We start from the raw sequence: 67,898 nt of genomic DNA on the forward strand, positions 1-67,898 counted from the left end.
CCTCCACACGGGGGAGAAAAGATACAGCTGCAGCGTTTGTGGCAAAAGGTTCACTTGGCAGTCCCAGCTCAAAATCCATCAGTGTCCTGGTCCTCAGTCTTCACAGCTTCATCAAAGCCCAACAGAAGAGGACAGAGATGCAAACAGCTTGAAAACAGGAGCTGATGAACAGCACTGTGGAGAACCAGGCAGTCATTTACAACCAGCAACTCATGACAAGACGTCTCAGTCAAATGAACCTGAGACTGATGACAGCTGTGACTGGGAGGAGACCAGAGGACCTCAGTCAGGTTTAAAGCCTCTGCAGAACAATGAAGTACCTGGAAGTGATGTGAAGTGTAACACTGGACAATCATCAGTCAGCTCCTCTGAGTGTGCTTCAGGCTTTGACCACAAGGAACATCTGCAGAAAAACATTGGAATCCAGACAGCAGAGAAATCGTTTACTTGCTCAGTTTGTGGGAAAAGATACCCGGGGAAGAGATCCTTAATGACTCACATGAGACTTCATTCAGAAGCAAAAACTTTCAGCTGCCCAGTTTGTAAGAAAACTTTTCAGCAGAGAGGAAATGTTTTGACACACATGAGAATCCACACAGGAGAGAAACCCTTCATTTGTTCTGTTTGCGGCATCAGATTCACACAAAAGGAGCATCTGAGACGACACTCGACGGTCCACACCGGAGAGAAACCCTTCACTTGTTCTGTTTGTTTTAAAGCATTTGCACAAAAGGCAAATCTGACGCAACACTTGATTGTCCACGCGGGGGGAAAACCATTCAGCTGCAGCGTTTGTGATAAAGGATTCACTCGACTCTCTCGGATCAAAAAACACAAGTGTGCTGGTGAGAGCAGCAGCAGCAGAAGTAACAGAAGCTGCAGAGACGCATCTTGAGACCGTGTCCTCCAGCAGGTTTAAAGCACTGGGGACAATAGTTGGTGCAGACAGTATTTCTTTCTGGAGCATTGTGCTTTCTCATCATACATGTATTCCTGATTTTGTACACTCCTATACAGCAACTACGGTCAACATTTGTTGTTTTTGGGATTTGTGAATTAAATGAGTTGACCTCAGTAACAAAGGTCATTTCTAATTCAGTTTCCTCTCATGGTCTTGTGTCGATTTCACTAGACTTAAATGAAATAATTGTTCAGCGTGTTTCTCAAATGTCAACAGACTGTTTACTGAAGACTTGATGACTCAGAGTTACAAGATGAGGTAAATAATATTTACTTCCTGTAGTGACACTGTTTTAAAGCTCAAACAGCTGCTCACTGTCGTTTTTACCAACCAAACAGGAGCACACTGTGCATTCATCTGGGACCGTTTTCAGCATCACATTCATCCACATTTGAGAGTTGACCGTTGAGCTTCGACATTTATGGGTTGCCAGAGCACCCAGAGGACAAAGACACCATGTCTCTCTGAGAGAAGCACTCCCAGAGATCCTTCAAGGTGACTTCCCAGGAGGCCTGGATCTGGACCACGGAGCTGGCTCCGGCTAAGACGGACGCTCCCTCGAGGCCTTTCGTTGTATGTTTTCTGAGAGTTTAGCAAAAAGAGCGTGTGTGTGTCGGTGTTTGCAGGTGTGTCGTACGTACGTCTGGGACCACGTTTCTACTCTCGTTTCGATACGAACACATTTCAGTGCTGAATGTGGAAGGATTGCACAAATCAATGCAGAGCAAGTGCATGTTTGTGAGTGTGTCGTTTACTGTTCCGCTCATTTTCTCACTCCGCTGAAAATCTTCCTCAGGCCTGTTTTCCTTTTTCCTGATCCTCATCGTCTGCAGCTGCTGTGGATCTGTTCGTGTGATCTGGTGACTCAGTGTTGAGCTGTTGACATGTTGATGTGGAAATCACCCATTTGAGGTTGTACAGTTGTGGACTTGTCAGCAAATGAGAGGAGGAATGTTTCTCTTCACTTGTCTTTGATTTATTTCGAGATTCATTGTAGTTGAGGGTTTTTTTGTTCATGCTCTGATTTCGACTTCATTTCCATCATTGAGATGTCTCAATGTGCACCGTGAAGGACCGCTGTTCTCCAAAGACGGGGTCATTGAAGACGAAGGGAAGGTTCACTCTGGCCGAAACTGTTCTCGTCATGTGTTTGGAAAGTTTTAGAGAGGACGAAACTGGACAATGTTTTATTGTAACGCCAGAAGGACAACTCAGACAGAGACGTGAATACGTGAAGAGAGATTTGAGTGTTGGAGACTCGTCCGAGATGAAAAATGCAAGATGAAGATGAAAGAATAGCATTTGAAAAATATTAGCATTAATTTATTTTCGTTTTATTGGCTCCTTTTAATTTATTTAATCGTGTCGATGGTATTTATAGTTTAAGTTGCACTTTTCTTAATGTGTTAAAGAGATAGTACATCAACAGGTGGCGCTACCGCATCTGCATGCAAGGAGAAGAAGTCGTAGTGCCAGAAGTCAGTGTACTTCCTGTGGCTAACATGTTGTTCTCATCAGATTCAGTCGCAGTGACCCAGCAGAGTCTGTATGTGGATCAACGTGTTGAAGTGGACTTTGTGTGAACTCTCGGGATGATTCACCGCAGACGGATCTCCTGTTAGCCAACAGTGCTACAGGGAGTTAGCCTAGCCTGCTAGTTGCTGTGAATGAGTGAAAATGTTTTGAAAACTACTGGACGCTGTTTTCCAGCCTGAAGTCCGCTCACACAGAGCAGGTTTGACTCTTTACTGCTTATTCTCACTGCAAACTGCTGCAAGTACTCACACCCTGTACTTCAGTCAAAGTACTAATACACACCGGAAATGCTCCACTGCCAGTAAAAGAGCTGCATTCAAAACCTGACTGAAGTGAAAGTATGTGAGTATTAGCAGTAAAATAAAGTACTTGAAGTGCTTCATGTGTCAGTAAAGTGTTCCTGTCAGAGTTTTTCTCTCTGCTGTTTGTTTTCATGTGTTTTACTGCTGTCCAGGTTTCAGCTTGAGCTCCTCGTTCTTCACCAAGACTCAAACCTCAGATTTCATCCAGGGAGGGAATTTCACAGATTATTAAGCAGCATTTCCCCCGAAACAGACGTCATGTTTGTCAGACACACGATCCCACAGACTGACGTCAGACTTTGAGCCTTTGATGTTTGTGTGAAACCAGTTTAACACTCGGCCACAAAGACCGACGGCTGTTCAAGACGATCGGTTCAGATTTCATTCAGTCCTTTCAAACTGAGTCCAGCGGATCAGTTTCAGAGCTGTTTGTTCTGAAGTCCGACTGAAATTCATCCCTTTGTCATTTTCTTCAGGAAAAGAGTTCATTTGCACTAAAACGATCTTTTCCAGAATCTCTCTGATGAATGACGGTTGGATCTCGGTCTGAAGTCGGTGACTTCATCGCTGTCTCTGTTGGTTTCTTCAGGACCGGAAACGGTCAAACAGCTGCTTTAAAGTGGTTCAGGGTGGACACGTGAGGTGGACGAGAGCTCAGTTAACGTGATACAGGTGAATTTTCCCATGATTCCATCTGCTTGACAGAGCTACTCTGTGTTCACATCAGCAGCAACACTTCCTCTGATTGAGATGTCACTGGAGAACGATGCCGCTTCTTCAGTTTGATGCCGACACCTGTGGACAGGTGGGGGCAGCGCTGAGCAGCCGCTCAATCGTTCCCAGAATTCTCTGTAATGGAAAAGTGATTGTTTCCTGTCAGACGTGTTGCTCTGTCACAGACGGTCTGTGAGTCCAGCTTTCCTCTTTTTCTCTCAGCCGCTCCACAGATTGTCTTGGTCTCATTAATGCTGCTGTTGTTGAACCATGAGGACATTCTGTCAGTCCACCTCTTCAACCTTTCATGGAACAACACTTCAGCCTTGCCATCAAGGAATCGTCTTTGAGACAGAAATTCCCTTTTAGTCTTTGTTCGGTTTAATTTGGCATCAACAAAACACACAGTGATGTTCAGAAAAGGCTCATTCTGGCTCTGAGACACAGTCGGTGTTGACCCCTGCTGTCCAGGATGTGTCCATGCTGATGACTGGCTTCATTTCCAAGTCAGATAAGTTCAAAGCTGTCCAGTAAGTTCATGGGCTCCTCGGCAGGATCAGGGACTTTTTATGAGCGTTGAGGCTGGAAGTTTAGTAAATGTAAGAGGAGCTGTTATCAGCTGTGTGCATCAGATGATCAGAGTATGATGATGCTGATACACTTTGAGTTAACTCTTACTTTGAGTTGAGTTTTGCTTTTGTGCTGTTTAATTTGTGGCATTTCTACATTGACTTCAGTCAAGGATCTGAGTATTTCCACCATTATCAATTCTTCATGAGATCCGGGCCTGGAAAGAAATGTGTCGTCACTTTTATTTTGAAAATCAGCAAAGAAGTGTTGCCATATCCTGCTTGTGGACTCCAGCTGTTTGCGTACTGTGACGCTCAAAAGCTCCTGAAGCATCAAACCATCCAGAACTGGAGAGACTTTCTTCACTGAAAAAGAAGGAAGAGGGCGAAGAAGAAGACCTGTGGAGGGCAGCAACACGCCTTTCTGCGTCTAGTCAGCCGCAAATTCATCAGAAGAATAGAGAAGAAATTGGACCGGAAGCCAGTGTTCGTCCCGTGGCTAACATGCTAACAGCTTCCGTTCCGTGTCACGTTGTTCTCATCAGATTCAGTCGCAGTGACCCAGCAGAGTCTGTATGTGTGGATAAACTTGTTGAAGTGGACTTTGTGTGAACTTCCGGGATGATTCATCGCAGACTCGTCTCCTGTTAGCCAACAATGCTACAGGGAGTTAGCCTAGCCTGCTAGCAGGAAGTAGACGGAGCCCGGCCTCACGGTGCGAGTCGGTGGAGCTTCGACAGAGACTTAAGTGCATTTTCACGGAGCCCAAATGTCCAGACAGAGCTGTCTGAATAGACTCTGCTGTCCCGTTTGTTTGAAGATGTTTTCCATCTGAATGATCTGCTGCTGTCCTACGAAGCTAATGAAGCTAACTTAGCTTGCTAGCTGGAAACAGACGGAGGTGAACGTGATGTAATTTATCAGCACAGCGCGCATCAGAGAGAGCAGACAGTGTTTAACGGAGTGTGTCTGCAGGAAAAGCTGCTGGGAATCAGTGAAATGTCTCGAAAACCGCTGGACGCTGTTTTCCAGCCTGAAGTCCGGTTACACAGAGCAGGTTTGTTCTTTGATATCACTGCAAACTGAAAAGTATTCAGATTTATGTACTAATACACACTGTGGAAATACTCCTGTACAAGTCAAAGTACTGCATTCAGAGTTATAATAAGGTTCTGGGTGTGGTTGAATACTTCAATTCTCGGTAATAATTTGACTTCCGGTGGACAGGTTGGACAGGTGGGACAGGTGCTCAGGAAACCTTCAGATGCATTCATTCCCACAGACCTCTGTGTCTTAGAGCTTGAGCTGTGAAAGTAAAAGCCTGCAGGTGGTCCGGAGGTGAAGGTGCCGACTGTGAACCAGGTTTCAACACTTAACACCAAAATCAGAGTGTGTCCCATCACTGCGTAACACCGACTGTTTGTGTTTGATGCTCCTCCACAGACGTCCAGCTGCTGTCGGCGAGTCCAGAAGAGGATCCCCCTGAGCAGCAGGACTGGAGCCCCCGTCTGGACCAGGAGGACCCAGCAGAGCTGCCACACATTAAAGAGGAACAGGAGGAACTGTGGAGCAGTCAGGAGGGAGAGCAGCTTCCAGGGCCGGAGGAGGCCGACATCACCAAGTCCACAGTCCCTCCTGTCCCTGTGAAGAGTGAAGAAGAGGATGAAGAGAAACCTCAGTCAGGTACGAAATGTTCCTCTTTTGACCTTTTTACCAGCGATACCTGCTGCCTCCAGGTTCAGGGTGAAGCTCCAGTATCTTTGCTGCTTTGTGCCGCAGTCGCCTTCACCTCCGTCAGCAGAGCCGAAGAAACAAATCTAAAGGATTTTGTTTTGTCGGCAATCAGATTTGAAAGAATTATTCAGTCAATGTAAAGATGCTGAATCTCAGATGTGGCTCGAATCAGGAAGTAAATCTGTGTGTGATGATCAGTGGGTGTCGACACACGGCGGGAAAGAAGGATGAAATCCTTAAAAAGATTTAAAGGGGGGGGATGAGGAGCCTCTGAGCAGCACTGAGGAAGAGGTGCAGTCGACGCTGTGCGAGGAAACTGTCGGGGACGACCGCTGGACCAAAGAGAAGAACAAAGTCGACACAATCGTGCTGCACAAGCACACTTTGTTTCTGAAAAGATGTTTTTTCAGTCAGTGAAAAATGTAGAACATGTGCATTTACATGTAGAACCTTCATCAGAAGTCCAGCCACTCCCCCCCCCCCCCCCCCCCCCCAGCCACCCCCCCCCCCCCCCCCCCCGCAGAGCCCAGAGGACGTTGGTCTGGAGCTGCTGCAGGGACAGAAGAAACAGTCTGCAGCCCTTCAGACAATTGCACGGAGATGCGAGCGTCGTCATCGTCGGCACGGGCGGTACGACGCGATACTCAGGCCGTCGCCATGACTACAGACAGACAGTCAGCGCAGCGTCCGCCCTGACGATGGATGTCAACTCTGTGGCGAGAGAGCTACGGGAAGGGATGCAGGCAGTGACCGCCATCAATCCAGGTGGAGAAGTGACGGCCGGGCAGCCGGCGACCGCAGAGGGAGGAGAGGAGCGCACGGCGGCCAAGTTCCACCGGCGATCAGGAAACACAAATAAAACATTCAGCTGTCGCGTTCAAGTTGTCTGATACTGGCTGTGAATATTCATGTTGTGTGAAATCTGCTTCGTAATGAAGAGCCGTTCTGCTGTCGTTTCTTTTTAACACCAGAAATGCGACAGCCTGACACGTTTTCTGACGGAAACAGTGTCTTTAAAGTGATTTTGTTGGGCTGAACATAATTACACGTTAATGAGTATTTGGTTTGATTATAATGTTTGGAATTTAGAAAGTGATTTCAGTCGTCTTTCTTTCAATAAATGTTGATTTGCTGAACTTTGCAACGCTCTGCTCTTCAGCTCGTTGGCTCACACTAACCAGAGGGAATTAGGCATGTGTCGTCTGGGATGCTTTCGTCCATTTTTTGGCTGCGACTGTTACTGTGTTTCAGCAAACTGAATGGTTTTTGGGGAGATTTCTGACTTTAACACAAACTCTGGAAATATGATTTTGAATTTTTATCAAAGTCAATAATGCAGCTTTGGCAAATTTACTACCCGAATGTGGTTTTTGGCTGAAAACAGCCACTAAAACACACAGCTGTAAATAAATAAATTAATTAATTTCTTAACTTTATTTGCTTAAATCTGTTAATCCCCTTCAGGTCTGATGGAAACTACCAAATCTAAAAAAAAAAAATAAAAAAAAATCAGGATTCGAACCCTTTAAAAGCCAGTTTCATAGGTGATCACTGATTTGGGAAACAAACACAAAATGACTCATTTTTAATATAAAGTTCTTGACAGCTCGTTCCCTCGTACCTGTTGTCACCGTCATGGATGTTTCAAAAATGAAGAACAGGATTGATTATGTTGCATCAGATTGTTTGCACACGTTTTTATACGCGCCAAACTTTAGGAGATCTGGTCCTCAGAGTTCAGCAGTCTGATGGTCTGATGGTCTGTGGGGAGCAAGCTGCTCCAGAACCTGGTGGTCCTGCACCAGATGCTGCAGATCCTCTTTCCAGAGGCCAGCACGCTGTTATTAATCACACGTTTCATTTTTTACTGACCAAGCTGACGAAGTTATGACAATGTATCATGAACTACATGAGTTTTATTTCTGTTTTTCAAAAAGAAAAAAATCAGAGTGTGTCCCATCACTGCGTAACACCGACTGTTTGTGTTCGATGCTCCTCCACAGACGTCCAGCTGCTGTCGGCGAGTCCAGAAGAGGATCCCCCTGAGCAGCAGGACTGGAGCCCCAGTCTGGACCAGGAGGACCCAGCAGAGCTGCCACACATTAAAGAGGAACAGGAGGAACTGTGGAGCAGTCAGGAGGGAGAGCAGCTTCCAGGGCCGGAGGAGGCCGACATCACCAAGTCCACAGTCCCTCCTGTCCCTGTGAAGAGTGAAGAAGAGGATGAAGAGAAACCTCAGTCCTCACAGCTTCATCAGAGACACGCTGAAGACATGGAGACAGAAGCTGATGGAGAGGACTGTGGAGGACCAGAAGCAGACAGTGAGGACGAGACGTCTCAGTCCTCTGACCCTGAGACTGATGACAGCTGTGACTGGGAGGAGACCAGAGGACCTCAGTCAGGTTTAAAGCCTCTGCAGAACAATGAAGTACCTGGAAGTGATGTGAAGTGTAACACTGGACAAACATCAGTCAGCTCCTCTGAGTGTGCTTCAAGCTTTGACCACAGTGGAGTCCAAACAGCAGAGAAACCGTTTGGTTGCTCAGTTTGTGGGAAAAGTTACCAACGTAAGAAATCGTTAAGGAATCACATGAGACTTCATTCAGAGGGAAAACGTTTCAGCTGCTCAGTTTGTAAGAAAACTTTTCCGTGGAGAGTCCATGTGGTGACACACATGAGGATTCACACAGGAGAGAAACCCTTCAGTTGTTCTGTTTGTGGTAAAAGATTCACACAAAAGGACCATCAAAGACAACACATGAGAGTCCACACAGGGGAGAAACCGTTGCGTTGCTCAGTCTGTGGTAAAGGATTTGCAAGGAGCTCAACTTTGACCCGACATTTAAGAGTTCACACAGGAGAGAAACCTTTCAGCTGTTCAGTCTGTCAGAAAACTTTTCCATGGAGAGGACATGTTGTGACACACATGAGAGTCCACACAGGAGAGAAACCCTTCAGTTGTTCTGTTTGCGGTAAAGGATTTTCACAACCCTCTGCTTTGACAGCACATTTAAGAGTCCACACAGGAGAAAAACCTTTCAGCTGCTCCGTTTGTAACGCCAGTTTCAGTCTCAGACATCATTTGTCGACACACATGAAAGTTCATTCAGGAGAGAAACCTTTTATGAATAAATGAATGACGTATCCATGATTCTTCATGATTCATTATTTCTAAATTACTTGACTGACTTGACTCGAAGTCATTTGTTAGTAAAACAGTAAAGGATGATAACTTATCATTAGCAATGACTAATAAAAATAAAGGGTAGTACAGGTGTCAATGAGTAGTTTCCAGCTGATTTATGTTAACATTTTGTCGTGTTTGTAATGTTTTAATAGTAGAAGTCATTTGTAGGTCATCTGTCGTCTTCGCTGTAAATGATTCATCTGTGAACAAACGCTGAAGTTCAAACAAGCAGCTTCTGTCGTGTTTCACGTGTTTCTAATGAAGAGAAAAAGGTCGTCGTGATGATCATGTTCATGAACTCTTTAATTGTATCTGTAGTGACGAAATAAACAGATGGATGGAAAATTTGATTAGGAAGTGTTTGTGTTCTTTGGGGATTCCCTGGTTCTCCGTGTGCTCGCTCTTCATTCTCGCTCTCTCTGACGGTTCTCCAGCAGCCAGATCGCCACCAGGTCCGAGCCTGCAGCCAGACAGCGGTCGTAAGTTCACGTTCATGCTCATTCTTGTTTCATATGTTTTGTTTGTCACCTGTGAAGTCTTGTTGTGTGTCATTTTTGGCAACCTCAGATTCTCCAAGAAGCCCTCCCTCTTCCTGAACTGTTGGAGCTGACAGCTGAACCGTTTCCTGGAGGTTGTGAGTTGCGCTCTGCGTTGCACTTCAAAAATAATTCGAACACACTGAGACTCTTTTCTGAAAGTTTTTTTAGTCTTTTCTTTGGATGGTTTGAACTTTCAACCAAAAACTCCCACCTAGATCTCTGACACTCAGAGCTGTTTGGTCAAACAGTTGAACGCTCTGTCTCATAGAGACCTTGACTCTGTCCTCAGGGTGTTGGACTTCCCTGCCTGGGAATCAAACCCTCACCTTGAAACTTCCACAGCATTCTGCTTCCTGGCTGAACCGGTCAAACGGACACAGTGAAGCACTTAAAGATTTTCAGTCTTTTCTCCGGACATCAGCATTCAAATGGCCGAAGTCTCAGGAACAAACCCGGGTGAGAATATTGATATTGATATCTGTACACTTCAGCACTGAGGCAGCAAAGCACTCGTTCATACAGCTTTTTCCTTTTTCCTTTGGACATAAGCCTTGAAAAGGATTTCTGATTATTCTGTGACAGTGATCCAAAATATTCTTCCTGGTCAAGCATTCAGTTAACTGTGTGATGACCTCATTAATATTGTTAACGTTGCCGTACTCCAGTTATTAAAGAGTCTGGGTTTGTCTGGTCCACACACAGTTTTCGGTCTGTGAGCATCGACCTGCAGTGGAATGTGAGCACCAATCAGAATATGCCAACACAATCACACAAACATTTCTTCTGTTTCCAGTCGTCTGTTTATTATGTCACAATAGATACACTTAGAGGAGTTTATGAACTTGATCATCGCAGTGGACAATGACCCTTTTTCTCATCATTGGAAGCACATTAAAAAAGCCAGAATCTGCTTGTTTTAGCTTCAGCGTTGAGGACATCTGCAAGTTTTTACGTGAGTTCATCCACAAATATTTACAGTTGAATCAAAAATCATATCCTAAAGCAACAGAATATTCATCATTTAAAAACACTTTATTTATTCATTAATATCTGTTGAGTTTTTGAAAACATTTTCTGCAAACAAATGAAAACATGCTGAAGCAGTGAGAATATCACAACAAAAAAATGATTAACTTGTTTCATAAATCTTCTCAAAATGAATCTTTATCCTGGAACAAGACAGAAGGACGGTCGCTGCACTAAAAATCAAGAAAAATTACTCCTGACTTTAGAAATATGTGAAACAAGTCAAACGCTTCACAGGCTGTTTTACAGGCAAAAATGACCTGCGAGGAAAGTTATCGTCATGTATTAATTTCTTCCAAATGACTTCAAGCAGATCATTAAAGTCAGTGTTTACTGGAGTTTAAATGAGGCTTTAAAGCTTCACTCTGAAATCTCAGACTTGAAGTGGCAGGAAGACTCAAGGGTCTTCATTGGTCCAAAAGTTTGAACTCTGAAACAGACCTCAGCTAAACCTCCTCAAACCCGACCTGCATGAATCAATTTCATGTCTGATCCGAATCAACCTGATGGAAACAAGATGCACAAATTTTAAAAACCTCTTGTTTTGGTAGTCACTTGTTAGAAAAACAAAACAAAAAACTGCAATAAATATATACACACAAGTCCTGGGATAAAGATACTCAGCTGAAGAACAATAGCAACAACCAACAGCTCCTCAACAGACAAATGCAGCCTGCTGGAAACAAACAGGATTAAAAAAATCTGACCCTCTGCTCTTTGTTGAAAGACTTTGTGATTTGTCTGAAATAACATAAAAACACTTTGAGAAGTTTAAGAATCAACTGTTTCTGTTTTACACATAAAAAGATCAATTCAAGACCAGCAGAGTCTGTTAAATTGGAAAGAAGTTATGATATTGGGAGGTACATAAAGGCATTTAATTCATACATCTTAAAAACAACAAAGCTGTTGACATGAAAGACTTATTTTGAGCCAAGTCTTGTCCTCAGTACTTCAATTCTGCTCGAAGAAATTCTCAACGAGAATCTCTGCAGCTTCATTTATTTCTTTTATCACAAACACTGCAACTCAGTGGTTTCTCCTGTATGTACCGTCAAGTGTCGTTTCAGTGTTCCCTTTTGTGCAAATCCTTTACCACAAATTGAACAACTGAAGGGTTTCTCTCCAGTATGCACTCTCATGTGTTGGGACAAATTGCTCCTCCGGCTGAAAGTTGTTTTACAAACTGAACATGTGAAAGGTTTTTCTCCTGTGTGAATTGTTAAGTGTGACGTCAAACCTGAACTCTGTGCGAATCTTGTACCACAGAAAGAGCAAATGAAGGGTTTCTCCCCTGTGTGTATTCTTATGTGTTGCCTCATTTGTGTCTTTTGTGCAAAACCTTTATTACAGACAGAACAACTAAAGGGTTTCTCTCCTGTGTGGATTCTCATGTGCTTCACAATATCTCCTCTCCATCGAAAAGTTTTTTTACAGAATGAGCAGCTGAAACGTTTTCCGTCTGCATGAAGTCTCATGTGAGTTGTCAAGGATTTCTTCCGGGGGTATCTTCTACCGCAAATTGAGCAACTGAATGGTTTCACTCCTGTTTGGATTACAATGTTTTTCAACAGATGTCCCTTGTGGCCAAAGCTTGAAGCGCATTCAGAGGAGCTGACTGATGTTTGTCCAATGTTACATTTCACATCACTTCCAGGTACTTCTTTGTTCTGCAGAGGCTTTAAACCTGACTGAGGTCCTCTGGTCTCCTCCCAGTCGCAAGTGTCATCAGTCTCAGGTTCAGAGGACTGAGACGTCTTGTCATGGGTGGCTGGTTGTATTCGATGATCTGGATCTGAGTTCCTGGCTTGTTCTGGTCCTCCACAGTCCTCTCTCACAGCTTCTGTTTTCAAATTCTCTGCATCTCTGTCCTCTTCAGTTTGGCTTTGATGAAGCTGTGAGGACTGAAAGCCAACACAGTGATGGTTTTTGAGCTGATAAAGCCAAGTGAAGCCTTTGTCACATACACTGCAGTTGTATTGTTTCTCCCCTGTGTGGAGGGCCATGTGGCGCGTCAGATTTACCTTCTGTATAAATCTTTTACTGCAGACAGAGCAACTAAATGGTTTTTCTCCTGTGTGTATTCTCATGTGTTCACTCACTTGTGTCTTTTGTGCAAATCCTTTACCACAGACAGAGCAACTAAAGGGTTTCTCTCCTGTGTGGACTCTCATGTGCCTCAGAACATTTGTTCTCCTTTGAAACGTTTTCTTACAAACTGAGCAGCTGAAACGTTTTCCCTCTGAATGAAGTCTCATGTGAGTCTTTAAGGAGTTCTTCCTGTTGTATCTTTTACCACAAACTGAGCAACTAAACGGTTTCTCTCCTGTTTCAATTTCACTGTGTTGCTGCTGATGTTCCTTCTGGTCAGAGCTTGTAGACTGAGGTCCTCTGGTCTCCTCCCAGTCACAGCTGTCATCACTCTCAGGGTCAGAGGACTGAGACGTCTCGTCCTCACTGTCTGCTTCTAAATGTCTGTCTGGATCTGAGCTCCTGTCTGCTTCTGGTCCTCCACAGTCCTCTCCATCAGCTTCTGTCTTCATGTCTTCAGTGTGTCTCTGATGAAGCTGTGAGGACTGAGGTTTCTCTTCATCCTCTTCTTCACTCTTCACAGGGACAGGAGGGACTGTGGACTTGGTGATGTCGGCCTCCTCCGGCCCTGGAAGCTGCTCTCCCTCCTGACTGCTCCACAGTTCCTCCTGTTCCTCTTTAATGTGTGGCAGCTCTGCTGGGTCCTCCTGGTCCAGACTGGGGCTCCAGTCCTGCTGCTCAGGGGGATCCTCTTCTGGACTCGCCGACAGCAGCTGGACGTCTGTGGAGGAGCATCAAACACAAACATGCCTTTTAGAAAAAGGTCATTTCCTGTTAGCATTGAAACCACTGACACCTCTGCTTCCTTCAGTGTGAAGACATGTTGCACATTTTGAACAAATTTGGAAATCAGTTCAAACTAAAACAAACCACAAACACTTTGGATTTTGTCAGAGCAGAAATGCCATAAAACGACTGCGATCACAGCAGCTGTGATTCCATGTTGGTGTTTTGTGAACATGTGAACCCAAAAGTCGTGAGTTCAGATAAACTTCAGCTGAAGACAGAAAAGTGTTTCACTGTTTTACAAAGTCCAGAAGACGTTGTGCTGCTTTTCTGACCTGCTGTCTATCATGTGTGGAGGGTTTAGCATTCACAGGGCCTAATATTTTGACTGTAATTATTTAGTTCCCAGGGTGCACTGAACTGAGGAAGTTATATCTAACTGAACATCCTTATCAAAGGATTTGGGAGGAAGAAACATTGCAAAATGAAACATATTGTTGGTCTATCTTTGTGTCTGAAGATGTGACATTTCGTGGTCTGAATCTTATTGAATGCTGAGTTTGTTTTGTGTTCCTTCAGCACTTCGTTTAGACAATTTCACTTTCACCTTATTTGTAATTGTTTATTGTTGTTTATTACAGAAAGCGCTACCAGCAGCAACCACAGCTCCACCTCCTTCCTGTTCCAACCAGTCCAGCAAAGAAAGAAAGAAATCCCTTTTTTAGTCACAATTTAACACAACATGCGAAGTTAGGGAGGAGAAACTGACCAGTTCCTTTTGTCATCACCGTTGGTCAGGTGGTGGTCTTCTTGCATATTTTAGTGGGTTTTTAAGGAGGACACCTCAGGTGAGCACGCAAACTCCACACAGAAAGGCCCCTTTCCTCGAGCAGCAGGCACTGAAGGCAAGCTGGAGGACACGACCACAGCAGGATTCGAATCAGGACCTTCTAGCTGTGAGGCGACAGTGTCACCACTGTGCCACCAAGACGCAGAGGTAAGCTACTCCTCTTCATCAAAGGGTTTCCCTCTTTGTTATTTAGCTGAGTCCAAAACTCAGAGAGAGAAGAACCAGAGCGTGGCGGGATGGAAACTTTCCGAACCAGCTGTCTGACTGCGACAGAAGGAAGAAGGCTGATGAAGCAGAGCGCCTGCAGGCATGACGCAGGGCACACAACCCCATTTGCTCACACCTTCTGTGTGAAGTCCACCAAACCAGTTCTGGACCAGACGGGGGTGAAGCTGTGAGTTCAGGTGAGAATTTACATGAAACTGCTTCATTTGTTTGTTCATTTGCACGTTGTCTTTAAACGTGAAATGAAAACAGGCTGAGAGCTGGACTCAGACAGAGATCCAGGAGTGACACCCGTCAATCTGTACGGCAGCCTAACATGTTCAAATCTGACATTACATACAGCTTTTGTGAATGCTCAGAAATCTGCTGTCATGACTCCATTAATGTGGTCGAAACCATCGCTGATGGATTTTATGATGCCAGACTTACTCAATCAAAAAAAGAATGACTTGTCGCGTGTTCGTATTGAACAGCCAAAGACGATTCAACTCAGAATGTCCACAAATACAAAGACATCATCAAACATGCTGTGGGACAGTTTGGGAAGGTGGTGAAGAAGTTGGTTTCCAGCCCTGAACGAAACTCTGAGCACAAACTTTTGACAAACCTCCTCAGTCGTCGTCTTTTCCCAATGTTATGACATTTCTTGCTTCCTAAATAACAGCAGATCGAATCTAAAACCTTTCCACTTAAAGTCAGCGGTTCGTGAGATTATATATCGGCCATCGAAAAACCCTTACGACTACTAACGCACGTAACGCAGCTTGGTGGTTAAGTGGTGGACGTCGTCTTTGCTGATGGAGGATTACAGCAGAGTGTTGACTTATGTTCACATTTAAACCAGTTTCGTTTATTCAAGTAGAATTAAAATCGAGGTTTCAACTTGTTGCCCCTAAAAATACGAAACTCCAGACCGAAATATGACAAAAGAGGCCTCGAAATCTTCAAGTTCTGCTGCTTTGCAGCAGTTTGCAGTGAGAATAAGCAGCAAAGAGTCAAACCTGCTCTGTGTAAGCGGACTTCAGGCTGGAAAACAGCGTCCAGTAGTTTTCGTTGTCCACAAAGTTCCTCCTCGTACTCTGCTATCGTTCTTCCAAACAGCTCCATTATCTCTTCAGCAGCCGCAGTTAGTCGCTGCTCCACAAAAGCTCTCAGCGTTTGGACTTTAGACATTTTCACTGATTCCCAGCAGCTTTTCCTGCAGACACACTCCGTTAAACACTGTCTGCTCTCTCTGATGCGCGCTGTGCTGATAAATTACATCACGTTCGCCTCCGTCTGTTTCCAGCTAGCAAGCTAAGTTAGCTTCATTAGCTTCGTAGGACAGCAGCAGATCATTCAGATGGAAAACATCTTCAAACAAAGGGGACAGCAGAGTCTATTCAGACAGCTCTGTCTGGACATTTGGGCTCCGTGAAAATACACTTCGGTGTCGCACCGTGAGGCCGGACTCGTCTACTTCCTGCTAGCAGGCTAGGCTAACTTCCTGAAGCATTGTTTGCTAACAGGAGATGAGTCTGCGGTGAATCATCCCGGAAGTTCACACAAAGTCCACTTGAACACGTTTATCCACACACACAGACTCTGCTGGGTCACTGCGACTGAATCTGATGAGAACAACGTGATCCGAAACGGAAGCTGTTAGCATGTTAGCAGAAGTGTCGCTGCTCCATGTCAGTCACAGATGTTTCGCTCGCGAACAGTCTGATTCTTCTTACAGACTCTTTCGTCTGGACCAAGGGAACCGAGCCGTGACTGTAATTTGATGAGAGCTGCTCTTCGCGTCGTTGTGCTCAAACTGAATCATTTAACGCGGCGGACGCTTTGTTACTGACGCCGTCAGCCTTCTTCTTCTTTGCTTTGACGTTTAATGACGGTTCTTGAAACAGCTTCACCGCCACCTGCTGGACTGGAGAGGCAGGAGATTGACCTCATCATTGATACACGTTCCACGATGTCTTTCTACACTTGACGTCACACACACACACACACACACACACACACACACACACACACACACACAAAACCCCCCCACTCCTCCTCGATGATGAAGAAAACACTTTAAAGTCCAGATCTGCACGTGTTATATGAGCATCAGACAGCCTCAATGAGAAAGAGCTGAGACACGAGGACGAAACGTTCAGTCTGCGCACAAGAATCACGTCAGGAGACGAGCAGCCGAGAGTCCAGCAGGACAGAGTCAAACATGGCTTTCACCTGAAGACGTCTCCTGATCCTCTGCTGAAAGCGTCTGTATCATGAACTTAAAACAGTGATTTCTCCACATTTATTCTGAGGAACGACTGCAGGTTCATGGACGTCTGCTCAGACTCAAACCAGCAGTGAATGTGTCTGCGATCACTTCTGTCTGCTGAGGATCTGCTTTGTTTGGTTTTTGTATTTCGTGTTTTTTTGTTGAAGGTTTACCTTTTGTGTCATGTTTTGCTTTACTTCCTGTTTTCCCACCCGTGTCTGATCGTTTTCACCTGGTCCTCGTTTGTCATCCCTCGTCTTAACCGTTCAGCTTCTCTCTGTGTTTTCAGGTTTGGTTTGTTTTCTAACCTCGCTGTTTTGTTGTTGTTTTTTGTTTTTGATTTATGGACTCTGTGTCTCGTTTCTGTGGATTACCTTTTGCTCTTGGAGTGGGAGCCTGACTGGAGGGTCAGGCTGGTGGTTGAAAACATCTTTTGGTTTCATCCTGTTATTGTAAAGCACAACGGCTGACAAAAAAGTCTAAAATGAAAAATAAAATTCCTGTTAATAACAATAATCTCAGTCTACTGAGGGCTCTCCCACTGATGATCTGACTCATCGACGTTCAGGGGGCAGCTGTAGATATGACACTGTTTTGGAAATGAAGTTTTCAGATTTAGTTCGCATTTAATCTTTGTTAATGTTCAGATATATTTTCAATATACATGAATGTGACCTCAATTCTCACCAGACAACACCAAACATGAGTTTACAATCTGTCAAAAAACACATCTTATTGACTCAAATGACAACCTGTGGGTCTCGGGTGCTTAAAGTCACTGCTGGAATCTGGATCACAGTTTTGATCTGATCAGTGTTGACTCAGGTCTTGTCCTCAGAGCTTCAATCCTGCTGCAAGAAATTGGCCCAACAAGCGTCTCTGCAGCTTCATTTATGTTTGCTGCTCTCACCAACACACTTGTGATTTTTGAAAATGTGGAGCCTGGTGAATCTTTTATCACAAACACTGCAAATGAATGGTTTCTCCCTTGTGTGGACAATCAAGTGTCTTCTCATATGTGTATTTCTTGTAAATGTTTTACCACAAATTGAACAACTGAAGGGTTTCTCCCCAGTGTGCATTCGTATGTGTGTGGACAAAGTGCTTCTGCGACTGAAACTTGCTTTACAAACTGAACACGTGAAAGGTTTTTCTCCTGTGTGAACTCTAAAGTGTGCGGTCAAATTTGAGCTTTGTGAGAATGTTTTACCACAGACAGAACAATCAAAGGGTTTCTCTCCTGTGTGGATCCTCACGTGGTCTCTCAAATGTCTATTTTGGGCAAATCTTTTAGCACAGATAGAACAACTAAAGGGTTTCTCCCCTGTGTGGATTCTCATGTGCATCACAACATCTCTTCGCCACTGAAAAGTTTTCTTACAAACTGAGCAGCTGAAACATTTTCCTTCTGAATGAAGTCTCATGTGAGCCATTAAAGAGTCCTTCACGTGGTATCTTTTACCACAAACTGAGCAACCAAATGGTTTCACCACTGTTTGGACTCCACTATGTTTCTGCAGTTTACGCAAACCTGACTGAGGTCCTCCGGTCTTCTCCCTTTCAAAACTGTCATCAGCCTCAGGGTCAGAGGACTGACACGTCTCGTCATCACTGTCTGCTTCTAAAGGTCTGTCTGGATCTGAGCTCCTGGCTGGTCCTGGTCCTCCACAGTCCTCTCCATCAGCTTCTGTCTCCATGTCTTCAGCGTGTCTCTGATGAAGCTGTGAGGACTGAGGTTTCTCTTCATCCTCTTCTTCACTCTTCACAGGGACAGGAGGGAACGTGGACTTAATGATGTCGGCCTCCTCCGGCCCTGGAAGCTGCTCTCCCTCCTGACTGCTCCACAGTTCCTCCTGTTCCTCTTTAATGTGTGGCAGCTCTGCTGGGTCCTCCTGGTCCAGACGGGGGCTCCAGTCCTGCTGCTCAGGGGGATCCTCTTCTGGACTCGCCGACAGCAGCTGGACGCCTGTGGAGGAGCATCAAACACAAACACACCTTTTAGAAAACGCTCATTTCCTGCTGGCTCAATATGAAGCTCAGAATACAAAACAAAAAAGCTGATTGCAGACGACAGGAAGTGACAGGGAGAAGGACACGCCCCCGTCACCACCAGTGGGACTATGGTGGAGAGTCAGCAGCTTCAGGTTCCTCTAGTTCCTTAGTTCATCCAGTTTGTTCTGAAGCAAATGTTCAATCCCTTCATCACAAACTGGATGAACTAAGGGCTAGACTGGCTTTCCAACGGGACCTTAAGAACTGCAATGCCTTTATTTTCACGGAAATGTGGCTCGATCCCTCAGTCCCGGACTCCGCAACGGTGGAGTTCAGCAAAAAAAAAAAAGGGGGGGGGGGTCTGCATTATGGTGAACAATCAGTGATGTGTGGACACTAAAACTTTATCGTCGGGATCACCAACATGTGGAGTTTCCTACTCGCGGAGATAACACACTAGACCATGTTTACACTCCATTCAGACATGCGTACAAAGCCCGCCCCCACCCGGCCTTCGGCAAATCAGATCACTCCTCGATCCTGCTGCTCCCGTCCTATAGGCAGTCCGTGATGCGGACAGAACAGCGCTGGTCGGACCAATCAGACGCTGCCCTGCAGGACTGTTTCTCCTCCACGGACTGCGACATATTTCGAGCTGCTGTAGGCAACATCAGTGAGTACACTGAGCACGTGACAGGATACATCAGCAAATGTATCAATGACGTCAACAGTAAGCAGGAGGTGTTGCTGGAACAAGACAACTGCCCTTTCCAGCTATCCCGGGTTGATGTGTTAAAAGCCTTAAAAGGGTGAATGCACACAAAGCTCCTGGACCGGACAACATCTCAGGCCGTGTCCTCAGAGCGTGTGCCCACGAACTGGCAGATGTCTTTACAGACATTTTCAACCTTTCCCTGCTCCAGTCTGTAGTCCCCACATGCTTCAGCACCACAATCATCAAAAGCCTAATGTGAGCTGCTTCAATGACTTTCGGCCTGTAGCACTCACCTCCACCATCATGAAGTGCTTTGAAAGGTCAGTTGAGGCTCACATCTCAGCCTCCCTGCCCTCCACACATGACCCTCTGCAGTTTGCCTACAGGCCTAACAGGTCCACAGATGATGCAATAGCATTTGCACTCCACACTGCCCTCTCTCACCTGGACCAGAGGAATTCACATCGACTTCAGCTTTTCACTGCATCGTCCCATCAAAATTCGTCATGAAGCTCAGGGCCCTGAACATCAGCTCCTCCCTGTGCAGCTGGATCCTGGACTTCCTGACGAACAGACCACAGATGGTGCAGATCGGCAACATCTCCTCCTCCACACTGACTCTGAACACAGGGGCCCCCCAGGGGTGTGTCCTTAGCCCTCTGCTTTTCTCCCTCTGTACCCACGACTTCACGTCCAAGCACAGCTCCAACACCATCATTAAATTTGCTGACGATACCACCATCATCGGCTGCATCACAGGTGGTGATGTGTCAGCCTACAGAGAGGAGGTGAGAGCACTGACGTCATGTTGCAGTGACAAGAACCTCCTGCTCAACGTCAGCAAAACCAAGGAGATGATCGTGGACTACAAGAGGCTTCAGGGAGGAGGACACACCCCTATCCTCATCAAGGGAGCAGCAGTGGAGAGAGTCAGCAGCTTCAGGTTCCTGGGGATCAACATCAGCGAGGACCTCAGCTGGACTCGCCACATGGACCTGATTGTAAGGTCTGCGAGACAGCGCCTCTTCTTCCTGCGGTGTCTGAAGGAGTTTGGCATGAACACTAGGATACTGTCGAACTTCTACAGATGCACCATCAAGAGTATCCTGGCTGGAAACATCACGGCCTGGTACAGCAGCTGCTCCGCCCTGGAGCACAAAGCACTGCAGAGAGTAGTAAAATCAGCCCAGCGCATCACCAGAGCAGAGCTGCCAGCCCTCCAGGACATCTGCAGACAAGAGGATCCTCTCTGACCCCAAACACCCAACCACAGACTGTTCATGCTCCTGCCTACTGCTAATACTCACATACTTTCACTTCAGTGAGGTTTCAATGCAGCACTTTTACTCGCAGTGGAGTATTTCTAGTGTATATTAGTACTTTGACTGAAGTACAGGGTGTGAGTACTTGCAGCAGGTTGCAGTGAGAATAAGCAAAGAGTCAAACCTGCTCTGTGTAAGCGGACTTCAGGCTGGAAAACAGCGTCCAGTAGTTTTCGTTGTCCACAAAGTTCCTCCTCGTACTCTGCTATCGTTCTTCCAAACAGCTCCATTATCTCTTCAGCAGCCGCAGTTAGTCGCTGCTCCACAAAAGCTCTCAGCGTTTGGACTTTAGACATTTTACTGATTCACAGCAGCTTTTCCTGCAGACACACTCCGTTAAACACTGTCTGCTCTCTCTGATGCGCGCTGTGCTGATAAATTACATCACGTTCGCCTCCGTCTGTTTCCAGCTAGCAAGCTAAGTTAGCTTCATTAGCTTCGTAGGACAGCAGCAGATCATTCAGATGGAAAACATCTTCAAACAAAGGGGACAGCAGAGTCTATTCAGACAGCTCTGTCTGGACATTTGGGCTCCGTGAAAATACACTTAAGTCTCTGTCGAAGCTCCTCCGACTCGCACCGTGAGGCCGGGCTCCGTCTATTTCCTGTACCATTGTAGGCTAACTCGCTGTAGCATTGTTGGCTAACAGGAGATCAATCTGCAGTGACTCATCCCGGAAGTTCACACAAAGTCCACTGTGTGTGTGTGTGTGTGTGTGTGTGTGTGTGTGTGTGTGTGTGTGTGTGTGTGTGTGTGTGTTTATTCTAAAATAATATCTTATATTTTGAAAATCGGCAAGAAGCGGTGACGGAAGCTCTCCTGTTAGCCAACAATGTTACAGGAAGTTAGCCTAGTAGCTTTAATAGAGACCAAAGTGTATTTTCACGGAGCCCAAATGTCCAGGCAGAGCTGTCTGAATAGACTCTGCTGTCCCGTTTGTTTGAAGATGTTTTCCATCTGAATGATCTGCTGCTGTCCTACGAAGCTAATGAAGCTAACTTAGCTTGCTAGCTGGAAACAGACGGAGGCGAACGTGATGTAATTTATCAGCACAGCGCGCATCAGAGAGAGCAGACAGTGTTTAACGGAGTGTGTCTGCAGGAAAAGCTGCTGGGAATCAGTGAAAATGTCTCGAAAACCGCTGGACGCTGTTTTCCAGCCGGAAGTCCGGTTACACAGAGCAGGTTTGTTCTTTGATATCACTGCAAACTGAAAAGTATTCAGATTTATGTACTAATACACACTGTGGTAATCCTCCCTGAGGTCAAAGCGTGTGAGTCTGATCAGTGAAGTTCAGGCTGTCAGAGCATCACCTCGCTTTATTTTCATTGGTCAGCTGTCGCATTGAGTCTCAAACTGAGTGTTTTTGTTTGCTTTCTGAAGAGGACTTTTTGTTGGACTCAGGACTCAGTCACTGGCATTTGAACTGTGGGTTTTGTATTGAGCTCTGACTGTTACCGTGATGGATTCTCCGTGTTTTATGAGTCCATTCACACTTATAAAGGAAATACTCCAAAAATAACAATTTGGCAAGAAAGTGAAATTATTCAACAGTAAGAGGCTGAGAAGGCATTTGCTCAAACTTCTTGGCCTGTGGACACATTCAGGTCAGAACCGCTGAACGTGACATTGATCAGTAATTTGTCAGTAACATTGAATGTAAAGTGTAGCTGGAGGTCATTCATGGTGATCTTGTCCACAGATGAATTTTGAGCTTTAATGTCGCTTATTTGGTGATTGTTGACATTATTGTCATGGTAACGTTAAGTGCGAAGTCATTTTATGGCATTTTAGTTTGAACTGATTTCTAGATTTGTTCCTCAAAATGTGCTACATGTCTTCACACTGAAGGAAGCAGAGGTGTCAGTGGTTTCAATGCTAACAGGAAATGACCTTTTTCTAAAAGGTGTGTTTGTGTTTGATGCTCCTCCACAGACGTCCAGCTGCTGTCGGCGAGTCCAGAAGAGGATCCCCCTGAGCAGCAGGACTGGAGCCCCCGTCTGGACCAGGAGGACCCAGCAGAGCTGCCACACATTAAAGAGGAACAGGAGGAACTGTGGAGCAGTCAGGAGGGAGAGCAGCTTCCAGGGCCGGAGGAGGCCGACATCACCAAGTCCACAGTCCCTCCTGTCCCTGTGAAGAGTGAAGAAGAGGATGAAGAGAAACCTCAGTCCTCACAGCTTCATCAGAGACACGCTGAAGACATGAAGACAGAAGCTGATGGAGAGGACTGTGGAGGACCAGAAGCAGCCAGGAGCTCAAATCCAGACAGACATTTAGAAGCAGACAGTGAGGACGAGACGTCTCAGTCCTCTGACCCTGAGACTGATGACAGCTGTGACTGGGAGGAGACCAGAGGACCTCGGTCAGGTTTAAAGCCTCTGCAGAACAATGAAGTACCTGGAAGTGATGTGAAGTGTAACACTGGACAAACATCATTCAGCTCCTCTGAATGTGCTTCAAGCTTTGACCACAGTGGAGTCCAAACAGGAGAGAAACCGTTTGGTTGCTCAGTTTGTGGTAAAAGATACAACCAGAAGAAATCCTTAACGTCTCACATGAGACTTCATTCAGAGGGAAAACTTTTGAGCTGCTCAGTTTGTAAGAAAATTTTTAAAAGGAGAGGAGATGTTGTGACTCACATGAGAATCCACACAGGAGAGAAACCCTTCAGTTGTTCTGTTTGTGGAAAAGCGTTTGCACAAAAGGAACATCTGAGACAACACTTTAGTGTCCACACAGGGGAGAAACCCTTCAGTTGTTCAATCTGTGGGAAGGTATTTGCACAAAAGACGCAAATGAGACATCACATGAGAATCCACACAGGAGAGAAACCCTTCAGTTGTTCTGTCTGTGGTAAAAGATTTGCACAGTGCTCAAATATGACCAAACACTTACGAGTTCATACGGGTGAAAAACCTTTCAGCTGCTCAGTTTGTAAATCGAGTTTTAGTCGCCGAGGCAATTTGTCCACACACATGAGAATGCATACTGGGGAGAAACCATTTAGTTGTTCAGTTTGTGGGAAAAGATTTTTACGAAAGGTAACTCTGACAAACCACATGGCACTCCACACAGGGGAGAAACCATTTAGTTGCTCAGTTTGCAGTAAAAGATTCATACAAAAGGTGAACCTGACAAATCACATGGCTCGTCACATGGAGGAGAAATAATCCGGCTTCAGAGTTTCTGGCAAAAGAGTCGCTTGGTTTCGTCAGCTGCCAAACCAACAGTGTGTGTCGGTCGTCAGTTCTCACTGCTTCATCACAGAAACAGAAGAGAACAGAGATGCAGACGAATGGAAAACAGGAGCTGATGGAGAGGACAAGTGATGACAAGACGCCTCAGTCCTCTGAGCCTGAGACTGATGACAGCTGTGATCGGTTGGACACCAGAGGACCTCAGTCAGGAACCTGCAAGTAATGAGAATTCAGACGGAGCCGAAATTCCTCAGCTGTTCTGTCTGACGTTTTTCTTTCAGCGTTCACCAACACGTCACTGATTCAAGCTTGTGGCTGCAGCTTCATTTTGTAGCTTCATGGTTCACTTGCTCACACCTCAGCTTGTCTTCATGTCACTCATGATTAACCAGGAAGGTTTCATGTCCGTCACAGTCATCACATCAACAGTATTTGAATGATTACTTTTAAGCTGATATTCGTTGTGAACTTTTTTATCAACCATTAGAAGTGACTGAGAAAACAATGTTGTGCTTTTGTCAGCGTGTGGATTTTTTGTTGATAATCTGTCGTATTAATTGGGATTTGACTGGAAGTCATTCATTCTGTATGAATGAAAAAAAGAGCAAATGCTGTCAATGCTTAAGCTAAAAAAAAGCAGTTTCTGTCTTGTTTCAGGCGTTTTTAATGATGAGAAAAAGGTGGTTGTCCACCATGATGATCACATTCATGAACTCTTTGATTGTTTGTTGTTGTCCAACGAGTGTCCCTCATCTTTCAGGTGGAGGTAAACTTGAAGAGTTGGTCCTCCTGTGATGAGCCAAGGTTTTTCTCCACAGCGTGAGAAACATCATCGAGCAGGAAACACAAAGTCCAGCAGGACCCTTTCTGACTGCCTTGAGGACGTGTCTCCTGACATCTTCTGGCTGGCAGCAGCGTCTCACTGGACTCCAGCGTCTTTGATGTCTTCTGTCAATGTTTTGTGGGTTGTTGGTGTGGAAGGATGATTAGTTGAAGAGTTGCCTTCAGTCTGCTTGTCTTTTTTCTGCAGAGTGACAGGATTTTATTTTCATTGATTTCTGCTGTTTGTTTCTGCTTGTTTCTCCGTCAGCTTGACGCTCAGCTGCTGCTGTTATGAGATTTTTGTCTTCTTGTATTTCTTCATGTGTCCTACAGTTATTCAGCCAGACTGAAGCAGATGCTCGTTTTCAGCTGACGTCAGAATCACCTTTAAAGGTAAATGTGTGAACACAGAGAAGGAATCTGACTCCAGTTTTTCATTGATCTCAGTGAGTCAACACAGGAAGAGACATCACAGCCAAGAACAAGGACAACAAAGCGGAACAGATAAGAGTGGACAGGACTGAGACACACGAGTATGTGGAGCACAGGTCGATGTATAAATTCAGACGAAAAGCAGCAATGACCAACAACATCAAATAGAATAGTATTCAGGAACGTTTTGAACGGGCGTTGCATAAACTGGCCTGGAAATTAAACGTTTGGTTACCTTTATTTTGAAAAGCGACAAAGAATTGGAACCGGAAGCCAGTGTACTTCCCGTGGCTAACATGCTAACTGCTTCCGTTCCGTGTCACGTTGTTCTCATCAGATTCAGTCGCAGTGACCCAGTAGAGTCTGTGTGTGTGGATAAACTTGTTGAAGTGGACTTTGTGTGAACTTCCGGGATGATTCACCGCAGACTCGTCTCCTGTTAGCCAACAATGGGAGTTAGCCTAGCCTGCTAGCAGGAAGTAGACGGAGCCCGGCCTCACGGTGCGAGTCGGAGGAGCTTCGACCAGAGACTAAAGTGTATTTTCACGGAGCCCAAATGTCCAGACAGAGCTGTCTGAATAGACTCTGCTGTCCCCTTTTTTAAAGATGTTTTCCATCTGAATGATCTGCTGCTGTCTTACGAAGCTAATGAAGCTAACTTAGCTTGCTAGCTGGAAACAGACGGAGGCGAACGTGATGTAATTTATCAGCACAGCGCGCATCAGAGAGAGCAGACAGTGTTTAACGGAGTGTGTCTGCAGGAAAAGCTGCTGGGAATCAGTAAAATGTCTAAAGTCCAAACGCTGAGAGCTTTTGTGGAGCAGCGACTAACTGCGGCTGCTGAAGAGATAATGGAGCTGTTTGGAAGAACGATAGCAGAGTACGAGGAGGAACTTTGTGGACAACGAAAACTACTGGACGCTGTTTTCCAGCCTGAAGTCCGCTTACACAGAGCAGGTTTGACTCTTTGCTGCTTATTCTCACTCTCATTGTATCGCATTGATCCGTTATTCCTTCAGCTGTCTGTCCTTTCGTTTATTTTCGTTAATAAGAATCTTTCCTTCCTCTTTTCTCTGGCTGACTGTGAAGACTTGAGACCAACCTGAGGTCTTTTGTCTCTTGAGACCATGTTGTCTTACTCAGCAAATTGTTTTTGGTCGATCTCTGTTGGCATTCTGAAATAAGTCAAAATGTAGAAAATATATTCATTTTAACAGATGAGATCGTTGAGCTGAAACAACAGAAAGTCGATCAGATCAGACTTTATTGATCCCACAGATCAGATACAGAACAGAAGAGCAGCTGTATGGACATCATGTACAGATTTTGAAAATACGACATGCCGTAAAAAGTACTGTTGCCAATATTCTTCTGAGAAAAATGCATGTGTTGTGTTGCACTTGAGAAATATTAGTTCAGTGTATGTGGACGACATATCCAGTTTATTAAATACTGTTGCTAATATGGATAATCAGTCGTGTTATTGCACAGTTGAGAGAAATACAGAGACTGCAGTAGATGAAATGGATCATGTCTTCATATATTAGCTTTGCTAACAGTGAAACAGTCCGACAGATGTTGGATGAAGGACCTGCAGCAGCGTCTCTCTTACAGACTGGATGCAGCAGTCTGTTACTGAAGGAGCTGCTGAAGCCCCCCCCCCCATTGTCTCATGCAGGGGGAGGGATGGGTTGTCCATGATCGCTGTCAGCTTGGCTAACATCCTCCTCTCACCCACCTCCTCCATGGTGTCCAGAGGACAGTCCAGGACAGATCCAGCTCTCAATCTATCAGCCCACAATCTAAATGTCCAAACCCTGGATGTTCACTGATGGAGTCTGTGGCACCTTCCTGTCGAGGTCTGTCACCATCTCCTTTGTCTTGCTGGCGTTTATGTGGAGGTGGTTCAGTCCACACCTGTCGATGAAGTTGGTTACAACCTCCCTGTATTGTCATACACGTCCAACAATGGCTGAAGCACTGGAGAATTTCTGGATGTGACATCTGTCCAATGCGTCGAGGGTCAAGAGGAAAGGGGAGTGGCGTCACTGTGTGTGTGTGTGTGGGGGGGGTGGGGTGAATGTAGTCTGTGATGTTGAGTGGAGGGGGGTTAAGTGGTGTGAGGAGGGTGCTGCAAGGGGGTGTGAAGACCCTGCCTCTGGTGGGTCGGGGGAGGAACGGGGGTAAAATCAAATCTGTTCAACTCATTTTCACGAATTTCTTCCTGAACAAATGTGAAAGATTCTGTTCGTCATGTCAAGGAGTGTCTGCTTTCAGTTTGTTCTTCGTTGATCTTGTGATCATTGATCATAATGTTCATAGATTTGGGTCAGTTTAGGTAAAGAGGATGTTGGTTTCTCTAAATGAAAACATGAAACAACAATGAATAATATGAAAATATCATCTGCGTAACGGGACACTTTATGCTCGGTTATGCATTCTTCCTCAGATAAAGTTCATGTACCTTGAATTTGTGCTTCAGGGTCCAGTCTGGAGGATTCAGGGGGGTCTTTCGACAGAGATGGAATATGAAATTCATAGCTCTGTTTTCATTTGTGTTGAATCACCTGAAAATCAGAATCTTTGAGTTTTCGCTACCTTCGAATGAGCTTTTTATATGTCCAGAGGGATCAGGTCCTCTTTCACGGAGTCTGCCATGTTGCACCAACATGTTTCTACAACAGCCCACCACGGACAAACCAAACACAGGCTCTCGAGACGGATTTACTTGTTTTTTGCAGACACAATTGGGCAGGGTGAGGCGAAGGGTGTCCTGTTGTTTGCAGTCTTCAACCTCACAACTAGATGCCACAAAATCCTGCACACTGGACCTTTACGGACAGTACTTGAGTAAATGCACATTCCACCACTGGCAAGTAAGCAGACTTGTACTAGACTACATTGTGGGTGATCTGCAGCCTTTGCAGCTTATTAAAAAAAAACAACAAAAAAACAGGTGACATCAACATCAGTGTAAACTGGTTGTAAATGGATCCTTTCCTAACATGATTCAAATCTAAAAGATTGGATTTGAGACGATCTTGATGTGATTTATCATTGTAAGTTTTATTAGTAGTTTTCAGGTCAACACTGATTTTGTTTGTTCAGACTGTTGACTTTCATTCGGGCGAGTCATTTTGACCTCTCTGCAACTTCCTGTGTGATGTGTCAACAACCTTTTTTTTCTACACAGCAAGACAGAAATGAATAGAATGACTTCTGATAAAGAAAACAAACTGTTCAGTTTTTCTTAAAATTGGTTGCGTTCACATAATGTTGTTAAAAAGATTCTTCATAGAAACATTCAGGTTTGACGATGAACGCGAGTCATTTTTCTCCCACGTTCATTCAAAGGTATCAGAGGGTTAACAGGAAATGAGCATTTTCTAAAAGGCGTGTTTGTGTTTGATGCTCCTCCACAGACGTCCAGCTGCTGTCGGCGAGTCCAGAAGAGGATCCCCCTGAGCAGCAGGACTGGAGCCCCAGTCTGGACCAGGAGGACCCAGCAGAGCTGCCACACATTAAAGAGGAACAGGAGGAACTGTGGAGCAGTCAGGAGGGAGAGCAGCTTCCAGGGCCGGAGGAGGCCGACATCATTAAGTTCACATTCACTCCTGTCCCTGTGAAGAGTGAAGAAGAGGATGAAGAGAAACCTCAGTCCTCACAGCTTCATCAGAGACACACTGAGGACATGAAAACAGAAGCTGATGGAGAGGACTGTGGAGGACCAGAAGCAGCCAGGAGCTCAGATCCAGACAGGCATTTAGAAGCAGACAGTGAGGACGAGACGTCTCAGTCCTCTGACCCTGAGAGTGATGACAGCTGTGACTGGGAGGAGACCAGAGGACCTCAGTCAGGTTTAAAGCCTCTGCAGAACAATGAAGTACCTGGAAGTGATGTGAAGTGTAACACTGGACAAACATCAGTCAGCTCCTCTGAATGTGCTTCAAGCTTTGACCACAGTGGAGTCCAAACAGCAGAGAAACCGTTTAGTTGCTCAGTTTGTGGTAAAAAATACAAACGGAAGAAATCTTTAATGGATCACGTGAGACTTCATTCAGAGGGAAAATATTTCAGCTGCTCAGTTTGTAAAAAAAATTTTCAATGGAAAACAAATCTTAGGAGGCACATGAGAGTCCACACAGGAGAGAAACCCTTCAGCTGTTCTGTCTGTGGTAAAGGGTTTGCTCAAAGCTCAAATTTGACCTCACACCAAAGAGTTCACACAGGAGAAAAAACGTTTACATGCTCAGTTTGTCAAGCAAGTTTCAGTTGCAGAAGCAATTTGTCCACACACATGAGAATACATACTGGGGAGAAACCATTTAGTTGCTCCGTGTGTGGTAGAAGATTTACAGAAGGCTCAGCTTTGACCCGACACTTAAGAGTTCACACAGGAGAAAAACCTTTTACATGCTCCGTTTGTAAAGTGAGTTTCCGTTACAGACACACTTTGGTCCAACACAAGAGGCTCCACACAGGGGAGAAACCCTTCAGTTGTTCTGTCTGTGGTAAAGGATTCGCACAAGGCTATGCTTTGACTTCACATTCAAGAGTTCATACGGAAGAAAAACCTTTCACGTGCTCCGTTTGTAAAGTGAGTTTCCGTTACAGACACATTTTGGTCCAACACATGAGGATTCACACAGGAGAGAAACCCTTCAGTTGCTCTGTCTGTGGTTTAAAATTTGCCCGAAAGGAACATATGAGTCAACACTCAAGTGTCCACACGGGGGAGAAACCCTTCAGTTGTTCTGTCTGCGGTGCAAGGTTTACTCGGCGTTCACATTTGACCGTACACTTACGAGTTCATACAGGAGAAAAACCTTTCAGCTGCTCCGTTTGCAAAGCGAGTTTCAGTGTCAGAAGCACTTTGTCCACACACATGAGAATGCATACTGGGGAGAAACCATTCAGTTGTTCAGTTTGTGGTAAAAGATTCGCGCTACATGGAAGCCTGCGACGCCACTTGACCGTCCACACAGGGAAGTAACCATTTAGTTGGAACATTAGTCATAAAGGATTCACTCAGCAGGCTTATATCAACAATCCCAAGACTGTTGGTGAGAGCAGCAGAAACAACTGAAGCTGCAGAGACGCTTGTTGAACTAACTTTGTAAAGTGTGACTGAGATCAACGTCCAATGACGTGTTTCTCTCAGCGTTCATCAACACGTCACTGATTCAAACTTGTGGCTGCAGCTTCATTTTGTCGCTTCATGGTTCACTCGCTCACAACTCAACGTGTCTTCATGTCACTCATATTCAACCAGGACGGTTTCATGTCCGTCACAGTCTGTCCGAGTCTTCCTGCCTCTTTAGTTTTATACTTCAGAGTGAATCTTAAAAGCCTCATTTAAACTCCAGTCAACCCTGACTTTACTGACTAGCTCAAGGCCAGAAGCAAATGATAACTTTGAAACAGAAAACGTCTTCCTGTCACGTCATTTGTGTCTGTGAAACTAAAGTCTAAAGTGTTCAGTTTTATTTTCACAAAAAAGAATATTTTGACATGTTTCAGGTGTTTTTAAGTGTCATTTGTCTTGATTCTAGTGCAGCGACCTGCTTCTTCAGTCTTGTTTCAGGATGAAGATTCATTTCAAGAAGATTGAAATGAAAACACGTTTTCATTTGTCTTAAGAAAATGTTTTTGAATGCTCAACAGGTATAAATGAGCAAATGTAGTTTTTTATGATCAATTTTCTGTTGGTTTATGATTTCCTTTCGAAACTTTTTGTTAACCTTTAAATGTTTCTGAGAAAATGTGTAGTGATTTAATAACTGTTGATTTATCATTTGGAAAACCAAATAGTCACAGAACAATATGTCAAGCCTGTCTCGGCCTTTCAGGGAGGTCGGCGTTGGCGTTTATTGGGGGGGGGGGGGTCAGGAGAAGCAGAAATCTTACTGAAATAGGAAGAACTGTTTTCCCAGAATATTTCATGAATGTTTTATTTTTGACATTCATTTTAAGGAGATTTTACATTTTTTACTCCAAACTTCTTGTAATATTCTCACTAATTAAACGTACGTTTACTTTTGTTTGAAGAAGCTCAATAACAGGCAGATACGAGTGAAGACGATGTTTTTGAGTGATTGCTTTTCTGCTGATATGCATTGTAAACTTTTTATCAACCATTAGAAGTGACTAAGAAAAAAAATGTGCATTTGTAAGCGTTTTTATTGATAATCTGTCGTATTAATTGGGATTGGACTGGAAGTCATCATTGTGCATGAATTAAGAAAAAAGAGCAAATGTTGTCGACGCTAAAGCTAAAAAAAGCAGTTTCTATCTTGTTTCAGGTGTTTTTAATGATGAGAATAAAGGTGGTTGTTCACCATGATGATCACGTTTGTGAACTCTTTGATTGTATCTGTGGAGACAAAATAACAGATGAATGAAGAACCTCATGTAGGAAATGTTTGTGTGACTGCGAACATGCTGATGTTCAGTCAGTCGAGCTGTGATTGGACTCTGGAGTTTTTGTGGATTCGATGAGGAAGAAGATGTAAAAAGATGACCCGACCTCTGGTTCTGCTGCATCGATGTTAACTGTCCACTGAGGGGCACCATCTGTCCTCTCTGTCCAAAATATGTTTGTCGTTGTCCTCCAACGAGTGTCCCTCATCTTTCAGGTGAAACAGAACATCATTTACCAACTCAGACAGGTGGCTACAAGTTACAGGATGGGCCTTCACTTTGGGGAGACACTGTGGAGAGTTTTAACGGTGAAGCTGCTCCAATCCAGCAGGTGGCGGTAATGCAACTCATGAGTTCCACCCGCCATCAAACTCCAGAGAAGCAGCTACGTGTTTAGCAGGAAGTAGACGGAGCCCGGCCTCACGGTGCGAGTGGGAGCAGCTTCGACAGAGACCGAAGAGAGCAGACAGCTTAACGGAGTGTGTCTGCAGGAAAAGCTGCTGTGAATCAGTAAAATGTCTAAAGTCCAAACGCTGAGAGCTTTTGTGGAGCAGCGACTAACTGCGGCTGCTGAAGAGATAATGGAGCTGTTTGGAAGAACGATAGCAGAGTACGAGGAGGAACTTTGTGGACAACGAAAACTACTGGACGCTGTTTTCCAGCCTGAAGTCCGCTTACACAGAGCAGGTTTGACTCTTTTCTCTGCGTCTCACAGTTTGACACCATGGTGCATTGTTGAGTTTTGTAGTACATGTTTCTAACAGATGTGTGGTGACTTGAGGAGAAGCTGTAACGTCACCAGCAGCTGTCGCTGTGTGAGCGTGAAGCTGCAGAAAACACTCGTATCAGGACCTTTCAGGGACTTTGCTGTGACTGTCCGCAGGCGTCTCTGCTGCTTCTGTGTTGGGAAGTTAATCCTGGTCATCTCATGTGGTTTTCTGTCTGACAGCTGTCTTTAAACCGGTATTCTCATGTAACTCACACTCGTGTTTTTGACCACAATCACTGACGAATGGAATGTTCTCATAATCTCACCATAATTTGATATAATCCTGAAGTGCACTTCATGACAACACTGTTGTGTGTTATGCTCTCAAACTTTGTATGACTATTTCTAATAACCTGTTCAAATGTGTGTAGACGTAGTTGCTTTTTTCTATCCTGTATTTTTGTGAACTTTTATATTTTTATTTTTTTGACCTCTAATGCCACTGTGACTGCTTTTTTACCTGCTTGCTGTAACAACTAAATTTCCCCGTGTGGGATGAATAAAGTCTGATCTATCTGCAGTCATGGAGAAAACTATTAGACCACCCTAGTTTTCTTCAATTTCCTGTTCGTTTTAATGCCTGATACCAGTAAAGGTGTATTTCCTGAAGAATTTAGTGAACACGACAATAAAATGCAGCTAATTCCAAAAGACTTAATGTCCTGTTTGACGTGCTGAAGCTTAATTGTATTCCCAGAGTATATAAGAGGCCATTTCATGTCATAAGCAGCACTGCATATGAAAAAGGCCTCGAGTGGTTTCCTGCTTACATTCAAGCCGTAGCACAACTCAGAAGTTGTTGAGATTTCACATAAAGCCGAAAACAAAAGAATTATGTCAAGCCATGACGGCAGCCATCTTGGCACTGCTGGAAGTTGGCATGAGTGAGAGACAGGCAGCCAAAATACTGAAGATCTCCATGACAGCCGTTCATTACACCAAGAAAAAGCAGGCTGAACATGGTGCTACCAAACTGCTAGCTGGTCGAGGCAGGAAACGGCTTTCTAAAACAATTTCCCCTCGGGCATAAATAAAGGATTTCTGATTTTCTACCCCACCAGAGGACCGTGCACTCCTGTTCAGGAACCATCGTCAGACCTCCAGGGACCTTCAGGATGAGTGTCGCTGTCCAGAAATGTGACTTGTTCAGCGAAGACAGTTTGAAACTGACTTCCTGAAGCTGGTCTGAAGTCACACAGGACAGGAAGAAGCCCTTCATCAACGACCGGCAGAGGAAGACCCCGTTACTCTTTGCTAGGGATCACAAGGATTGGACTGTCGATGATTGGACTGAGGTTCTCTTCAGTGATGGATCCACTCCAGCCAACTGACTGGTTTGGAGGAAGCCTGGAGAAGCCTACAGACCAGACTGTCTGGCCCCTACAGGGAAACATGGGGGTGGATCGCTGATGAGGGCAAATGCAATTGTGTGAAGGGCGAATGAACCAGGTCACGTTCAGAGCTACTCTTGATAACAGTCTTCTTCCATCAGCTGACAAACTCTTTCCTGCCTCGAATGACTGGATTTTCCAACAAGACAATGCCCCTTGTTGTCAGTTCAAGCCTGGCTGGAGAACCAGGATATTGGAACATGTCTTGGCCTGCTCGATCACCAGATCTAAATCCAAATGGAAACGTGTGGAACATCATCAAACTCAAAATGGAGAACCACAAGCCCAAAAACAAAGTAAATTTGTTTGAATGTTTGCGACAGGAGTGGGCTGTGACAGCAGAACAGTGTCAGCAGCTGGTGGAGAGCGTGAGGCGCGTGGCTGCGTCATCACAAACAATCGTTATGCAATCAAGTACTGACTCCTGTGTGTCCTGTGACTGACGGACAGAAAAGACAACATGGAAAGCCTCAAAGCTGTTTTTGGCAGTAAATGCCACAGATTGATGTAAGAACTGAAGTGATTTTGGTTATTATCAGGAAAACGGTGGAAAATGGCGAGATACCAGCTCTTAAATTAAACTCTTATGAGCCTTTTTTGTTGTTATCATTATATTTGTCCAAACAAATGCACCTTCAGTTGTACCAGGCATTAAAATCAACAAGAACTTGAAGAAAACAAGGCTGGTCTAATAATTCTTTCCATGACTGTGTCTGTCTAAAAAATGGTTTGGATGACAGGTGAGACATGACGGTGTTATTTGGGACGAACAGAGAGAAGACAAAAGGCTGTGTCCTGAGGCTGCACTCCTGCTGAATCAGCACGAAGCAGGAGTAGAAAGGGAAAACCAGGTCAGATCAGCGGCCTGAAGGTGACCTGAAGGTGTAGAAGTTGCAGACCTCAGAGAGACACGAGAGGACGCCTCAGAGGCGGAAAAACCTGGACCAAACTGAACAGAAGACAGACCACAGACCACTGTGACTCACAGTCCTTCTGGTGTGCAGATCTGAACAAATTCTCCTGATTGTCGACAGGAAAGGTGTTTAGGTGGCACGGTGGAACGTCGGCTCAGTGGCTCTGTGGTAACACTCGCCTCACAGCTAGAAGGTCCCGGTTTGAATCCCGCTGTGGGCGCTGGGGGCGTGTCCTCCACCATGCCTTCGGTGCCTGCTGCTCGAGGAAAAAAGGGCCTTTCTGTGTGGAGTTTGCATGTTCTCCCCGTGTTCACCAGGGGCCCGTTGCACAAAAGTAGGATTCAGACATCCAGGAAGTGACTGAGCTGAGTTCAACCAATCCAAAACATGAGCGTCCAGGCTCAATCGGTCGCACAAAGACCAAAACAGGCTGAGCAGACACGAGTCAACAAGCCAGCTGAAACCTATCCTGGATCAGTGTGTGCACGGCTTCCTCAAACAGACCCCGCCATCGATCACAGAGTCACCGATTCACCATGGCAACCAGAGCGGCGTACTTTCCCTGTCGGAGGCAGAAGTCCTCATGGAGGCTTACGAGGAGGTGAAGGAGCAAATTAAAAAGAAGGAAACACCGCCACAGTTAGAAAACAGCGAGAGAAAGCGTGGCGAAGTATCGCAGACTGCCTGGATGCACAAATACCCACTGAGTGCTCCGCTGAAACATCACAGTTACAATCCAATCAGCTGATTCACATCTCCGAAAAAGTAGCTGCACTCTGATTATGAATCAGCTGAAATTGTAAGTGAAATTGTGTAATTATTATGTAATCTATTATTTTACTGTTATTTCAGTTAACATGCCTGTTTAAATTTCAGTGAAATGTGTCCTGCATTGGCAGAGGAATTTGTGTTGTTATTTTAAAATTCAGACTGATCTGGCCTCTTGTGTTTGTGCTGTATACTGTGTGTATACAAGCTTGCAGGCTCCTGCATCCATTCATCTGTTGTTCATTTGATTTGTGCTGCTTTGTTTCAGTGTGCAGACGTGTTGTGTTACATACAGACCTTTGGATGTGTGTTTCTTCTGTGTTGTATAATATGCTTTGATTCTGAGTCACTGTGTGACTTCAGTTTGGAAAGAACTGATGCTTTGATTTATCCTGATTCAATAAAGGAACATAACGTTACTCTTTGATGTGTATTTATATTCATATTGGATGTGTATTTTATATACAGTCTATGGGAAACTGTCTATCTGATGGTTGCAGCATCATGTAAAATCATCATTGATCTACAGTGATTGACATTAATGAAATGACTTCAAACTGAAATGAATGCTGCTCATGTTTTGTGTTAATGTGTAAATGATGACGTGGATCAGGTTGGATGTGAGAACAGTGTGTAGTGCTCAGTGGAATAACTGCTGGTTTCTGTTTGTGATGATGCTGACTGAGATAAGGGATGAGATTCAACAGATCCTGGAGCTTCGCCTGGTCTGGAGCAGGCCAGCTCCACACAATAAATCTCCATGGTAACTCATCCCATAACAGATCAGTGTGAAGGTAAAGTGTCATGGCCCTTCAGTAATCACGATCTCTCATTGAAAATGTGTTGAACTGAACTCGTCCTTGTTGAGCCATCCAAAGCGTTTGGTTGAGGTGTGCTATCCTAAAACATCCACTAGAGGTCACAGCAAGCCTTCTCACTCAGTCTGCTCCCAGCACGTTGGAAACTGAACAATCACTCCTGGCGTGGACTATTTTTGGCTGAATTTTCAAAGGTAAGCTTCGTTTTTTCTACATGTGATATTATCGAACACGTTACTTAACAGAATATTGGAACTTGATGCAACACAAAAACGTCTGGAGAGGATCAAATCGTTTTTAAAAACATGTTTTACCAAACAGTTGAGGTGTCACTTTATGGTAAACCTCAGCATGGAGTGACGGTTTGGTCACAGTTTGGTGAAGTTATGTTAATCTCATTAAAACTTTTCTCTGGAGTCTTTCTGTGGGCGTCAAGAAGCAGAAAACACTGACGAGTTGGAAACCAGACGTTCCTGTTTGTGTCTGTGCTTTGTTTTCTGCCACGTCAGGATCATGCAGACGACGTGTTGGATTCAGCTTCGGATGTTCCCGCAGCACTAAACTCATCGTCTGGATGGTGTCAATGCTGTTCTGTGTTTGAGCTTGTAAAATGACAAAACTCTGATCTTCAGTCTCATCAGCATGTTTGTCTGGGTTTCGACCACAGAACCATACGGCCATCTAGAGACGAGTCGCGGTTTGGTTTCAGATGCTCCACATGAGACAGTTTTAATCAGTAGAGCTTAACTCAGCAGCGTCCTGTGAATCAGGGTGTGAAGGCCTGTTTGTCTCAGAGGGGTGTCGGAGGGTTTATCCCCCAGCTCAGCTGTTCTTCTCTTCACTTCACTGCACTGAAGTTTTTTTTTAGTTTTTTAATTCATTTTGTCTTCATTCCGTCTTTTGTAACTTTATTTTTTGCTTGTCGGTTGTCTTTTGCCTGTCTATTGGTGTGTTATATATTTTGTCTAACTCTCCACATTAAACTGCATAACTTTTTCAGAGTTAAAGAGTCAAAGTTAAAGAGAATCACGTGATAATATTTTGTAGATATTTTCGACTGGCCATTGAAAGTATTCTCAACTTTATTATTAACCGAGAAGTTTTGCCGTCCGGTCGTCAACCTCTGTGGACTGAAGTCCTGCAGCCAGCCTCAGCCCGTCCGTCTCGTCAGACACCGAAGGACCAGCCCCCGAAGCGTCTCTCAACACCGGAGAGCGTCGCTGGCACAGAAGTCAGCATTTTCCACGCTGCTTTGAATGAGTTGGTGTCATAGACTATAACAATCTCAATTCTCTTGAGACTCGCTGAGTCAGTTTCGTTTTAACAAAATATTTCACCAACTGGCGGCTCACCCGGGAGGCCGACCTCCAACTGACACGAATTCAACAATAAAACAAAACTGAAAGGACCATCGTGAAAAAGCAGATGTTTTCGTCAGAGTTGGATCAAACCGAGGCTTTTATTTCATACGACATCATCGGTTCAACAGCAGAAAATATGCTCTGAAGCTCCTCTGTCCTCATGCAGATGCTTCAATTGTCGCTACATCAGGAGACCAGGAGTTACAGTCAGTAACCATTCGTTCAGCGCTGCTGCTGTTCTCAGGTCAGGAAGTGTTGTTCATTCAGAAATTTGAAGTTTTCATGTTTTTTCTTCACGTTTGATGTGAAATATTCAGTTTGTGTCGAGTAGAAACAGTTTGACAACAGGTTAAAATCCTCGTCCAATCAGAGAACTGTCTTGTATTTGTACTTTACTTGAGTATTTGTACTTCCTGCTACTTTCTTCTGCTCTCCGCTGCATTTCTTCCAAAGCTTCAGTTACTTTGAAGATTCACATTATTTCTACAAAATATGATCAGATGATAAACGATGAAGTAAAATTACAGATGAAACTGCAGTATAAAAGTACTGTGAGATGATCCATTCTGCAGAACGAGTACTTTTACTTTGTTTGTATGTAAGTATGTTGAGCTCAGAGTTTTCTGTGTCTATCTCTCTGTCTGTCTGTCTGTCTGTCTGTCTGTCTGTCTGTCTGTCTGTCTCTCTCTCTCTGTCTCTGTGTCTCTCTCTGTCTGTCTGTCTGTCTGTCTGTCTGTCTGTCTGTCTGTCTGTCTGTCTCTCTCTCTCTGTCTGTCTGTCTCTGTCCCTCTGTCTGTCTCTCTCTGTCTATCTCTCTGTGTCTCTCTCTGTCTATCTCTCTGTGTCTCTCTCTGTCTGTCTCTCTGTGTCTCTGTCTATCTCTGTCTGTCTCTCTCTCTCTCTCTCTGTCTGTCTGTCTGTCTGTCTCTCTGTCTCTGTCCCTCTGTCTGTCTGTCTCTCTGTCTCTCTGTCTCTGTCCCTCTGTCTGTCCGCTCCTTCCGGTCTGAACTTTACTTTCGCTTTCAGCCGTCGGTGTGTCGCAGTGTGTTTTCTCCTCTGAAGCTCCATCTGAAAGTTAAAGTAATTCGTTTCAGGTGTTTCTTTCTTCCTCAAACTGTCTTCAGCTCAGCTTCAACAAAAACAGCGTCGATCATTTCTCCAAACTCTCAGTTTGACTGAACTCCGGATGAAGGAGGTGAAGCTCCTCCGGGACAAACCCCCGCCATGTCCGCTCGATGTGCGGAGGCCAAACGGTGGAATCAGAGTAGAAGTAGAGCGAGCTGATCCTCAGGAGGTGAACTCAGAGTCGCTGTTACTGTGTAGCTCCACTTCCTGATGGCTGAAGGCAGCTTTTCCTGCCTCTGTCAGCCTGTGGAGGAGGCGCAGACGAGCCGCTGCTCTCCCGCTGGTCGAGCCTCTGAAGGCGGCTTCGCTCGGCCGGGCAGCCGCTGGAGAAGCTGCTGCTGTCGGTGAATACTCCGTCATTGGAGACAGTGTGGCCGTCAGAGGGGCTCCACAGCCTTTTGACAAAGATCAAACAGCATGAAAAGACTGTCAGCTGCCACTGTTTCACTGAGACTTTCTTGATTTCAGGACACTGCTGATCTATATTCATAGAGCTATACTCAGATTCAACAGCGGGAGAGAGACAAAAGTACATTTACTCAAGTACTTATGTCCAATTTTCAGGTACTTGGACTTTACTGACAGTCAGAGGAGACATTTTACTACAGAACAAGTACTTTTACTGCGGATATTTTGACTACATGAAGCTGGGAATAGTTGAGTACTTTCACTTGAGTCTGAGTTTGAAAGCAGGACTTTTACTTGGGGCTGCACGGTGGCGCAGCAGGTAGTGCGCGTGCCTCACAGCAAGAAGGTTGCCGGTTCGATCCCCGGTAACAGCGACCGGGTCAGGCGGGGCCTTTCTGTATGAAGTTTGCATGTTGTTCCCGTGCATGCGTGGCTTCTCTCCGGCTTCCTCCCACAGACCAAAAACATGCTCATTAGGTTGATTGATGACTGTAAATTGTCCGTAGGTGTGAGTGTGAATGTTTGTTTGTCCTTACATGCAATCGGCTGGCGACCAGTTCAGGGTGTACCCCGCCTCTTGCCCATTGTAGCTGGGATAGGCTCCAGCCCCCCGCAACCCCGAAAGGGATAGGCGGTATAGATAATGGATGGATGGACTTTTACTTGGACTGTAGTATTTGTAGTATTTGTACATTGTTGTGTTGGTGAAGTTGAAGTGTGTGTTTGTAGATGAAGGTCACATGAACTCATCACTTCATTTCAGTTCATTCATGAGACGAGCAGCAGCTGAGCCCTGTCTCTGTCTGAGTCTGTCATTGATGAGCCCGAAAACGTCCAGATTATCAGTGTTCGGACCGCAGAACGCTCTCTGAGGTGATGTTTTCTGGTCAATGACGGGAAATGATTGAATGTTATTACAGTGGAGGTTTAATTCCAGGTGTTGCTGTGAAATAATCAGCTGCATCGAGTGGTTTTCTGCAGGGACTCTGTGGATGGAGACACTGTCAGACCACATCAGTCCGTCTCAGTCCTTCAGTGGGTCAGTGGATGATTTCAGCTGATGTGCACATGAATGATTTGTGTTTCCTCTCCAGATCAAAGTGTGTGTGAGCTGACGTGAGTTCAGCAGCATGAATCGGTGTGAGGACAGAGAGGAGGGAGTCCGTCCCTCTAAAACCAGTCCGTGTGGGGACGATGACGTCCAGACCGAAGCTCAGAGGTGAGACGAGGGTCTCTGACTGTCCAGGACTCGTCTCCATGTCAGAGCACTCCAATCTGTCCACCATCATTATTCACACTCAAAGCTCTGTGTGTGTTGTGTTGAAGGCCAGAGCAGCAGGACCCACCAGACTCTGCTGGACCTGGACCTGGACCTGGACCTGGACCTGGACCTGGACCTGGACCTGGACCTGGACCTGGACCTGGACCCGGACCTGGACCTGGACCTGGACCCAGCTGTGTGTCCTTCAGGAGTGACCGGTCAAAGGGAGTCATCATTAACTTTAAACAGCAACATGTCTCTGACAGACAGTAAGTTGTTCTCAGTGTTAAACTCGTGTTGGACAATTTAACCTGAAATGTCCATATGTCCTCCTCATGTTGTCCTCTGCTGATGTTTGTCTTCATTAAATCCAGTCTGACCAGTTGTCCTTCTGATGTTCATGTTGTCCTCGAATGATGATGAAGGTTAGAGCTAGATGAGTGTTAAAGGACATTTGTCCAGTCTGTCCCTAAACAGCACTGACATGTCCACATGTGGACACTGAAAGCTGAGGATAATGGTGGTCTTCCTGTGTGTCTGACAGGACCTATGGTAGACAAACCTCTGCTGGACCTGAACCTGAACCCAGCTGTGTGTCCTTCAGGAGTGACCGGTCAAAGGATTTCCTCTTTGACTTTAAACAGCAGCATGTCTCTGACAGACAGTAAGTTGTTCTCAGTGTTAAACTTGTGTTGGACAATTTGACCTTTATTTTCAGCGTCGTTCTTCTTCTCATTGGTTTCTATCCTCACATGTGGAAGCTGCCCAGTATAACCAGTCTTCAGCTCTTGACTCCAGTTGAACATTTCCTCCACACACACGTTCTGACTGATGACTGCATGAGTATGAAACAGTGACTTGATCGAGGCTAACAGATGCTAACGAAGGCTAACCCTGATTCCACTGAGTTCCTCCATCAAATCAACATGTTGTGCTTTTCAGTCATGTGACAACACAAACACAAACATGTCAGTGATAACAGCTGGACTGAGATCAGCTGCTGTGAAACACAGAGTGAAGCAACACAGAGAGTGTGAGGAAACACACAGTCTGTCTGTGACTGATGCTGCTGATGGAGTCACAAAGTAAAGAACAACACTGACGGCGGCATCATGGCGCCTCACATCAGGCTGGAGTTGTGCCTCTGTGAAGACATCTGATGCAGAGAAGGGTGTTATGGGTAACTAAAGGCTGCAGGAGCTCAGAGAGGAGACAAAGCTCAAAGATGTGTTGTGTCCAACAAGTGGACGAGAAGAAAGACAGGTTGTCCAAGAATAAAAGAAAGAGCCAGAACAAGTTGTGTGAGCAACAGCTGCAGCTGTTTCCTTCATGTCGTCCAGAGAAGAACGTTCCAGCTTTCATCTGAAAAGGACCTTCAGCAGGTGTTTGTCTCTGTGTGTACGGACATGATGTGAGCTAATTCCTCATGATTCGTCCACAGAGTCCACCAGGAGAGCTCAGAGGTTCCCAGTGGTCAGTCTGCCCAGCAGCATCAGACTCACCTGGACTCCATATTTCTGGTCTGTACATGCTGCTTTCACATCTGTTCTGTCCATAATAATGTCCACGCTGCACTTTTTAGACCAGTGGACTCTCAGTCTGTCCGACATGGATCTGATGTTTGCTTCCATGATTTCACTTTGTGTCATTCATATCATCTTCTGTTCCAGCTGCTGGAGGAGAACATTGTCTCTTTTGTGAGGAACGAGCTGAAGAAGATCAAGACGGTTCTGAGCTCAGATTACCCAGAATGCTTAGAGAGTCAGGGGGAGGATGAGGATGAGGATGCAGAGCAGAGGAGGAGCAGCAGAGAGGCATTTCTGAAGATCACGCTGCACTTCCTGAGGAGGATGAAGGAGGAGGAGCTGGCTGAGCGTCTGCAGAGCAGTAAGAGGATTTCTCTAAAGGTTTAACTGCTGGATCAGTGAACATTCACTGATGTCCAACAGATGGACAAAATATGTTCAGACAAGGACATTAAATTCTCATCTGAACTTTATCAATCACTGACTGATTTATTTGTTGTGTCTTCATTCAGGAAGTCCTGCTGGTGTTTGTCAGCGTAAACTTAAACGCAACCTGAAGAAGAAGTTCCAGTGTGTGTTTGAGGGGGTCGCTAAAGCAGGAAAGCAGACCCTCCTGAATCAGATCTACACAGAGCTCTACATCACAGAGGGAGGGACTGGACAGGTCAATGATGAACATGAGGTCAGACAGATTGAAACAGCATCCAGGAAACCACACGGACCAGAAACCACAGTCAGACAAGAAGACATCTTTAAAGCCTCACCTGGACGAGATGAACCAATCAGAACAGTGATGACAAAGGGAGTGGCTGGCATTGGGAAGACGGTCTTAACACAGAAGTTCACTCTGGACTGGGCTGAAGACAAAGCCCACCAGGACATTCAGTTCATGTTTCCATTGACTTTCAGAGAGCTGAATGTGCTGAGAGAGAAAAGGTTCAGCTTGGTGGAACTTGTTCATCACTTCTTTCCTGAAACCAAAGAAGCAGGAATCTGCAGGTTTGAAGAGTTCAGGGTTTTGTTCATCCTTGACGGTCTGGATGAGAGTCGACTTCCTCTGGACTTCACCAACAATAAGATCCTGACTGATGTCACAAAGTCCACCTCAGTGGATGTGCTGCTGACAAACCTCATCAGGAGGAAACTGCTTCCCTCTGCTCGCCTCTGGATAACCACACGACCTGCAGCAGCCAATCAGATCCCTCCTGCATGTGTTGACATGGTGACAGAGGTCAGAGGGTTCACTGATGAACAGAAGGAGGAGTACTTCAGGAAGAGGTTCAGAGACAAGAAGCAGGCCAACAGAATCATCTCCAACATCAAGACATCACGAAGCCTCCACATCATGTGCCACATCCCGGTCTTCTGCTGGATCACTGCTAGAGTTCTGGAGGATGTGATGAAGACCAGAGAGGAAGGACAGCTGCCCAAGACCCTGACTGAGACGTATATCCACTTCCTGGTGGTTCAGTCTAAAGTGAAGAACATCAAGTATGATGGAGGAGCTGAGTCAGATCCTCAGTGGACTCCAGAGAGCAGGAAGATGATTGAGTCTCTGGGAAAACTGGCCTTTGAGCAGCTGCAGAAAGGAAACCTGATCTTCTACCAATCAGACCTGACAGAGTGTGGCATCGATATCAGAGCAGCCTCAGTGTACTCAGGAGTGTTCACACAGATCTTCATAGAGGAGAGAGGACTGTACCAGGACAGGGTGTTCTGCTTCGTCCATCTGAGTGTTCAGGAGTTTCTGGCTGCTCTTCATGTCCATCTGACCTTCATCAAGTCTGGAGTCAATCTGCTGTCAGAAGAACAAACTACCTACCATGAATCTGCAGAGACACACTTCTACCAGAGTGCAGTGGACAAGGCCTTACAGAGTCCAAATGGACACCTGGACTTGTTCCTCCGATTCCTCCTGGGTCTTTCCCTGCAGACCAATCAGAGTCTCCTACGAGGCCTGCTGACACAGACAGGAAGTGGCTCAGAAACCAATCAGGTAACAGTCAAGTACATCAAGAAGAAGATTGTAAAGACTCCCTCTGCAGAGAAAAGCATCAATCTGTTCCACTGTCTGAATGAACTGAACGATTGTTCTCTGGTGGATCAAATCCAACAGTCTCTGAGTTCAGGAAGTCTCTCCACAGATAAACTGTTTCCTGCTCAGTGGTCAGCTCTGGTCTTCATCTTACTGTCATCAGAAAAAGATCTGGACGTGTTTGACCTGAAGAAATTCTCTGCTTCAGAGGAGGCTCTTCTGAAGCTGCTGCCAGTGGTCAAAGCCTCCAACAAAGCTCTGTAAGTACAGAGATAGTGAAGTTTCTTCATCAATAAATACTCTGATATCTAACTGACTGTTTGCTTCCTTCCTGTGTCTCTTCAGACTGAGTGTCTGTAACCTCTCAGAGAGAAGCTGTGAAGCTCTGTCCTCAGTCCTCAGATCCCAGTCCTCCAGTCTGAGAGAGCTGGACCTGAGTGACAACAACCTGCAGGATTCAGGAGTGAAGCTGCTGTCTGCTGGACTGGAGAGTCCACACTGTGCACTGGAAACTCTCAGGTCAGATCAAGTTACTGTTTGTATTGACAAGCTTAGAGGCTGTATCACATGTAGCTCTGGAGGATGAACTACAAAGTAAGTTTGACAAAGCAGTTTTCTTTGTGAACTGAGGTTTCCTTCATCAGCCTCCGTGCAGATTCCTGTAAAAAGAGACGTTTGGTTCATCAACACTGTCGCTGCAAATGAGACAAGAGAGACATGCTGACAGAAAACTACGAGCCGATGATAAATAACAAGAGACTCATTAGTTGTTCTATTAGCTGCAGTACCAGCAGTGTCACATGAAACTGACAGTAAATCAGGACCAAACATAAAACCAGAATCCAAAGTGGTCTCTAAATTCTGTACCTTCATCATTCTTTTAGTTTGTTGAAGATCTGCTGTGTCAGATTTAAAGTGTTAATATGACCTGAAGCAAACAGGGACAAAATGATTGATTAGTTCAGCCCTCTGGTTGTGTTTTTCTCTCGGTTTCTTTGTAAAACAAACAGCCGGCGGTGCTCATGCGGTGGATTATGAGCTGTAGTTTCCCCATGAAACACACCGACCTCTTTGGCTGTCACAGTCCCTGTCACTACCCGGCCTGAGTGGGTAATCCTGACCACAACCCATCCTCAGATCAGGCAGTGATCATCCCTCCCACCTGGCCTGGTGCTGCTCCACCCTTTGCTAACGGAGTGTCTCTGGGCTGGACAGAGCGGACAGGCCAGAGTCCATGGCACCACCTGCCGCCGGGTGCCCGTCCACACGCACCGAGCCTGGAAACATCACTGATGCGGCAGGGCAGCGTTTGTTGTCAGATCAAGTTACTGTTTGTTGTCAAAGTGTTGACGTCTTTCTTTAACCTCAGAAGTCCACACATTTGACACAGACATTCATTGATTGGCAGATGTTTTCTCTCGATGTACCTTTTATTAGTGAAGTCTGGCTGAGATGGAAATTCTCGTTTATGTTTTGTTGTCATGTGACTTTGATTAGTGGACGTCACTTTATTCCTGATTCAGTCATGATTAATTAGCACAAAGGTGTCGCTGAGGACCTCAGGAAGTGAAGTGTCGAGTGTGAAAGTAGTTGACCTTGTAGTGTGTACTACCTTAATTTGATGTTGCATTCGTTGATAAAATATCGGGGCACCACCTTCCTCAGCTAAGAAGGACTGCAGAAATTAACTGCTATAACGCTGATAAATACTAACGAATGAACTAACAGTAAACCAATTTGATAACCTGAAGTGTAAATTCTGGATACAGGGATCGTAGATATTCAGTTCAAAAGGACACCGTCTAACCAGGACTTAAATCAAAATATCATTTATTAAGCAGAATTGTGGATAATGGATAATGTACCATGAATAATAAGACAGAAGATGGGAGGTGATATGACAGAACACACAAGAAACTTATGGCAACACAATGGTAAATAAATTGGCGATAGTGAGAGGCAGTCGAAAGGGAATAACGGGGACGCGAACGCAGAGTTAAGGGAATGAACGATTAAAGGAGAGAATTTGGACGAATTGACCGTCTCTTAACCTCACGGACCAACTCTTATTCAAACCCGCTCAGCGTGTCTACTTGGTTGCTGGCGTCCCGTTGTGCTCTGCTCCGAACTGGCTCGACGACGTTCCAGATGTTCGTCCGTGGCTCGATCTGCTTGGCGTTCTGGTGGAAAGCCCAGGCCCCAAGATGACGAGCTGGTGCTGAACGGGGCGTCTCTGGAACTGGTTCTGCGGTGTCGGTTACAGATGAGGGACTGCTCCGGATGGTTGTGAACTGGACCAAGGATCAACAGCTGGCTGCAGGGTTTGGTTCGGTTGAGTCCGTGACGGACTATTTTAGACTGATAGTAACAAAATTAAGAGTCTCTTCGATGGCCGGTCGAAGAAGGCTACAAAATTAGTATTACTTGCCTAAATTTACTGATGTAAAAAAACAAAACGTTTGGCTAACGAGAAAGTTAACTTTGAAGCTTACGGCAAATTATAGGAATACATCTTCTGAAGATAATTTACGCTACTCGGAATGGCTTGGAGTAGCTCGAAGACGAAAACTTAAGGAGCAAAACGACTGTGCAAAACTTAAGACAAAAGTAAAGAAAAGAACTCAGCTGAGAGTAACTAGACGTGGAAAGAAACAAAGGAACAGAACTAAAACCAACTAACAAAAACCAAAAATCAACCTGAGTAACGCGCACTACACGCAGTTTTTAAAGGTCGCTCCGGGGTGTGTCGAAAGGCAGGCCATCGAATCACGTGAGACGGTCTGTGACGCGCGATCGCCTCATGGAGCTGCACTAATCAATGAATCATACGAGGGGCTCATCTGCTTCTCACTGTGGTCAATCACATATAATTTCAATGACAAAATTTCAATGGCATTTCAACATTGTTCACAGCATGTATTAGACACTTTCTATGGTTGGATGACAACATTAAATGGTAATCATGGTACAGTTTCATCTCAACATGTATAATGATTCAATGTATAACTAATACACGAATAAAGATACAGGAATAAAGAAGGCAGACTATATTTGCCAAAAATGATTATCACGATTACGGTTACTTATCGATAAATGTGCCAAGTCAAGCATATTCAATCTGATGGTTAGGAAACTCTGGATGGCAGTATGGTTTTGTGGTGACAATTCAGACAAACTTTTATAAAACCGTTAAAATCACAACTTGGTCATACTTCAGGTCAGAGATATTGGGAAAACATCAATATTATGCGTACAACGAGTCCTGTAGGTTGAAAACATGAAAAGTTAAGTTTAACATAAAATCTGGTTATCCTGGGGTATTGAGAAAAAGCACACAAACATGAGTCACTAGTTGCTTCAAGGGATGTCCGGTTTACGACCATCAGCATTTGCTGATGTTCGTGGATTCCTCTGAGGCCTGCCATTTGTCTCTTCAGGCAGCCTTGTTGTATGGAGTCCTCAGGCTATTGGGGGAGTAATTAGCATAGAGTGGGACATCCTGGTTTAGAGATAGGCGTTGACCTTTTGGCTCTCTTTCTTCAGTGTGTTAGTAAAGTAGTTTACTGAGCCAGACTTCCTGTCTCTCTTCGAAATCAGATTGCATTATAGGTAAACCAGATGGTCTATAATTCAATCAGTTGGCGGGTTTACACCTCCATTTCCCTTGAGTATCACCAGAAAAGGAGGGAAAGAAGGGGTCAGTTAAAGGCCGGTTCTGCTACAACCTGAAACACAGAAACTGTTGAGAACATAATAAATGTGTTGTAACTCCTCCCACCTGATGCTGCTCAGCCTATCAGATCTCTGCATTGTGAGAGCAGCGATTGGACAGACACAGCAGGACCCTCAGATGATCTTCCGTGTGTTGTTGTGTGTGTTTTCAGGCTGTCAGGCTGTCTGATCACAGTAGAAGGTTGTGCTTCTCTGGCCTCAGCTCTGAGATCCAACCCCTCCCATCTGAGAGAGCTGGACCTGAGCTACAATCATCCAGGAGACTCAGGAGTGAAGCTGCTGTCTGCTGGACTGGAGGATCCTCACTGCAGACTGGACACTCTGAGGTATGAAGAGGCTTCTGCAGCCACAGTCAGTCAGTGTGAAAGAGGAGGAAGAGCTGGAAACATGTTGTCTGTCTTTTTGCTTGATGGTGGACGTGAGTGAGACATGAACAGTCAGACATGTAGGAAACCTTTGTCCTTTGATCACAACATAAACACTGGTTGAACATGAAAAGGACATATTTGTGTTGGAGGTCTCAAGGAGAACATCTCCAGGAACAAACATGATGATGACCTGTTGGTCATCATTGATGCAGTTTGGACTGATCTCTGCATGGTCAAAAAACTGTCTGTCGGTGTGACAAATGTCCTTTTTGTCCTCAGAGACATAAAAACAAGCTTCCAATAAGTCCAAGCAGTTCTTTTTGAACATTCAAGTGTTTTTCTCAAAATGTTGGACTGTTCCTTCATCAGTGGACAACAATTGGACTGAACATGGTCTTCACAGCAAACATGGCTTGTAAATATTTCCATGTGCAGACATCAAGTGGCTCTTCTTGTTCTGGTGAACTTCAGGAAGTTTGACATGAAAAGATTTCCACCCAACAGAGTCATGATGACTCGTCTCAGATGTTGAATTCATTGACAGTTTTCACACTTGTAATGAAGACATGAAGCACGGTCACATGTGGGACATGACGAGGACAAGCGTGTCCAACAATCAATGATTAAAGCTCTGCTGGTTTGTTGAGTGAAGACAAAGTCAGACTGATTATTGATCATCACAGGTGGGAGAGCAAGAGAGCGATCAATGAGTGAAGCAGCTCAGAATAGAAGTCAGCAACAGATTGAAATGAGGAAATGAGCTGATGAAGGCAGATTTAATGATGAGAGAATCAGTGTCGCTGTCAGTGTCTGAGCAGAGCTGAAGAGGGAGAAGCAGGCCGCATCAACATGTTGTGTTTGTTTGTGTGAGAGTGATGTAACGTCCATGTTTGCATGCTGAAAGAGGAGGTGCTGCTCTGACCCCCCTCCTCCTTTCAGGGTGGAGCCTGCTGGAGTCCGATGGTTGAGACCAGGTCTGAGGAAGTGTAAGTGTGTCTTTCATTTGACTGATGACAACAAAGCAGAGCACATTCAGCCATCTTCAAACTGTGACATCACTCATTCACATCTCTGATGTCATCATCAAACTGTCCATCAATCAACAGCTGATCGATCAATAACTGCAGCTGTTTTCTTCTTCTTCTCTCCATCAGATTCCTGTGAACTCAAACTGGACACAAACACAGTGAACAGAAACATCAAACTGTCTGACAACAACAGGAAGATGACACATGTGGAGGAGGATCAGTCATATCCTGATCATCCAGACAGGTTTGACTGGTGGCCTCAGCTGCTGTGTGGAACTGGTCTGACTGGTCGCTGTTACTGGGAGGTCGAGTGGAGAGGAGAAGTTTATGTATCAGTGAGTTACAGAAGAATCAAAAGGAAAGGAGACAGTGAAGAGTGTGTGTTTGGACGGAATGATCAGTCCTGGAGACTTTACTGCTCTGATGGTGGTCATTACTCTGTCCGTCACAATAACAGAGAAACATCCATCTCCTCCTCCTCTTCTTCCTCTTTCTTCTCCTCTGTCTCTCACAGAGTAGGAGTGTATGTGGACTGTCCTGCTGGCACTCTGTCCTTCTACAGAGTGTCCTCTGACTCACTGATCCACCTCCACACCTTCAACACCACATTCACTGAACCTCTTTATCCTGGCTTTGGGTTCTGGTTCAGTCCCTGGTCCAGTTCCAGGTTTGGTTCCTCAGTGTCTCTGTGTCCTCTGTAGGAGGGACAGTCTCCTCCTGTTAGAGAAACACTGCTGAACAGATCAGTTGAGTCTGTGCAGGATCTCAGTCACATCAGTCTTTCAGGTTATTGGAATAAATTGATCAATGAATTTGTTGAAACGATTGAAAAGATTCCTCATTTACTTTGTAAACTTCTTCCACTTCCTGTCCTTTAAAGATGGACGCTGTGATCATTAAAGTGTGGAAACTGTTGACTTGAACCTTCAGCTGTGTGTTGATTTCACTTGTGGATCTTGTTGCAGTCAAAGCTGAATGTTGCTGTGAGTGTTTTATGGTCTTTCTTCAGGTCAGGACTGCTGACCGGACTCAGCTGAAAGATACGAGACACGTTTCTGATGCTGTCGTCCATAAAGAAACGGTTTTTCCACTTTGGTGTAGAAGAACTCAGCGGGTCTTCAGAGCCGTGACTGGAACCACATCCGACACCTTTGGGATTAACCGGAGCGCCGACTGTGAGCCAGACCTGATGGCCGACATCAGCGTTGGACCTCAGTGATGCTCTGGTGTCTGATCGGGATCAAACAGCAGCTTCAATATCTGCTGCAAAGGCTGAGCGCAGAAGACTGGAGGCTGATGTGCAGCACAGTCATGAACACGGTGTCACAGTCACGTTAATCACACACTGAGTGAAAGTTCGGCCGTCCACATACTTTTGGCCACAGTGTGACAAACAGCCAAAGCGCAGACTGAGATGAAGCTGCTCTCTTTAGTTCAGTGAAGGTGTTTTGTCCTGTCAGGTTTGGAGTTGCCGACGCCTTCATGAAACTGTGCAGATTGTCCAGTTCTTCTAGTCCAGCAGGGGGCAGCATCATCCCACTGATGAAGAGGAGGAATCAAAGTGACTGAGATGAATGGAAACAGCACAGAGTCCAGATTTCACACTGAAGACACGACAAACTGTGAACGTTGAGAGGAAACACACCAACAAACGCTGGTTTTCCTGCAAAATCTCTGCTCAATGTTCAGAAACTTCCTCTAAAATTCAACCTTCTCTCCATGTTTCCCACAAAATATTTCACATTTTCACCGTTTTCCTGCAGCGTCGTACTGACTGAGTCTCTGTGAGTCTCTGTGTGTTTCTGTGTGTTGTTGTGTGACTCTGTCCTCCACACGTTTAAAATATGTCACTTTTTCTTCTTAGATTCTGACTTTTCATGCACTTTATCTTCCGTGGCACGCTGGCTCGGTGGTAACACTACAGCTAGAAGGTCTCCGGTTCGAATCTCGCTGTGGGCGCTGGGCGTGTCCTCCACCATGCCTTTGGTGCTGCTGCTTGAGGAAAAAGGGGCCTTTCTGTGTGGCGTTTGCATGTTCTCCCCGTGTTCACCCGGGGTGTCCTCCATAAAAAGAAGGGTTAGGGAAGATCACCACCTGACCAATGCTGACGAAAAGGAACTGGTCCCCGGGCGCTGGTCCACTGGCAGCCCACCGCTCCTGGTCTGCCGTGGAGGAAGGACTGACAGGTCAGAAAGCGGGATGGAATTTCACATATGCATGGCGTGTACAGTTTCCTCCTCAACTGCATGTTGTGTGTAAAAAATGTGACGAATAAAGGAAATTCTTCTTCTTCTTCTTCTTAAATTGTGTGATTTTATTGTCAAATGTGTTTCGTCCTCTCTGTGTTTTAAAGACTGAGTGTCAGTGTGTGTTGGTGTGTGTTGTGTTTTGTGCATCAGTGTGTCGTTGCTGCTGTTGTCATGAGGACGTTCATCATGTGATCAGCTGATTCTCCCACTTTAAACTCAGTCAGACGTTCATCGTCACTTTCAGCCTCCTGAACACACGGTGAGTCTCTTCCTCTTTCATCACATTCATGAAATCAGATGAACTTTTGTTCCGTTTCATTCAAACTTTACTGGAAACTGGTTTCATTCAGTCACAGCTGAAATTATTTCAAGTTTCTGTTCAATAGTTTGATCTGAAAAATGTCAAATTTCATCTTAAAACTGCAAAACTTTGCTCAAAAATTCAGTCGATCAATCAGCTGAACCTTCATTAACTTCATCCAGATATTCCAAAGAAGACACGATGTTCATCCAAACGGGCTGTTTCTGCTGCTGTTTGATATCTGAATGTTGAATTCAGACAAAAGGTCTTCATGTTTTATTTTGAAGGCTTGAATCAGCTGCTTTGTTTTGAAGTTCAACATAAAGTCTAAACCTCTTTGTTTGCAGACTGAAATCATCAAAAATGACCAGTTGTGTAACGTTTTTCTGGGTGTGGCGTGAAAATGTAACTTAAAAACAGTTTGATGCCACAGCAACGTTCATATTCTGCAAAATTTCAAAATGTCTTTCAGTCTAAATTCAGTGTTTTTAGAGTCAAATATCAGTTTAAATTAAGTTTAATGAGACTGATGTTTCTGTTTCATCACATTTAACAACCTTTCAAGCGTCACAGTGAAGAAATAATTACGTTTCTACCTGAAAAGACCCAAAAACAGACGTTCCCAAACTGAGGAACATGGAGATTTTACCTCTTTTAGCTTCCAGTTTTGGTAAAATTGAGCCAAAGCAAAAGCAGAAGAATCACTCGTCGGGGCTGTTGGTCCTTCTTCAGTTCTTCAGTTTAGTCATCATCATGTTGCTCCGTATCTGCTTCACTACGTTGAACTTTAACAGTTTAACGTGGTGACTTTTCTCAAAGTTTTTCATCATATTTCGACTTTGTCTTTAAAACATTACAGGAGTTTTATTGAAATTTTCTAGGTTTTTTTTACTTCATAATATGACCCTTTTCGCAAGGCTTTTTAAAAAATGTAATCTTTTATTCTCTAAATGTATCCGTAAATCGTTGGCATATTACTATTCGTGTAACGTTTAAGGCACTGACGAACATCCCCAACATTAGCATATAAATTAAGAATATAAAGGACCAACAACAGACCCCTGAGGAACCCCACAAGTCCTGGTGAACGCTGGTCCTTTGACGATAAACCAATAAATTCAGCTTTAGTATTTTTCATAATTTCAGCATCATGGAGCGAAAACTGGATTTGTCTCGTCTGTCGGACGAAGAAGCCAAACACATCTGGGAGGTGATTCAGCGAGACTTCAGCCTCCGGAAGAAAGAAGAGGAGCGACTCGGGTACGTACTGGACTTCCATCCATCTGTCCGTCCATCTATTCATCCATCTGTCTGTCCATCTATTCATCCATCTGTCTGTCCATCTATTCATCCATCTGTCTGTCCATCTATTCATCCATCTGTCTGTCCATCCATCCATACATGTGTGCGTCCATCCGTCCATCCATCTGTCCATCTGTCCGTCCATCCATCCATCCATCTGTCCGTCCACCCATCCGTCTGTCTGTCCATCCGTCTGTCTGTCCGTCCACCCATACATGTGTCCATCCGTCTGTCCGTTGTTTCTTTTGGTACAGTATATTAGTTGTATTTTGTGGGGTATGTTGCTCAGTATATCTTTTAACAAGCCGACATTAGAAAAACATTTTCTGGTGCCTTTTAGCACCTGAAAAACTGTAGTCCATTACTAGTCTGCTCTTTGGGCTGAAACCAACAATTGATGAACCCCCTGTGAAGACTTGGCTCTATGTTAGATCCAAATCATGCAGAGAGTTTTTTATGGTCCTGTTTGTCCACATTCTCTGATGACAGAAGCAGAAACAAAAAGCCAAAGTGGAAAAGTTTCTCTTTCAGTCACAGTGAATTCATCAGTTTCCTGCTTCAAGGACGTCCCTCAGCTCACCTGTCCAGGTTTGTCCTTCTCCGTTTGCCCGTCATGAACCAAACGTCTGTTTGTTGCTCGCAGCGTTTCGATCGACGCTCATGTGAGTCTCAGAGGAATGTGATGGAAAAAGATGTTGTTGTTCTTTCAGTCGATCACGACTCGGTCACACGGACGAGAGTCTGCGGGAGAAAACAGGAAGCTCACAAAGACGCTCTGTGTTCCCCACCAAAGACTCCAAGTCCCATCAGCCCCGGGGGCGCACACCCTCAGACAGGCAGACAGACAGGAAACAGGCTCGTAAACTTTGTCTTTCGGCCAATCCAGACAAGTTCTGCTGTGAGAGAACTGGCATGTGCTCTAATCACCGATCGCTGATAATCAATCCTTCCATGATGGAGGAACAAAGAGACGCTTGTGTGACTGAATCGTTCATCTGTGTCGCCGGACGCTGCTCTGATGATCTGATTAAAACGGTGAAAATCACATTTAGACAGAAATCGAATTCACACCAAATGATTTCCCACAGTCACCTCAGACTGCAAGCCAGTAAATCAATGAAAGCCAAATACCTGACCTGATCGTGAAAGTTTGATTCCTGAGGGTGGAAAAATCAAACCCACCCAGTGCTGAATTTACCCAGAAGCCACTGCAACAAACCAGCTACTGTCTGCGCTGCGTCATTGTTTGCTAACAGCCGGTCCAAAGATGAACTCTCTCAACGTCCACAGCAGAACAGTCAGGACAGAGTCTGGAGGGTTCCAGGTTCCCTGCCGAGGTGCCCCTGAGCAAGGCTCCGAGCCAAAGACTGCCTGACCTGACACCCTGATGTCTGTTGTTCTTCTTCTTCTTCCTCCTGTTCTTCCTCTTCCACCTGTTCTTCTTCTTCTTCCTCTTCTTCTTCTTCTTCCTGAATTCATTTCTCCGTTGAATGAAATCAACTCAGAGCTGAGAAAGCCGTTTCACTCATTTCTTAAATATGTGGATTTGCAGTTTTTCAGGCGGTTTGTGACTGTCAGCTGGACAAAGACGTCTCTTCAGTCTCTGCAGACATTTATTACTTTTTATGGGCTTTTCTAGACAAAGCCGTCAATCAAGCTTTCAGTCAGTGGGCGGAGTCGTCAAATGATCTTGAAGGTTTTTCTCTTTAAATTTAGTCCTCACATCCAAAAATGTCTCCGATTTGGTGCACTTGCAGCATGACCTTCCAATGACCCTCTGGCAGCGTGATGATGTCAGCGTGGCGTGAATGTGCGTGATGGTCAGTAACTATAGATCCACTGTGGTTGGATGAGCTCACAGTTTTCAAGCTGTGGTTCTGGTCCCTGGAGGGGGACGTGGACATTCAGGATTAATGATTCTGTCACATGAATCACTGAGAACAAACTGTTCCTTCATCGCACAAGACGTTCAGCTGCTGCAGCGTCTGTTTACTGAGACTCCGACCACATCAACACCATTAACATTTAGTCCAACTGTCTCCGCTGAAGGCTTTCTGAGTTAGCTGTTAGCCGCTTCTTTTAGCAGTTAGCTGTTAGCAGCCTGTGTTAGCAGTGTAAACTGCGAGTGTAAAGCATGTCTCTTTAGCATGTCTCAGTAATGTGTCTGTACCGTGTCTCTGTAACGTTGTCCTGTTTTGTCTTATTTGTAGTTTAGTTGGAAGTTTGTCTGTTGATTCAGGAATGGCTTGATCAGCCATTATAAATGTTCCCCTTTGCTCAGTTAGTTTGGCCTCCTCAGTCTGGTCAGCTGACCTCTTATGAACTTCAGTATCATATTTGACTCCTCACAGCTGCCGCCGCGGTGCTTCGCGCTGTCTCTCTTCTCTCGTTTTCCAGTAATTTGAAGACTAAAATCGAGAAGGAGGATTCGAAGCGAGAGCTGCTGGGTTCTCAGAGCCAGCTGTCCAACTCGCTGTGCATCTGCTGCCTGCAGCCCTTCAAGTTCCTGGTCAACAGTAAGCGTCAGTGTCTGGACTGCCACATGTACAGCTGCAAGTCCTGCAGCCGCTACAACAAGAAGGAGCACGGCTGGGTGTGCGACAACTGCCGCATGACCAGGTGAGACTCCCACAGGTGGGCGTGGGCGCTCACATCAGGTACGGTACCTGACTGACGCACCAGCGTGACGTCTGTGGTGAGGAAGACTGTTAGTTAGCTCTGAGCTCGTCTACTGACAACCTGTTGTCATTGGTGTGAAATGTGCACAAACGGAGCCGACCATCGCTTTTTATTGTGGATGTTCATTTTTTAGCATTAACAAGCAACTTAGCTAACTGCTGTTTATTAGCAGGGAAGCTACTAGCGTTCATTTGAAGTAGTGTTTCACTTTCTCCTAAGATTATAGCTTTGAAATTCAGTTAATGTGGTGTTTGCTAACATGTCAGCATTGACCAAACCTGAACACCTGTCTGCTTCATCTGACTTCAGTGCTGCACCTGTCCAGGTGAGCAGTCCAGTTGAAGTCTGTTCTGTGTATATCTGCAGGGTGGTGAAGATCGGTACTGTCGGTTGGTACCACGACAACGTGAGAAACCGCTTCAAACGCTTCGGCAGCGCCAAGGTGATGAGGTCACTCTACAAGAGGCTTAACGGAGATGGTGAGTCTGCTCTGACATCACTGTTACCTGTAGGACTCACCTGTAGACGAGTGTTTCACTGACCTGTGACACCTGTCTCTCATTCAACACTCTTAATTTGATTTAGTTCAACCAGACTTCACAGAACACGTTGGAGGAAGAAAATCAAGTAATGATCGTTCAGTTAAGAGTTCTTTAAACAAACGGCTCAAAGAAAGAAACTTGTTGACTGTTCAGCTGTAGAAAATCTTTTTTTTTTGTTCTTTTGAACTCAGATGCTAAATGCTACATGCCATCAAGCCTCGCTGTGTTTCTTCTTCAGGTGGTCGTGATGACGACACTCAGAGTATGCCGGACGTCCGCAGCCGTGAGTCACTGCTGGAACATCAGCATACAAACTGTAGAAATACTACATGTAAAATCAACAATAAACTGAGGAAATGAAGGAATCTAAAGACAAAATCTGATATTTATTCTTCATCCTAAAGCTTAAATCTCTTTTGTTTTTCACAGAAATCTGTTTAATCTGTCGTACAAATCACAAAAAGATGCTTTGTTTCTTTTGACATTACAGAACAACATGGAGAGACACGAGACTTTGAGCTTAATATCAAATATTTATCTTAAGTTTTTGAATTGTTCCTGCAAATCTTCCCTCCAAGCTTGAAAACGATTGTACACATCATGTGCACACGTGATGTTCGTGTGCTGTCTTAAACGTACCTTTTATTTGTTAAAGCTACAGATGGACCTTAAAGTGAAGATGCAGATTTGTCACTTTGTTGTGAATATCTGCTTCATGTATGAACACAGACTCTCACACGTATGATCAGATATTAATATTTCAAATGAACATATGTGATTCTGTGTATCTGGACCAAATCGAAGAGGATAAACCTTGCGGTCGTTGAACGCAGACGTGTTTCCTTCGTTCCTGCAGATGCGTATAACGGCGCTGAGGACGACCACGGAGAGGCCGACGCTCAGCGCTACAAAGTGGTAACGTGACACAAAAGATGCTCTGATGCGGAATCAGACGTCACACCTGCAGCGCTCACACTCCTCATTTCTTCTCTTCATCCAGATGAGGAAGAATAAACGTCTGCTGTCAGTTCATCCCCTTGACTTTGACCCCGAGGAATATTTCCCTCATTCACGTCGACAGTCTGTACAGGTACGACAACACCTGAGGTACACGACAGTCTTTACAGGTACGACAACACCTGAGGTACATGACTAAAGTACAAGAATGTATATAAACATAAAGTGTATGTAAGATTCAGTTAATCAGGGCAATAATCAATAGTAGTATCAATACTGCTTAATAAAAAGTATTTTATGACAGTAACATTGTGAGCTACGATTCTCCTGAACACGATCCCTCTGGAACATCTTGATGGAGTTCAAACGTTCACTTTGGCTCAGGGATGATCTTCAGTGATCATTCAGATCTTCAGTGTTGATTGTTTAGATCTTCAGTTGATTGTTGATCGTTTAGATCTTCAGTGTTGATTGTTGATTGTTTAGATATGCAGTGTTGATTGTTTAGATCTTCAGTTGATTGTTGATCATTTAGATCTTCAGTGTTGATTGTTTAGATCTTCAGTTCATTGTTGATCGTTTAGATCTTCAGTTTATTGTTGATCGTTTAGATCTTGAGTGTTGATTGTTTAGATCTTCAGTGTTTATTGGTTAGATCTTCAGGTGATTGTTGTTGCTCCATGTCATGAAGATCTCTGTCAGTCCTCTAAACTCCTCTGGACAAAGGGTCTCTAAGTGAAGACATCATGTCTCTACCTGGACATTATTTCCTGAATCATAGAGAGAAATTCATTTCAGGGTTAGGGTTAGGGTAACCCTAGGGTAACCCTAACCCTAACCCTGAACAAACACTGACTGAACACCTTTAACATGGATTTAAACTGTGTGTGTGTGTGTGTGTGTGTGTGTGTGTGTGTGTGTGTGTGTGTGTAAACATGTTTTGTACAGCAGATGCAGGATGATCGAGGCTACAGGAACGATTTGGACTATGACATGTACAACCACCGAGTGAACCGCAGGAAGAGTCTGGACCGATACGCCATGAGGCCTGGTACATGTACACACAGTACACACAGTACACATACAAGGTACATATGTGAGTACCAGGTGAGGTGAAGGTGAGGTAAAGGTGAGGTGAAGGTGAGGTGAAGGTGAGGTGAAGGTGAGGTAAAGGTGAGGTGAAAGTGAGGTAAAGGTGAGATAAAGGAGAAGTAACGGTGAGGTGGTGTGTCTGTCTGTGTGTATTAACCTATGTTTCTACCTGCCTGTATTTACCTGTGTGCCTTTACCTGTGTGTCGTCAGATGACTATGGAGAGAGCAGGATGGTCCGGACTCGCTCGCTGTCTAAGATCAGCTCCTCAGTGGCTCGACAGCAGTATGTCGACACCTCTGATGAGGACGATTACCCAAGATACACTCCCATGTACCAACAACCCCCACACCGCCGCCGGAACAGCAGAGCCTCCTCCCAAGAAAACCTGGGACAAGCCCCGCCCGTAAGAAAAGGCAGCCAATCACTGTCTGTGTTTGTGCTGTCGAATATTAATGTTCTCATATTCAACCAAACACAGTGTTTCCAAAACTGCCGAAACGAAAACTGGAACTCTTCTTCTACGATAACTGGAAATGTTGTCCAAACCCAAACTGAGATTCATCATCTTCATCATCCTCATCACCACCACCATCACCATCACCATCCTCATCATCATACAAACTGATCATCTTCCTCTGATTTCGTAGATGAACGAGCTGAACAAACGCATGTTTGCCATTGAGAGTCTGTTGAGTCGCCTGGAGGAGAAGATGACACCTGCTGACGAGGTGAGTCAAGATGAAGAAAACTGTATCAACGCTTATGTCTTGATTTACTTTGATATAATTCATAGGTAAATATGCTTCTCATCATGCAGACGTCGACTTCGTCGGGTCTAAACGAGGAGGAGAAGCTGAGGAGGAAGCTGAGCGAGCTGGCGGGGAACCTGAGTGATAAGGGCCTGTCGTCGGACGACGAGGCCGGGAAGAAGTCCTTCTCTGTGGGTAAAGGTCCAGCTGGCCTCAGGGGTGGGCCAGTGGTCACCCTGGACTCTCTGAGGGACAAAGAACTGAGTTCATCCAGCGACGAGATGCCCACCGAGGCTCAGAAGGTAGGACGGAGGTTGGGACAGATAATCTGTCCCAACTTGTTTATGGGTTCAAGATCAGGGTTGAGTCCAGCAAATGGGAACCTGGAGGTTTCTGAAACTGCTTCAGTGTTTCTTCACGTGGAGCTCATCTCCACATAATGTGTTTTCTTGTTCATGCTAAATGGACTTAATCTTGTTTCTGTGAGACGGATCGAGTGTCTTGTTGGTTACGGCTCTCATGTTTATTTTTGTGGGGGGTGGATCAAATGTCCTCCTCAGTTCAATTGTCGTCGTATGGCGAGATCTTTCCACCCTTCAGTCAGAGCATGATGCAGGTCTCTCTGTTTAGCTTTTAGGAGGTTTTGGAAACGTCCAGGTCCCGTTTGTGGTGAACTCAGTGAAGGATGAGAGCTTCCCCGGCATGGCTCAGCTTATCCCCAAAGAAAACCTAAAATCCATCAGTCAAATGTAGATCAGATAAAAATGTAAACATATGTATGAATTTAAAAGGACAGTTTGTATTCAGGCTTTTGTCGTGATGAAGAGTTCTGCTCCAAAATGAGATTTTTCTGGAAGCATGTTGTGTTCACCGAATCACTTTAACTCCAAGAAAATATCAAATTAAAGGATCTCAGAATTCAACATCTAATAAGAAAGAAAAGTTCACAATGCTTTGGATTTGTTTGGAAAAATTGACATTTCAGTGACTTTCCGTCCTGAAAGGGATGAAAGATGTTTTGAAGGTGAGATCTTCGTCTCTTTCTGGGATCGGATTCAGTCAACGATGGACTGCATGACGTCCTCCCCACTAACCGGCCGCCTCCTGCGTTAGTTAACCATCTTCAGAGTCTTTGCTGCTCATCCAGCAGGTTGTGTCGATGTGAAGGTCAGCAGCTACCTGCCTGGATCCACACCTGCAGCCCTCAGTGACAAAACTCCTCTTCAGTTTACGTGGGTGATTCATGCACGTAACGTCGCTGCATTTAAACAAGAGAAAAACCTCAAAGATAATAAAAAGGCATCATGATGAACGCCCAGCACCACCTGTTTCCAGTTCTTACATCACCCGCAGGAAAGGCTCCTTTGGTTTTTTCCTGAATGCTGCCAATCCGCCAAAGTCCTCAAATTCAAAAGTTTTCATCTCGTCCGAGCGTGATGGATCTAATGTCGTCTTTTTGTTTGGTTATTAAGGCGTGAGACCTCGCTCACGCTCAATGAATCCAACAGCACGTTATGTTAACGCGTTTGCACCTTTTCTCCAGTATTTAGATGTTTGAATCTGATTTCTCTGACCGTTCTCTGATTGGCCCTCAGACAGTCTCTGGCACAGGTGATCAGTCATTGGTCCGTACCGCTGCTGTCCTGAGCTCGCTCACCTGTCCTCCCTCCCGAACAGAAATGAACCGATAAAATGGAACCGATGGGCTGCAGGCTGGTAGCTGCTGCTGCTGCAGGATCAGATGTTGTTTTCCAGCTGCTAACATCTGTCCCTTTACATGGCTTTCAGAGATCAACTGCGGCCGCCCTCTGTGACCTCACCACTGAGGTCCTGAGAACCATTAATGCCACAGAAAACGCAATGGTCGAGTACGGCCTCTCAGAGCCGGTCGACAGATCCCACTTAGTAGGCACTGACGTTAAGCAAGCAGATGATGCTTTCAGGGAACTTGAGGAAAATGTAAGCTTCAAACGTGAACTGCACTCCTCCTTTAACCCTAACCTCTTTTTGTCCCAACGCCAAACTAACCCCAACCCCCCCGCCTCGTCTGAAGCATGATGGAAACGTCCGGACTGGCTTTGAAACTCCCCTTCTGCTGTGTCTCAAATTGGGCTTGGTATCTGTAAAACAAACTGGTCAGCACTGGTTCCAGTTTGAGTTTTTCGCTCAGAAAAGGCCTGAAAAGTTCACTTCTTTTCCTTTAAGAGATCCAATTTTCAGCTCACAGCCATATTTAAGTGCCAGTTTAGATTCTTCTCGCATCAGTATGAGAAGATGACCCTGAAATCTGAGAAAACAAGGATGTCCTCATGATTCATGAGAAAATAATACAGTAATTATCATTTATCTGATGAGAGAATTTCAGCGACATGAGAAAACGTTTGATGATTCAAAAAATAAATACGCATCGTAGTTATTCAGCGGATATCTTGTAACTCTGACAAAGTTTTCTTGTTACTGCGAGGAAACAGTGTGACTGACACACACACACACACACACACACACACACACACACACACACACACACACACACACAATTATTTCGAGAAACTTTCGCAAACTGTTCAAATTTAAAAAATCTTTATTCGCGAGAATGAAAACTGACCTGATACAAATAAGACAAAAACTGTTTCGTTCGTCGTGTCATCGAGGTTTTCCATCAAAAACAATCATTTTTGCAGTTTGTCGTCATTGGTGGATTTGGCCATCAGAGAACCAGTCTGTGTTTTGCAGCCATACGCAGCCCTGCTCTTATCATTATTACTGTTGTGATCAGTGATGTAGCGGCGTGTTAGCGCCCTCTCAGGTTACACAGGTGTGTTTGCTGTGTTACGTGTCCAGGTGTACATCGCTGCCGGGCAGTCGTACGAACTGGAGACGAAACTGCGCCGGCTCGAGCAGAGCGCCAAGAATCGTTTCGGAGGGACGACGGACTCGGAGCTGTCGGAGCTGGAGGATGTGGTGGCGCTGACCGCCGCCAGAGTCCAGAGCGCCGAGAGCGAGGTGGGTCCAGATGCACCTGTGCGAAGCAGCAACATGTGCTGAGCTCTGATTGGCTTGTTCACTGTCTCAAAAGTACAAGAGAATGTGTCTTCACTGAAAGATCCGTCTTCGACTAAAAGATCGCACAACCACCACGTTTGAATTGTAGGTGTCCGACATCGAGAGTAAGATCGCCGCTCTGAACGCCGCGGGATCAAGGAAGAAGGTCGGTTTGTTCTTTCCTGTTGAAGACTTCAAAAATAATGAAATAATTACAGAATGATCCTTTGAAAAGTGTCGACCGTCGTTAGAAAACCGTCAGAACACATTTATTTCTTTATCATCGGACGAACAGAAATATGTGTTTTAATTGCAGTCTGATCACCTACGTAACCAATAATTCATGATCACGGAGGATCACTGTGAGTCCAAACAGATTGTCATTCAGATTTGAATCATTTTTGATGAGTTTAAACTTGTTTCCTTGAAAAACCAGCAGGTTCCTGGAAACCATCAGAGGAAGAAATCAACTCAAGACTTCTCCAGTAAGAGGACAGATCAGTAAATCTATTTTCAGATGCAGAAAGATGCACAAATATGAGAGAAAGGACGAAATACATCAACGATTGTTTCAGCCAAGTGTTTTTGTTTTTGTTGGCAGAAAACACAAATGGAGCTCCGTGGAAATCCAACATGTTCTGAAGCTGAAACGCTGAAACGTTCGTCCTCCTTCACTTCCTGCTGTCTCTGTCCAAACGTCTTCTTTGTCTTCAGAGGCAAAAAAACACTTTTCATTTTTTTTCTCCTTTGATGAACAGAAACAGAAAGCCAAACTAAAGCGGCAATATTCGTTTTCTTTTTGGTCACATTTAGTCTTTTTCTTTATTGTAATCCAACAAACACTGATGCATGATGAAAAGAAAAATATTTACAATTTAAATTTTTTTTAAAAAGAAAATAAAAAAAAAAACAACAACAACCCATGAACTTCTGTTTTAAATGAAATGATTTGTGCAGGATTTTGTTAGTCCAGCAACAAAAATGAGACAAAACTGAAACATAAATCCACGATTTAAATACAAGATGAAAGGCAGAAAAACAAACTCTGATTGGTCCATGGAGGATGAAACGACAAAGTGAGTCATCATCTGCAAAAAAGTCTCACAGGGAAACAAGAAAACTCCAATTAAAAAATGTTTCAAACTATATAAAGAGCAAAGATAGAAAGAAGAACACAGAAGAAAACGGTACATACAGATTTTTTTTTAAGTAATTATAAAGTCAAGCATTCAAAGTTAAGATATTAAAATCACAAAGATATTAAACATTTAGCAAAACCATGTTTAAAAGAGACTAAAACAAATAAACTCAACAATAAAAGCTTCTCATAAGAAATTAGGTTTTTAAAATGACTAAAAGAATGTAGAAAAACACATGAAGCTTCTCAGGATCTGAAAGATCGTTTTCAAATTAAAATTTCTGGCATGAGAACTGCTGAAATGAAATCAACTAAAAATACAAGAAGAATTTTGGAAGTACAGTTAAATGTTCTGTTTTCATGTCAGCTTTGATTTAAAAGAATGAAAATGAATCAAATTTCTGAGTTTAAATGTTGAAACACAAATAAAAACATTTTAACTTATTAACATTCTGTTTATGGAATCTTGGCAGCATTGATCCCCGTAGACTGAACTGACTGGCTGTTAATAAGAAATACAAGAAATGATTAATTTGTTTCATGTTTTTAGCCTTTCTGATCACTTCTGATTCAATCAATAAAGGTCTAGAAGTCAGTGTGACTGAATTTCAGTAGAAAACACTACAAATGTTCTTCATGTTTCTATGAACGTATTGATTGATCGACTGCTGTAAACTGATATTATTGATCAGTATTAGCAATATTTGATGTTTGGAAATATTTAGAAGATTAAAAATGTTAGTTTGTTCGATTTATTGATTATAGATGAAAGGAAACACTGTATTGTTGATAACAGGTGATAGTATAAATGATGTTTGGCTTTCCGATCAATAAAGTACAACACAAACTTCAGGATGACGAGGACCCTCCTTTTATTTTGAAAGATGTAACCGGAAGCAGGATTTAAGTCTAACTTGACTGACTGTGATGACTTATTCTGCAGTTAAAAAGCAAGAAGTGGGAAAACTGCAACGTACAACTTCCGATGGAAACTTTCAAAATTAAAGCATTTCAAATGACCTTTTTGTATTATGTCGTATGTTTATTTAAACATACTGGAAGTGAGGCAGTGATACTGCGGGGGGGGGGGGGGGGGGGGAGATGTCAGTTCATTGCATGTTGACATTCACAGCTCAAACTCACATACTACTAAAAGACTAAAAGACACCAGTATTAGTACTAACACTACTGCAGTACTTCTCTCATAATACCACTGTTAGTGGTAGTATATGATAATAGTAGAATCACTTTCGACATTGTGGCGACTGACTCACTAAATCTCTGGTCGCCGAGCAGCTGAATAGGGGAAATTGCTGCACGGGCTTCGTTCAGAGAGCAGCCTGATCCATGTTCAAGCGAGGGTTTCTTTATTCCACGTTAAAATTTTATCTTCAAGTTTCAGACGTTAAAACAGGCGGTCCACAAACAGCATCAACAGCAGCATGTTTTTTAGAGTGAGGAAATATAAATATTAAACATTCAAAACATTCAAAAGTGATTTTTGCATAAATTACACACTATCATATTCTGGATGAATATTTTGTGGTAACTAATCTTGGTGATGTATGCTGGTAATATTCATTTGTCTTTTAATTTGAGCAGTCAAACCATAAACACCTTTTAATGTCATTTTGTTCATTTGAACAGCTCATAGTCCAATCTGTACGCTGTGAAATTATTTTTTCATTTCAGGTTTTTATTTTGAAAGCAGACACTTCCTGCGTGTGTCTCAAAGTGTGTCCCTTGCCAAAGTGTATTTCCTGTCCCCACCACAATAAAAGTGTCCTCTCTGTTCTCGGCGTCACTGCGGTGCGGACCGTGTTGTCGCGGTGTGTTTACGGTCCGGCAGCGGACGACCTGCGGCTCACCTGAGAACGTGAACCTGTGATTACTTCACGTCCCACAGGAAATAAAAACGCTTCCCCAATCGGAAACGTGAAGTGTTCGCGGCGGCTATTGAAGATGGCGGATTAACGAGTTCACCGGGCGCGTTACGGACGCTGCGGTGACGGTTTCTTCTCACTGAGGGATGCGAACAATAACGACAGCAACAACCGGTGTTTTGTTTTTTGTTTGTACTGTTTTTGCCTGTACGGCTCTCCGCGTGTGATGTTTGGCAGCTGGCTAACGTGAGCTAGCTGAAGCAGGATGAACGGCGGCGGCAGCTCGGCCCGCAGCCGCTCCGGACATCCTCCAGCCGCCGAGTAGCAGCAGATTTTTATTTTTTTTTCATGTTGAGCGGTTTTATTTACTATTTCTCCGCTTCAGGACACCGTGTCTAATGCTTTGGACCGTGAGACTCCGTTGTGGACTCTTCGGCCCCCGTTAGTCACCTCCCGAGCGATGGAGACTTAGTCTCGGACCGAGAGAAGGTGACCGCCGAACAGCGTCAGAAAAACGCGAGTTTCTAAAGTGAAACACACTTAATTGGTGGTTTTTCCTGCGTTTGGGAACCGGGTTTGTATGATCCGGTTTACAGGAGACCTTTGTGGAGAATTCGGCTCACAGTAAAACCCTCCTGAACCATGGGCACTCAGGGACCGGGTCGGAAGAGGATCCCGAACCGGGAGAAGCTGACGGCCGAGGACGATGCTCTGAACCAGATCGCTCGGGAGGTGAGGCTGCTTATCGATACTGGTATTGATATGAGTATTGATTTGATATGAAGGCGGTGAGAGTTTAGAGTTCAGTCCAGCAGCTGCAGGTTTTTCCGGTGTCACTAAATCCCCCAGTGATGTTGCTGCAGTCTGGACCGGAAACACCTGTTTGTGTGTGGGCAGGTAACCGCACCTGAAACATCGACTGATCACAAATGGTGATGAATAATATCATATAGATTAACATAATATAAACAATGGAGGGACTTCAAAGAAAATGAAAAGCAAATGAAGCTTTGAATTCTGACAAAATAGAATTAAATAATAAAAACCGAGTAATAAATTGAATTCAGATGAATTAAAGTCATCAGTGAAAGTTTACATTTGATTTTTTTATTTATTTTATTCATTCCTAGAATGTTTCTGCAGTTTTCCTTTAGTGTTTTTTATTGTATACTGTATGTATTTTTACTGTTTCTGATTTTTTTTTGTTATTGTGTTGCAGTATTTTATTTTGAAGTATTTTTCTTCTAATTGCTGTTTGTTTTTCTTTTGTTCATTAATGTTTATTGTCTAATCTTTTTGTTTTTTCCTGTAAAATATGAGCTTAAAGAGACAATGAGGACATAATGAATCATGAAATCAACATGATTACGATAATAAATAGTAGATTTTAGATTTGAAAGACATTTTAATGAAAGCCAGCGAGCTCATTATTTCACTTTTTCTGCTGCCATTCGATGTTTTGCAGTCTGCTCATATAGTTTCTGTTTACTTTATGTTATTATAGAGTATTATGGTATGTGTGTGTATCCAGAGTGTGTACATGTATGGAGGTATGTGTGTAGTATTACAGTATTCTGTCTGCAGTCTGAAGTGCATTAACAGACAGAAATAATGACCTCATTGGCTTTCCGTAATCGTCTCTGTTGTCGAAACAAAGGCGCCTTTATGTTCCCTGTGTGTGTGTGTGTGGGGGGGGGGGGGGGGGGTGTTGTCGTCCTACATACTAAAGCAGGAATGTGAATGCTCCGCTCACTCTTCTTCTGTGGTGGTTGTTTTAACTCTGTGGTCACTTATGACCATCTGGAGACCAAACCATTAAAACTGCTGCTGTTCAGAGAATGAGCTCCTAAAATATCTTGTGGACTTCATCATCATCATCATCATCATCATCATGGCTTGGTCGTGTTCAGCTTGTGTGAAGAACACAGAATAAACTGCTCTGAAATGAGAAAAGAGACTCACCTGTGCAGGTGATCAGAGGAAGACGTCTGGAGAGGAGAGGAAGAGAGAAATGTTAATAACATGAGAGCTGAAACGTCTCTTAATGAGTGAGTGATATTTAGATTATGATGCCTTTATTGTGAAGCGCACACAGGAAGTGCAGCCTCAACCTTACAGAAGCATTGATTGGTGGATGGAGTTTGTTCTGAGAGCAGCTGAATGTTTTCACTCTGCAGTCAGAAAACCGGTTGAGTCACATGACCGAGTCACATGACGGAGCAGGTAAACGGACCGAGAGCTGCAAACCGGTTCGGTCACCTTCAGTGTGCGTTCACACGGTCTGAAACACTGGAAACAGTTTGTGCAGCGATGCGTACGACACACAGGCGTGTTCTTCAGTAACGTCATTGAGACAAGAGACGCTCATACCCAAACACACGACCTGACCGATGCGTAACGAAGCACGTTAAAACCACGAAGAACGTCCACCAGAAACACATCACATGGACGTTTAGCATCGTCTTCGTCTCTGACGGCGTCTGGTTTCTCTTTCACGTCTGTGGTGTCAGTGATGGACGTCCACAGAGGACAGTGGAACGTTGCTTAAATGGTGCGATTGTTGAATGGAGTTTGGTGTGAATCATGTCCTCTCAGAGGGTGGCAGCAGTGACCTCCTGCTGTGTGTGTGTGTGTGTGTGTGTGTGTGTGCGTGTGTGTGTGTGTGTGTGTGTGTGTGTGTGTGTGTGTGTGTGTGTGCGCGTGCGCGTGTGTGTGTGTGTGTGTGACCTCCATTCTTTAATCCTCTGCAGCAGCACAAACATTAATCTGCGTCTCGACATGACGAGACTGACACAGATCTGATTCAAACCTTCATCCTCGCCGTTCGGCTCGTCATCATG

General features: G+C 44.6%; 9 protein-coding genes across 14 annotated transcripts in view; 7 read left to right on the forward strand and 2 right to left on the reverse strand.

Moving 5' to 3' along the window:
• LOC139351968 (zinc finger protein 665-like) overlaps nt 1-1,087 on the forward strand; it is a 4,352-nt gene extending 3,265 nt beyond the window's left edge. The window contains exon 4 of the mRNA XM_070993890.1: nt 1-1,087. This exon is cut by the window's left edge and continues 719 nt beyond it. Coding sequence (XP_070849991.1) covers nt 1-895 — 895 coding nt within the window. The 3' untranslated portion in view covers nt 896-1,087.
• Nucleotides 1,088-4,326: 3,239 nt separating this feature from the next.
• LOC139327956 (zinc finger protein 501-like) lies at nt 4,327-9,407 on the forward strand. 2 transcript variants are annotated; one of them, XM_070958037.1, is made up of 3 exons: nt 4,327-5,139; nt 5,526-5,765; nt 7,820-9,407. In XM_070958037.1, exons 1-3 carry the CDS (start codon nt 5,082-5,084, stop codon nt 8,950-8,952), a joined length of 1,431 nt encoding a protein of 476 aa, XP_070814138.1. In that variant the 5' UTR covers nt 4,327-5,081; the 3' UTR covers nt 8,953-9,407. The 2 variants fall into 2 exon arrangements, with proteins under 2 accessions (XP_070814138.1, XP_070814139.1); XM_070958038.1 differs by lacking the exon at nt 5,526-5,765.
• Nucleotides 9,408-10,310: 903 nt separating this feature from the next.
• Nucleotides 10,311-15,874, reverse strand: LOC139327947 (zinc finger protein 271-like). The gene is made up of 2 exons (XM_070958026.1): nt 15,462-15,874; nt 10,311-13,380 (listed from the first exon to the last, which is right to left on the reverse strand). Exons 1-2 carry the CDS (start codon nt 15,631-15,633, stop codon nt 11,582-11,584), a joined length of 1,971 nt encoding a protein of 656 aa, XP_070814127.1. The 5' UTR covers nt 15,634-15,874; the 3' UTR covers nt 10,311-11,581.
• Nucleotides 15,875-17,251: 1,377 nt separating this feature from the next.
• Nucleotides 17,252-21,278, reverse strand: LOC139327963 (zinc finger protein OZF-like). The gene is made up of 2 exons (XM_070958048.1): nt 20,868-21,278; nt 17,252-18,680 (listed from the first exon to the last, which is right to left on the reverse strand). Exons 1-2 carry the CDS (start codon nt 21,037-21,039, stop codon nt 17,602-17,604), a joined length of 1,251 nt encoding a protein of 416 aa, XP_070814149.1. The 5' UTR covers nt 21,040-21,278; the 3' UTR covers nt 17,252-17,601.
• Nucleotides 21,279-21,641: 363 nt separating this feature from the next.
• LOC139327962 (gastrula zinc finger protein XlCGF57.1-like) lies at nt 21,642-24,057 on the forward strand. Its single transcript, XM_070958047.1, has 2 exons — nt 21,642-21,928; nt 22,680-24,057. The coding sequence occupies exons 1-2, from the start codon at nt 21,871-21,873 to the stop codon at nt 23,915-23,917; spliced, it is 1,296 nt and encodes a 431-aa protein (XP_070814148.1). The 5' UTR covers nt 21,642-21,870; the 3' UTR covers nt 23,918-24,057.
• Nucleotides 24,058-25,787: 1,730 nt separating this feature from the next.
• LOC139327948 (gastrula zinc finger protein XlCGF26.1-like) lies at nt 25,788-31,582 on the forward strand. Its single transcript, XM_070958027.1, has 2 exons — nt 25,788-26,155; nt 28,621-31,582. The coding sequence occupies exons 1-2, from the start codon at nt 25,984-25,986 to the stop codon at nt 30,189-30,191; spliced, it is 1,743 nt and encodes a 580-aa protein (XP_070814128.1). The 5' UTR covers nt 25,788-25,983; the 3' UTR covers nt 30,192-31,582.
• Nucleotides 31,583-42,153: 10,571 nt separating this feature from the next.
• LOC139327942 (NLR family CARD domain-containing protein 3-like) lies at nt 42,154-50,043 on the forward strand. Its single transcript, XM_070958010.1, has 6 exons — nt 42,154-42,320; nt 42,472-44,254; nt 44,340-44,513; nt 47,879-48,052; nt 49,034-49,080; nt 49,249-50,043. Exons 1-6 carry the CDS (start codon nt 42,284-42,286, stop codon nt 49,821-49,823), a joined length of 2,790 nt encoding a protein of 929 aa, XP_070814111.1. The 5' UTR covers nt 42,154-42,283; the 3' UTR covers nt 49,824-50,043.
• A 2,752-nt stretch (nt 50,044-52,795) lies between these two features.
• Nucleotides 52,796-62,883, forward strand: mlpha (melanophilin a). Of its 2 annotated transcripts, none has more exons than XM_070957870.1 (14): nt 52,796-52,932; nt 55,372-55,593; nt 56,020-56,132; nt 56,434-56,478; nt 57,052-57,110; nt 57,196-57,285; nt 58,101-58,203; nt 58,456-58,649; nt 58,894-58,974; nt 59,064-59,297; nt 61,837-61,998; nt 62,147-62,203; nt 62,474-62,522; nt 62,639-62,883. In XM_070957870.1, the coding sequence occupies exons 1-14, from the start codon at nt 52,823-52,825 to the stop codon at nt 62,677-62,679; spliced, it is 1,560 nt and encodes a 519-aa protein (XP_070813971.1). In that variant the 5' UTR covers nt 52,796-52,822; the 3' UTR covers nt 62,680-62,883. The 2 variants fall into 2 exon arrangements, with proteins under 2 accessions (XP_070813971.1, XP_070813972.1); XM_070957871.1 differs by having other exon boundaries at nt 58,104-58,203.
• A 2,074-nt stretch (nt 62,884-64,957) lies between these two features.
• The window catches only part of lrrfip1b (leucine rich repeat (in FLII) interacting protein 1b), a 22,791-nt gene continuing 19,850 nt past the window's right edge, over nt 64,958-67,898 (forward strand). For 3 of the 4 annotated variants that reach the window (XM_070993975.1, XM_070993976.1, XM_070993977.1), the window contains exon 1: nt 64,958-65,790. In XM_070993975.1, the coding sequence (XP_070850076.1) occupies nt 65,701-65,790 (90 nt within the window). In that variant the 5' untranslated portion in view covers nt 64,958-65,700. The remainder of the gene's footprint in view (nt 65,791-67,898) is intronic. The other variant, XM_070993974.1, reaches the window with a different exon arrangement.

Source organism: Chaetodon trifascialis, chromosome 24, assembly GCF_039877785.1.
Source record: "Chaetodon trifascialis isolate fChaTrf1 chromosome 24, fChaTrf1.hap1, whole genome shotgun sequence".
Lineage (NCBI taxonomy): Eukaryota > Metazoa > Chordata > Actinopteri > Chaetodontiformes > Chaetodontidae > Chaetodon > Chaetodon trifascialis.

Excerpts from the sequence above, each read along its gene's own strand:
- LOC139327948 (XM_070958027.1), top strand. The coding sequence starts at position 25,984 with ATGTCTAAAGTCCAAACGCTGAGAGCTTTTGTGGAGCAGCGACTAACT. Across the intron at positions 26,156-28,620 it reads AGTCCGCTTACACAGAGCAG|ACGTCCAGCTGCTGTCGGCG; the intron begins GTTTGACTCTTT and ends GCTCCTCCACAG.
- LOC139327947 (XM_070958026.1), bottom strand. The coding sequence starts at position 15,633 with ATGTCTAAAGTCCAAACGCTGAGAGCTTTTGTGGAGCAGCGACTAACT. Across the intron at positions 13,381-15,461 it reads AGTCCGCTTACACAGAGCAG|ACGTCCAGCTGCTGTCGGCG; the intron begins GTTTGACTCTTT and ends GCTCCTCCACAG.
- LOC139327963 (XM_070958048.1), bottom strand. The coding sequence starts at position 21,039 with ATGTCTAAAGTCCAAACGCTGAGAGCTTTTGTGGAGCAGCGACTAACT. Across the intron at positions 18,681-20,867 it reads AGTCCGCTTACACAGAGCAG|GCGTCCAGCTGCTGTCGGCG; the intron begins GTTTGACTCTTT and ends GCTCCTCCACAG.
- LOC139327942 (XM_070958010.1), top strand. The coding sequence starts at position 42,284 with ATGAAGGAGGAGGAGCTGGCTGAGCGTCTGCAGAGCA. Across the intron at positions 48,053-49,033 it reads TGCAGACTGGACACTCTGAG|GGTGGAGCCTGCTGGAGTCC; the intron begins GTATGAAGAGGC and ends TCCTCCTTTCAG. Across the intron at positions 49,081-49,248 it reads GAGACCAGGTCTGAGGAAGT|ATTCCTGTGAACTCAAACTG; the intron begins GTAAGTGTGTCT and ends TCTCTCCATCAG.
- mlpha (XM_070957870.1), top strand. The coding sequence starts at position 52,823 with ATGGAGCGAAAACTGGATTTGTCTCGTCTGTCGGACGAAGAAGCCAAA. Across the intron at positions 55,594-56,019 it reads GACAACTGCCGCATGACCAG|GGTGGTGAAGATCGGTACTG; the intron begins GTGAGACTCCCA and ends GTATATCTGCAG. Across the intron at positions 62,204-62,473 it reads CCGCGGGATCAAGGAAGAAG|CAGGTTCCTGGAAACCATCA; the intron begins GTCGGTTTGTTC and ends TTGAAAAACCAG.
- LOC139327962 (XM_070958047.1), top strand. The coding sequence starts at position 21,871 with ATGTCTCGAAAACCGCTGGACGCTGTTTTCCAGCCGGAAGTCCGGTTA. Across the intron at positions 21,929-22,679 it reads AGTCCGGTTACACAGAGCAG|ACGTCCAGCTGCTGTCGGCG; the intron begins GTTTGTTCTTTG and ends GCTCCTCCACAG.
- LOC139327956 (XM_070958037.1), top strand. The coding sequence starts at position 5,082 with ATGTCTCGAAAACCGCTGGACGCTGTTTTCCAGCCTGAAGTCCGGTTA. Across the intron at positions 5,140-5,525 it reads AGTCCGGTTACACAGAGCAG|ACGTCCAGCTGCTGTCGGCG; the intron begins GTTTGTTCTTTG and ends GCTCCTCCACAG. Across the intron at positions 5,766-7,819 it reads TGAAGAGAAACCTCAGTCAG|ACGTCCAGCTGCTGTCGGCG; the intron begins GTACGAAATGTT and ends GCTCCTCCACAG.